This window comes from Delphinapterus leucas, chromosome 17 (genome assembly GCF_059928025.1).
Source record: "Delphinapterus leucas isolate spDelLeu-1000000601 "Yukka" chromosome 17, BTC_Dleu_Yukka2, whole genome shotgun sequence".
NCBI lineage: Eukaryota > Metazoa > Chordata > Mammalia > Artiodactyla > Monodontidae > Delphinapterus > Delphinapterus leucas.
Window position 1 is genome coordinate 50,169,344 of NC_143145.1, and position 66,005 is coordinate 50,235,348.

General features: G+C 39.1%; 1 protein-coding gene and 1 long non-coding RNA gene across 8 annotated transcripts; one reads left to right on the forward strand and one right to left on the reverse strand.

Annotated features, from left to right (window-relative positions):
* Positions 1-13,707: 13,707 nt before the first annotated feature.
* On the reverse strand, positions 13,708-31,804 carry LOC149746994 (receptor-interacting serine/threonine-protein kinase 2). 2 transcript variants are annotated; one of them, XM_089898954.1, is made up of 7 exons: positions 31,582-31,696; positions 29,736-29,817; positions 26,740-26,893; positions 23,954-24,109; positions 15,930-16,087; positions 14,796-14,845; positions 13,708-13,955 (listed from the first exon to the last, which is right to left on the reverse strand). In XM_089898954.1, the coding sequence occupies exons 2-7, from the start codon at positions 29,777-29,779 to the stop codon at positions 13,789-13,791; spliced, it is 729 nt and encodes a 242-aa protein (XP_089755080.1). In that variant the 5' UTR covers positions 29,780-29,817; positions 31,582-31,696; the 3' UTR covers positions 13,708-13,788. The 2 variants fall into 2 exon arrangements, with proteins under 2 accessions (XP_089755080.1, XP_089755079.1); XM_089898953.1 differs by lacking the exon at positions 29,736-29,817 and having other exon boundaries at positions 31,582-31,804.
* LOC149746995 (uncharacterized) lies at positions 30,662-53,769 on the forward strand. Of its 6 annotated transcripts, none has more exons than XR_016388426.1 (6): positions 30,662-32,529; positions 32,741-32,787; positions 33,723-36,377; positions 38,906-41,083; positions 41,661-41,776; positions 52,759-53,769. It is a non-coding gene; the product is annotated as an uncharacterized LOC149746995 (long non-coding RNA). The 6 variants fall into 6 exon arrangements; XR_016388427.1 differs by having other exon boundaries at positions 30,663-32,529; positions 38,906-40,962; positions 52,759-53,768; XR_016388428.1 differs by having other exon boundaries at positions 30,668-32,529; positions 40,897-41,083; positions 52,759-53,756.
* The last annotated feature ends 12,236 nt before the right edge of the window (positions 53,770-66,005 follow it).

A 66,005-nucleotide genomic window follows, 5' to 3' on the forward strand; every position in this document is an offset into this window, starting at 1 on the left:
TTAACGATTTCTTATTGCATTCTGTTGTCATCTGAGAGCACTCTTCGTATTGTTTATATCCTTTAAAATGTACTGAAATTTGTTTTATGCTCTAGCATATAGTATATCCATGTGCATTTGAAAAGAATGTATATTCTGATGCTGTTGGGTGGAATGTTTTATAGATGGCTGTTAGGTCTACTTGATTGATAATGCTGTTCAAGGTTTTTATTTTCTTGTTGATTTTCTGTCCTGCTATTGAAAGAAGGGTATTAAAGTATACGACTATTATTGTAGAACTGTCTGTTTCTCTTTTCTGTTGTGTCGATTTTGCTTCATTGTATTTTGAAGTCCTGTTGTTACGTGCATATAGGTTTATAATTATTATGCATTCTAGATGGAATAATCATTTTATCATTTTAAAATGTCTTTGTCTCTAGTAAAAATTTTTGTCTTAAAATGTAACTTTTTTCTGATATTTTCTTAGCCACTCCGGTTTTTGTTGTTTCGTTTTGTTTTTACTGTTATGGTATATCTATTCCAACCCTTTTACACTTCACCTATATGTTTTCTTTTTCTTTTTTTTCTAACATCTTTATTTGGGTATAATTGCTTTACAAAGGTGTTATAGTTTCCGCTTTATAACAAAGTGAATCAGTTACACACATACATATGTTCCCATATCTCTTCCCGCTTGCGTCTCCCTCCCTCCCACCCTCCCTATCCCACCCCTCCAGGCGGTCACAAAGCACCGAGCTGATATCCCTGTGCTATGCGGCTGCTTCCCACTAGTTATCTACCTTACGTTTGTTAGTGTATATATGTCTATGCCTCTCTCTCGCTTTGTCACAGCTTACCCTTCCCCCTCCCCATATCCTCAAGTTCGTTCTCTAGTAGGTCTCTGTCTTTATTCCTGTCTTACCCCCGGGTTCTTCATGACATTTTTTTTCTTAAATTCCATATATATGTGTTAGCATACGGTATTTGTCTTTCTCTTTCTGACTTACTTCACTCTGTATGACAGACTCTAGGTCTATCCACCTCATTACAAATAGCTCAATTTCGTTTCTTTTTATGGCTGAGTAATATTCCATTGTATATATGTGCCAAATCTTCTTTATCCATTCATCAGATGACGGGCACTTAGGTTGTTTACATCTCCAGGCTATTGTAAATAGAGCTGCAATGAACATTTTGGTACATGACTCTTTTTGAATTTTGGTTTTATCAGGGTATATGCCCAGGAGTGGGATTGCTGGGTCATATGGTAGTTCTATTTGTAGTTTTTTAAGGAACCTCCATAGTGTTCTCCATAGTGGCTGAACCAATTCACATTCCCACCAGCAGTGAAAGAGTGTTCCCTTTTCTCCACACCCTCTCCAGCGTTTATTGTTTCTAGATTTTTGATGATGGCCATTCTGACTGGTGTGAGATGATATCTCATTGTAGTTTTGATTTGCATTTCTCTAATGATTAATGATGTTGATCATTCTTTCATGTGTTTGTTGGCAGTCTGTATATTTTCTTTGAAGAAATGTCTATTTAGAACTTCTGCCCATTTTTGGATTGGCTTGTTTTCTTTTTTTGTTATTGAGCTGCATGAGCTGCTTGTAAATTTTGGAAATTAATCCTTTGTCAGTTGCTTCATTTGCAAATATTTTCTCCCATTCTGAGGGTTGTCTTTTGGTCTTGTTTATGGTTTCCTTTGCTGTGCGAAAGCTTTGAAGTTTCATTAGGTCCCATTTGTTTATTTTTGTTTTTATTTCCATTTCTCTAGGAGGTGGGTCAAGAAGGATCTTGCTGTGATTTATGTCATAGAGTGTTCTGCCTATGTTTTCCTCTAAGAGCTTCATAGTTTCTGGGCTTACACGTAGGTGTTTAATCCATTTTGAGCTTATTTTTGTGTATGGTGTTAGGGAGTGATCTAATCTCATTCTTTTACATGTATCTGTCCAGTTTTCCCAGCACCACTTATTGAAGAGGCTGTCCTTTCTCCACTGTACATTCCTGCCTCCTTTATCAAAGATAAGGTGACCATATGTGCGTGGGTTTATCTCTGGGCTTTGTATCCTGTTCCATTGATCTACCTTTCTGTTTTCGTGCCAGTACCACACTGTCTTGATTACTGTAGCTGTGTAGTATAGTCTGAAGTCAGGGAGCCTGATTCCTCCAGCTCCGTGTTTCGTTCTCAAGGTTGCTTTGGGTATTCGGGGTCTTTTTTGTCTCCATACAAATTGTGAAATTTTTTGTTCTAGTTCTGTGGAAAATGCTAGTGGGAGTTTGATAGGGATTGCATTGAATCAGTAGATTGCTTTGGATAGTAGAATCATTTTCACAATGTTGATTCTTCCAAGAACATGGTATATCTCTCCATCTATTTGTATCATCTTTAATTTCTTTCATCAGTGTCTTATAATTTTCTGCATACAGGTCTTTTGTCTCCTTAGGTAGGTTTATTCCTAGATATTTTATTCTTTTTGTGCAATGATAAATGGGAGTGTTTTCTTGATTTCACTTTCAGATTTTTCATCATTATTATATAGGAATGCAAGAGATTTCTTTGCATTAATTTTGTATCCTGCAACTTTACCAAATTCATTGATTAGTTCTAGTAGTTTTCTGGTAGCATCTTTAGGATTCTCTATGTGTAGTATCATGTCATCTGCAAACAGTGACAGCTTTACTTCTTCTTTTCCGATTTGGATTCCCTTTATTTCCTTTTCTTCTCTGATTGCTGTGGCTAAAACTTCCAAAACTATATTGAATAAGAGTGATGACAGTGCGCAACCTTGTCTTGTTCCTGATCTTAGTGGAAATGGTTTCAGTTTTTCACCATTGAGGATGATGTTGGCTGTGGGTTTGTCATATATGGCCTTTATTATGTTGAGGAAAGTTCCCTCTATGCCTACCTTCTGCAGGGTTTTTATCATAAATGGGTGTTGAATTTTGTCAAAAGCTGTCTCTGCATGTATTGAAATGATCATATGGTTTTTCTCCTTCAATTTGTTATTACGGTTTATCACATTGATAGATTTGTGTATATTGAAGAGTCCTTGCATTCCTGGAATAAACCCCACTTGATCATGGTGTATGATCCTTTTAATGTTCTGTTGGATTGTGTTTGCTAGTATTTTGTTGACGACTTTTGCATCTATGATCATCAGTGATATTGGCCTGTAGTTTTCTTTCTTTGTGACATCCTTGTCTGGTATTGGAATCAAGGTGATGTTGGCCTCATACAATGAATTTGGAAATGTTCCTCCCTCTGCTATATTTTGGAAGAGTTTGAGAAGGATAGGTGTTAGCTCTTCTCTAAACGTTTGATAGAATTCGCCTGTGAAGCCATCCGGTCCTGGGCTTTGGTTTGTTGGAAGATTTTTAATCACAGTTTCAATTTCAGTGCTTGTGATTGGTCTGTTCATATTTTCTATTTCTTCCTGATTCAGTCTTGGCAGTTTGTGCATTTCTAAGAATTTGTCCATGTCTTCCAGGTTGTCCATTTTATTGGCATAGAGTTGCTTGTAGTAATCTCTCATGATCTTTTGTACTTCTGCAGTGTCAGTTGTTACTTCTGCTTTTTCGTTTCTAATTCTATTGATTTGAGTCTTCTCCCTTTTTTTCTTGATGAGTCTGGCTAATGGTTTATCAATTTTGTTTATCGTCTGAAAGGACCAGCTTTTAATTTTATTGATCTTTCCTATCATTTCCTTCATTTCTTTCTCATTTATTTCTGATCTGATCTTTATGATTTCTGTCCTTCTGCTAACTTTGGGGTATTTTTTGTCCTTCTTTCTCTAATTGCATTAGGTGCAAGGTTAGGTTGTTTATTTGAGATGTTTCCTGTTTCTTAAGCTCGGATTGTATTGCTATAAACTGCCCTCTTAAAACTGCTTTTACTGCATCCCATAGGTTTTAGATCACAGTGTCTCCATTGTCATTTGTTTCCGGTATTTTTTGATTTCCTCTTTGATTTCTTCAGTGATCACTTCGTTATTAAGTAGTGTATTGTTTAGCCTCCATGTGCTTGTATTTTTTACAGATCTTTTCCTGTAATTGGTATCTATTCTCATAGCGTTGTGGTCAGAAAAGATACTTGATACAATTTCAATTTCCTTAAATTTACCTAGGCTTGATTTGTGACCCAAGATATCTATCCTGGAGAATATTCCATGAGGCTTGAGAAAAATGTGTATTCTGTTGTTTTGGATGGAATTTCCTATAAATATCAATTACGTCCATCTTGTTTAATGTATCATTTTAAGCTTGTGTTTCCTTATTTATTTTCATTTTGGATGATCTGTCCATTAGCGAAACTGGGGTGTTGAAGTCCCCTACTATCAATGTGTCACTGTCGATTTCCCCTTTTATGGCTGTTAGTATTTGCCTTATGTATTGAGGTGCTCCTATGTTGGGTGCATAAATATTTACAATTGTTATATCTTCTTCTTGGATCGATCTCTTGATCATTATGTAGTGTCCTTCTTTGTCTCTTCTAATAATCTTTATTTTAAAGTCTATTTTGTCTGATATGACAATTGCTACTCCAGCTTTTTTTGGATTTCCATTTGCATGGAATATTTTTTCATCCGTTAACTTTCAGTCAGTGTGTGTCTCTAGGTCTGAAGCGGGTCTCTTGTAGACAGCATATATACGGGTCTTATTTTTGTATCCATTCATCCAGTCTGTGTCTTTTGGTTGGAGGATTCAATCCATTAACATTTAAGGTAGTTATCGATATGTATGTTCCTATTCCCATTTACTTAATTGTTTTGCGTTGGGTATTATACCTCTTTTCCTCCTCTTGTGTTTCTTGCCTAGAGAAGTTCCTTTAGCATTTGTTGTAAAGCTGGTTTGGTAGTGCTGAACTCTCTCAGCTTTTGCTTGTCTGTAAATGTTTTAATTTCTCCATCAAACCTGAATGAGATCCTTGCATGGTAGAGTCATCATGGTTGCAGGTTTTTCTCCTTCATCACTTTAAATATGTCCTGCCAGTCCCTTCTGGCTTGCAGAGTTTCTGCTGAAAGATCAGCTGTTAACCTTATTGGGATTCCCTTTTATGTTATTTTTTGCTTTTCCCTTGCTGCTTTCAATAATTTTTCTTTATATTTAATTTTTGGCAGTTTGATTAATACGTGTCTTGGCATATTTATCCTTGGATTTACCCTGTATGAGACTCTCTGTGCTTCCTGGAGTTGATTAACTATTTCCTTTCCCGTATTAGGGAAGTTTTCAACTATATTCTCGTCAAATACTTTCTCAGTCCCTTTCTTTTTCTCTTCTTCTTCTGGAACCCCTATAATTCGAATGTTAGTAAATTTAGTGTTGTCCCAGAGGTCTCTGAGACTGTCCTAAGTTATTTTCATTGTTTTTTCTTTATTCTGCACTGTAGTAGTTATTTCCATTACTTTAGCTTCCAGGTCACTTATCCATTCTTCTGCCTCAGTTATTCTGCTATTCATCCATTCTAGAGGGTTTGTTTTTGTTTTGTTTTTTTTGCAGTATGTGGGCCCCTCACTGTTGTGACCTCTCCCATTGTGGAGCACAGACACCAAATGCGCAGGCTCAGTGGCCATGCCTCACGGGACCAGCTGCTCCACGGCATGTGGGATCTTCCCAGACCGGGGCACGAACCCGTGTCCCCTGCATCGGCAGACGGACTCTCAACCACTGTGCCACCAGGGAAGCCCCTTCTAGAGTATTTTTAATTACATTTATTGTGTTGTTCATCGTTGCTTGTTTCATCTTTAATTCTTCTAGGTATTTGTTAAAGGTTTCTTGCATTGTCTCTATACTATTTCCAAGATTTTAGATCATCTTTATATCATTATTCTGAATTCTTTTCAGGTAGACTGCCTAATTCCTCTTCATTTGTTAGCTCTGGTGGGTTTTTGTCTTGCCCCTTCATCTGCTGTGTGTTTTTCTCTCTTCTCATTTTGCTTATCGTACTGTGTTTGGGGGTCTCCTTTTTGCAGGCTGCAGGTTCATACTTCCCGTTGTATTTGGTGTCTGTCCTCAGTGGCTAAAGTTGGTTCAGTGGGTTGTGTAGGCTTCCTGGTTGAGGGGAGTAGAGCCTGTGTTCTGGTGGATGAGGCTGGATCTTGTCTTTCTGGTGGGCAGGTCCACGTCTGGTGGTGTGTTTTGGGGTGTCTGTGGACTTATTATGATTTTAGGCAGCTTCTCTGCTAATTGGTGAGGTTGTGTTCCTGTCTTGCTAGTTGTTTGCCATAGGGTGTCCAGCACTGTAGCTTGCTGGTTGTTGAGTGAAGTTGGGTGTTGGTGTTGAGATGGAGATCTCTGGGAGATTTTTGCCATTTGATATTATGTGGAGCTGGGAGGTCCCTTGAGGACGAGTGTCCTGACGTTGGCTCTCCCACCTCAGAGGCACAGCACTGATTCCTGGCTGTAGCACCAATAGCCTTTCATCCACAGGGCTCAGAATAAAAGGGAGAAAAAGTAGAAAGAAAGAAAAAAAGAAAGAGGATAAATAAAATAAAATAAAGTAAGGTAAAATAATATAAAGTTATTAAAATAAAAAAATAATTATTAGAAAAACATTTTTTTAAAAAGTAAAACAAAAAAGGATGGATAGAAGCCTAGGACAAATGGTGAAAGCAAAGTTTACAGACAAAATCTCACACAGAAGCATACACATACACACTCACAAAAAGAGGAAAAGGGAAAAAAATAATAAATCTTGCTCTCAAAGTCCACCTCCTCAGTTTGGGATGATTCGTTGTCTATTCAGGTATTCCACAGATGTTGGGTACATCAAGTTGATTGTGGAGATTTAATCTGCTGCTCCTGAGGCTGCTGGGAGACATTTCCCTTTCTCTTGTTTGCACAGCTCCCGGGGTTCAGCTTTGGATTTGGCCCCACCTCTGCTTGTAGGTTGCCAGATGGCGTCTGTTCTTCGCTCAGACAGGACAGGGTTAAAGGAGCCGCTGATTCGGGGAACTGGCTCACTCAGCCCGGGAGGAAGGAGGGGTATGGATTGCGGGGCGAGCCTGTGGCAGCAGAGGCCGGCGTGACTTTGCACCAGCCTGAGGCACGCTGTGCGTTCATCCAGGAAGTTGTCCCTGGATCCCGGGACCCTGGCCGTTGCGGGCTGCACAGGCTCCCCGGAAGGGAGGTGTGGAGAGTGAGCTGTGCTCGCACACAGGCTGATTGGTGGCGGCAGCAGCAGCCTTAGCGTCTTATGCCCGTCTCTGGGGTCTGCACTTTTAGCCGTGGCTCGCGCCCATCTCTGGGGCTCCTTTAAGCAGCACTCTTAATCCCCTCTCCTTGCGCACCAGGAAACAAAGAGGGAAGAAAAAGTCTCTTGCCTCTTCGGCCGGTCCAGACTTTTTTCCGGACTCCCTCCCGGCTAGCCGTGGTGCACTAACCCCCTGCAGGCTGCGCTCACACTGCCAAACCAAGTCCTCTCCCTGTGCTCAGACCGAAGCCCGATCCTCAGCTGCCAGCCCCACCCGCCCTGGCTGGTGAGCAGACAAGCCTCGGGCTGGTGCATGCTGGTGAGGACCGATCCTCTGTGCAGAAATCTCTCCGCTTTTCCCTCTGCACCCCTGTTGCTGTGCTCTCCTCCACGGCTCTGAAGCTCCCCCCTCAGCCACCCGCAGTCTCTACCCGCGAAGGGTCTTCCAAGTGTGTGGAAACCTTTCCTCCTTCACGGCTCCATCCTACTGCTGCCAGTCCCATTCCTATTCTTTTCTGTTTATTCTTTTTTCTTTTGCCCTACCCAGGTACGTGGGGAGTTTCTTGCCTTCTGTGAGGTCTGAGGTCTTCTGCCAGCATTCTGTAGGTGTTCTATAGGAGCAGTTCCACATGTAGATGTATTTCTGATGTATCTGTGTGGAGGAAGGTGATCTCAGCGTCTTACTCTTCCGCCATCTTCCCACACTGAGATTTTTAAATCGAACAATTGATTTTTGATATCAAAGTGTGTTTTGCTTTGTTGTGTATTTTGTTTTTTAAAGTATGTAGCCATTTTTTCCTTTTTTTTTTTTCGGAACACAGGCCTCTCACCACTGTGGCCTCTCCCGTTGCGGGGCACAAGCTCCGGACACACAGGCTCAGCAGCCATGGCTCATGGGCCCATCCGCTCCGCGGAATGTGGGATCCTCCCGGACAGGGGCACAAACCCGTGTCCCTTGCCTCGGCAGGCGGACTCTCAACCACTGCGCCAACAGGGAAGTCCCATTTTTTCCTTTTCTGTTCAACCGCAGTTGTCTTTTTCACTTTTAAAAGTTGCCAAAGGGCTTCCGGAAATATGGTGGAATGGTAAGACGGGGAGATCACCTTCCTCCCCAGATACACCAGAAATACATCTACACGTGGAACAACTCCTACAGAACACCTACTGAACGCTGGCAGAAGGCCTCAGACCTCCCAAAAGGCAAGAAACCCCCCCACGTACCTGGGTAGGGCACAAGAAAAAAGAATAAACAGAGACAAAAGGACAGGGACGGGACCTGCACCAGTGGGAGGGAGCTGTGAAGGAGGAAAGGTTTCTACACACTAGGAAGCCCCTTCGCGGGCAGAGACTGCGGGTGGCGGAGGGGGAACCTTCGGAGCCGCGGAGGAGAGCACAGCCACAGGGGTGCGGGGGGCAAAGCGGAGAGATTCCCGCACAGAAGATCGGTGCCAACTGGCACTCACCAGCCCGAGAGGTTTGTCTTCTCCCCCACCGGGGCGGGTGGGGCTGGGGGCTGAGGCTCGGGCTTTGGTCGGAGCGCAGGAGGAGGACTGGGTTTGGCTGCGTGAACACAGCCTGCAGGGATTTAGTGCGCCACGGCTGGCCTGGAGGGAGTCTGGGGAAAAGTCTGGAGCTGCCGAAGAGGCAAGAGACTTTTTCTTCCCTCTTTGTTTCCTACTGCGCGAGGAGAGGGGATTAAGAGTGCTGCTTAAAGGAGCTCCAGAGACGGGCGCGAGCCGCGGATGAAAGCGCGGAACACAGAGATGGGCATGAGATGCTAAGGCTGTTGCTGCCGCCACCAAGAAGCCTGTGTGTGAGCACAGGTCACTATCCACACCCCGCTTCCGGGGAGCCTGTGCAGTCTGCCACTGCCAGGTTCCCGGGATCCAGGGACAACTTCCCAGAACGCACGGCGTGCCTCAGGCTGGTGCAATGTCACATCGGCCTGTGGCGCCGCAGGCTCGCCCCGCACGCCGTGCCCCTCCCTCCCCCCGGCCTGAGAGAGCCAGAGCCCCCGAATCAGCGCCTCCTTTAACCCCGTCCTGTCTGAGTGAAGAACAGACGCCCTCCAGCGACCTACACATAGAGGCGGGGCCAAACCCAAACCTGAGCCCCTGGGAGCTGTGAGAACAAAGAAGAGAAAGGGATATCTCTCCCAGCAGCCTCAGAAGCAGCGGATTAAAGCTCCACAATCAACTTGATGTACCCTGCATCTGTGGAATACAAGAATAGACAACGAATCATCCCAAATTGAGGAGGTGGACTTTGAGAGCAAGATTTATCATTTTTTCCCCTTTACCTCTTTTTCTGAGTGTGTATGTGTATGCTTCTCTGTGAGATTTTGCCTGTATAGCTTTGCTCCCACCATTTGTCCTAGGGTTCTATCCGTCTGTTTTTTTTTAAAATTTGTTTCTTAATAATTACTTTTTATTTTAATAACCTTATTTTATTTTACTTATCTTCATTCTTTGTTTCCTTCCTTCCCTCCTTTAGACAACCAATCATCCCAAATTCAGGAGGTGGACTTTGAGAGCATGATTTATGATTTTTTCCACTTTTCCTCTTTTTGTGAGTTTGTATGTGTATGCTTCTGTGTGAGATTTTGTCTGTATAGCTTTGCTTCCACCATTTGTCCTAGGGTTCTATCTGTCCGTTTTTTTCTCTCTTAATAATTATTTTTTTTATTTTAAGAACTTTATTATATTTTATCTTATTTTATTTCATTTTACTTTATCTTCTTTCCTTTTTTCTTCCTTCCTTCCTCCCTCCCTCCCTCCCTCCTTTCTTTGTACTGCTACTAATTCTTTCCTTCTAATTTTTCTCCCTTTTCTTGTGAGCCGTGTTGATGAAAGGCTCTTGGTGCTGCAGCCAGGAGGCAGTGCTGTGCCTCTGAGGTGGGAAATCCAACTTCAGGACACTGGTCCACAAGAGACCTCCCAGCTCCACATAATATCAATTGGCAAAAATCTCCCAGAGATCGCCATCTGAACACCAGCACCCAGCTTCACTCAACGACTACCAAGCTACAGTGCTGGACATTCTATGCCAAACAACTAGCAAGACAGGAACACAACCCCACCCATTAGCACAAAGGCTGCCTCAAATAATAATGAGTCCACAGACACCCCAAAACACACCACCAGACGTGGACCTGCCCACCAGAAAGACAAGATCCAGCCTCATCCCCCAGAACACAGGCACTAGTCCCCATACAACCATACAACCAAGCAATTCCACTCAGGTAGTTACCTGAGAGAAATGAAAACATATATGTTCACACACAGACTTGCACATGAACAGTCACAGCAGCATGATTCATAATAGCCAATGAGTAGAAACAATCATAATTACCACTATTACTACAATAATATATGGACCTGTTGCTTAAGGGAGAGGCCAGGGCTCTAGGTATAAAACTGAGCATCACTAACATATAGATGGTATAAAAGCCATGATCTGGTCTGGATCATCTAGGGGGAAAGTACAGATGGCAAACAGTAAAGGACCCATATTAGAGCTCTGAGGCATTCCAACAGTTAGAAATTGAGCAGAGGAAGAAAAAAAGAGATAGAGGAAGAGAGGATAATAGGGAGTATGGTCTCTTGTGTCTTGGAAGCTATCAGAGGGAAAGTTTCAAGGAGGGAAGAGTCAGCCATATCTAATCTGCTGAGAGGCCAAGTAAGACAAGCAGTATTTTCCAAAATTGCCATCCTTGGTAACTTGAACAAATGCAGCTTTAGTGGAGATATGAAAACAGAAGACTGATGTAAGTTTGTTAAAAATTGAATTAGAGGTGAAGAAGTAGAGACAATAAGTATGGACAATTCCTACACGGTGTTTAGATCTAAATGGGAGTAGAAAAATGAGGTGGTAGCTGAAGGATGATATGGGGTCAAGAATTTTTTTCCTAGATAAAGATAGGATACAATAATAGCATAGATCTGTATGACAGATGAACGATCCAGTAGACAGGCAGAGATTGGCAATGCAAGAGCAGAGAGAGAATATAAACAACAGAATGCTGGAGAGAGTAAGGGAATGGCATCCAGAGCACAAGTAATACTGTTTACAATTGTATAAGGACACTTTTTTCCCACTGTAAAAGAGATAAAGCAGGAAAGACAGGTCAAGTACAACTAAGTTTACAGATCTGGTAGTGGAACTATGAGGGAGTTCTCTCTCATGGTTTCTACTTTCTCAATGCTCAAAAGAAATACAGAACATAGGGTGTAGGAGGTTTAAGAAGGGAAGATAAGGTACAATATGCATTACCCCTGTCTTGTCTTTCTAAGTTCAGAATCTATTAAGAAAAGCCACACAATAATGATAGATGATGATCAAAACATCACCTTTATTACTGATAAAGCTAACTGGAATATGTCCCTTTTTAGATCTGTAGCATATGGGCTTAGTAACACTTTGTCCCTTCAGTTGACAGTTTTACTCACTCAGCTACAGGCCTCACCTGCTTCCATATGGGGAAGCACAAAATGTGTGCATCCTTTAGACAAGCTTACTTCTAAAAGGAGGAGAAAACTGAGAAGGGACTAGATAAGTACGCTTGCTTTTTCTCTAAAACTAACAAATGAGGAGGAGGAGTGCTGAGGGGCAGATAGGACTAGAAATGTTCCTCCCATGCTTTCCTTCTTAGGGATTGAAATGGAATTTCATCTTCACTTTGGAAACATGAAGTATGGGACTTACGCATCTCCTACAGTAGTACAAGATGATCATCTAAGTCTGTAATTCGCAAACTTTTGGGTCTCAGAACTCTTCAAAATTATTAAGAGCTTCTGTATATGTTGGTCATATCTATTGATATTTACTACATTAGATTAAAACAGAAAATTTTAACACATCAGAGTATATGAAAACACATTCCATTATCCGTTGGAGCAATGATATCATCATAATTTAGTCTCTGGAAAGATTTTTCCAGAGGATGAGAGTAAAAAGGGAAAATAATACCTTAGTATTTATTATTTTGAAAAGTTTTGATTTTGTGAACCACTTATAAAAGTCTCAGGAACCAACCCCACCTCCAGAGGTCCCTGCACCACAACTTAAGAACAGGTGATATATGAGAATGGAATAGTAGATGTATTTGAGAAACATAACAGAATTGCTAAGTGGAGTTTAGTGCCTAGTTTTAGCCATTAATTTAAAGAGAAACCAATGAATTCCATTTCTGGCCAAGATGAAGAAACAAGGACCAATTCACCCTCCTGCCTTAAACAACCATTAGCCAGACAAAATGCATGAAACAGTGGTTTTCAAGACACTAGATATCAGGCAACAAAGGACAGTGATCTCTAAGTGATAGGAAACAACTGAGGTCAGCCTTATGACAGCCTGACTACCCAAGCTTACTGCCTTGGGAGAGTTTCCAGCTATACTACAGGGTAGGGAAGTAAGGCGGGGCCCAGAGGAAGCTCAGAGTTGAAGAGACGGGGCTGGGAGTTAGGGTAGACGGAGGCAGATAGAGTTTATAGGACAGAGCACCAAAGAGGAGAAGTACACAGACAGAGAACTCCAGAGATCCGCAGAGCACTCCTCTCAAATATTCAGCAGCACTGATCAATGCAGGATGTAGAAGGAAGTAAGCCAAAAGCCATTGTTCTGCAATGAACAATAGGGAAAAACCAGGAAGTTTGTAGAGAAGTACTGCCTAATGGCATGATCTTCAGAAGAGCTAGAGTCTTTAGGGAATGGAGAAGAAATTATAGTTTGGAAGTGGCACTGGGGACAAAGGAGATATGTATTGGGATGGCCAAAAAGTTCGTACAGGTTTTTGTAAGATCTTATAGAAGAAGCCAAACAAACTTTTTGGCCAAGCCAATACATACATACATATATATACATACACACACACACACACACACACACACCCTATTACATGGTTCTGGGAGATAAGAGATAAGATGTTAATCCATCATTATAGCAACTTTTGATTTTTTTTAAATACAATGCTGATGAGCACTAGACGTAAGTTTTGAATGGAAAATATATTTGGTTTTTTTTTTTAGTTGGAAAGAAGATTCCCAGTCTACAGCTTGTCTTTTCATTTTCTATAGCATCTTCTGAAGTGTAAAATTTTTCAATTTTTTTGAAGTTCAATTATCAAAGAATTTTTTTAATAGGTCTTGTTTCTGATGTCATATATAAGAGCTCTTTGCTTAACCCAAGATCATGAAGATTTTCTTCCATGTTTACATTTAGGTGATGATTCATTCTACTTCTGAAATAAACCTTAATTCTATCTGATTTTTCGATCTCCAGGATTGGTCTGGAAATTCTACTCTTGCCCTTCTCCAATCAAGTTTATACATAGCAGTGAGTGATATCTCCTAAACTTAAATTTAATCATGTTATTTCCCTGAAAAACTCACTTTAATGGCTTTCCATTGTACCTGGAATAAATTTCTAAACTTTTTATGATGATAGTCAACAGCCTCTCCTTACCACTTCAATCTCATCTCACAAAATAAAAACAACTTTGAATTAGAAGAAAAAAAACTTTGAGCTTGTCAGCTAACTTTCGTAGTTGTTCAAGAATATTTTATTTACAGTGTATTTGTTATTTTTGTAATTCAAAAGGCCCAGATTAAAACTGTACACTAACTTAAGAAAGACGGTCTTTCATCTGGATTTTGTGCCCATCCACTTTCTATGAGAGAGATCATAAGTGCTCGATGAGGTATATCAAATGGCAAACTTTCTTCATTAGTGTCAGGTCGATGTCCTTGTGACACACTATACATAATCTGCAAAGGATTGGTGACTTCTGTCAAAACAAATATATTTCATTCATTAGAAATATATTATGATTTAATATATTAAATACATTCTAAAGCCAACCAAATGAACATGAGGGAATCTTAAAATCTTAGGAATAATTCATTACTTCCCTTTCTGTCAAAGGAATATTTAGATCCCAGCTATTGCCAGACTTGCTGCCTCTCGTGGGAGGAGTTTATATCTTCACCTCTTTAATTCTGGGCTTGGCCATGTGATTTGATTTGGCCAATGGAGTATGAAGAGAGCAGAGTAAAACAGAGCTCAGCAGAGCTGAGCAGAACCTAGCAGAGCCAAGAAGGGCCACAGCAACTAATAACCCAATGTGAATGAAAAATAAATGTTTAGTTTGTAAACTACTGAGATTCTGAGGTTGTTACACAGCAAACTGACCTAAATGAACCTCAAAATAAAGAAAGAGACAATATTACCAGAAAATTTTTAAAGTATTCTTCAGTATTTGCTGGTCTTTAGAAGAAGCACTAGTTAAATTTTCATACAAACGATTTTATAGCTGGAATGAATCTTAGAAATAAGAATTCAAAATTCTTATTTTGCAGATAAAAAAAATGAAGACTTAAGAGATTTAGTGGCTTATAATAGAGTTAATTACTATCAGAACAAGAAGAATCTACACATTTTTCTGATCCTTAATCCAGTACTTTCCAACATACAGTGGATTCACAATGACAAATTGTTGTTTTTCTAGTGTGTTTTCCACAAAATGACTGTTAGGCAGATTTAAAATAAGTGATCTTTATTCAGATAGTTCTGAGTATGACTTACCAATATGATGTCACCTAGAATAAGGAAGTCAAAGTACACTTACCTTCAAAAGGCTGCTTTCTAGATAAGACTTCCCATGTGATAACTGCATAGCTGTTTAAGATAAAAATATACATATAGCACTTTATAAACTATTCATAATAAACTAAAATGGTACTGATTTTAAAAGCTGACTGTGAGATACCATTTTTTAAAGTAATAATGTAGTGAAATGCTGCTTAAAGAATCACTGTATAGAACCAAGATGATGAATATTCATATACAGTTTTGTTTTGAAAGGGAATTAATTCAATTTGAAAAATTAGGAAATTACTGTAATAAGAACTTGAAGTTATAGGCAAGGATAACTTGTGGATGATTCTTTCACACCTAGATAAGCTATGCCCTTTAACTACATGATTCCATTATTCACACAAAATAAAGAGCAATAAAAAAGGCTGTCTCATGTAGCCCTATTCTATTGACTCTTTTTCTGGTGTAAGTACTGTCTCTTTTGGTAGTGTTAAATGTTAATTGCACTGTTTCCCTCCCCCTATCAAGGTCACATATGATAAAAACCCTTGAATATTATAAATTGATAGGACAACAAGATATGCTTTAATAATTTTTAAGGATGTAAAAGTAGCTTAAGGCGAGGCATCAGGACTTCCCTGGTGGCACAGTGGTTAAGACTCTGTGCTCCCAATGCAGAGGGTCCGAGTTTGATCCCTGGTCAGAGAACCAGATCCCACATACATTCTGCAACTAAGAAGCCTGCATGCTGCAACCCAGGAGCCCATGTGCCACAACTAAGGAGCCCACCGCCGCAACCAAATAAGTAAATAAATATTAAAAAAGAAAAAAAAAAGCAAGGCATCTTTATTTTCATATTTTTAATTTTTAATTTTTTTTTTTTTTTGGCTGCACCACACAGCTTGTGAGATCTCAGTTCCCTGACCAGGGACTGAACCTGGGCCACGGCAGTGAAAACCGGGATCCTAACCACTAGGCCACCAGGGAACTCCCAAAGCAAGGCATCTTTAATATGAAAAACATTAACCACTGTCTCTAATTTATTTTCACCACACTTATGAGAGAAGCATAAAAATCATACTTTTAAAATGTAGCTTCAAAATTCGGATTGATTAATCTTGTTTTTTAGACAAGGTTAACTCTGAGCAAAAGTAACATGCTGTACCTGTATATATCATGCTTGATAGTAGCCCTTGATTTTTGTCCAGGTTCATAGTTTTCAGGTGGCATATAGATAATTGTCCCTCCTTCTGGTGCATATTTACTACTTCGTGATTGTGAGAGGGACATCATGCGCCATTTTGATAAGCCAAGATCTGCAATCTGGAAGGGAAAAGAGTAATTGAATTTTGAAATTTTCTCTTTAAAAAAATTCAAGAATTGTTTTTGTTTATATTTATTATATTTAGACATGAGACCAGAGTAAATGCTATATATATTAATATTTTATTTCTATAATAGTCTATTAGTTTCTTAACAAATTGGATTCCATAGTGCTGAACCCAACAACTCTAAAAGCAATATAAACTGACTTGAAGTTCAGCATAGTATTACAAATTTTAAAAGAGACTAAGTTTTGAAAACTTAAACAGGAGTATTTTTGCCTTTTATTCTGAATGAGTATATACACTTCACTTTTTGTGACAAGTAGCTTTATATCATGTGCTTTCAAAATTTGCCTATACCTCACAAAACTGCTAAACTAGTCATATCTAATACGATTGTCACTGGGCATTGTTTACAACTCAGGTTTATATGTTCTTATGTATAATGTGCTAAAAATAGTATCCTTAAATTTTGAAATAAGTAAAATTCCAATACAGTATAACTCATTATTATATGATTTATGCCTACCACTAAAAGAATATCTGTTGACAATAGTATAGTTAGCATATAAAACATATTTATGTCCATGACAAGGAGTGCCTAAAGCATTATCAGTGACAAACATTCTGTACTTTTGATATGTCCTTTACAGTTTTACTTCACTTGTAAATTTTGTGCAGATACTATCAATACACAATATCTTATAACTAAGTATCTAAAACGTTCCAATGTTTTTTTTTAAAAGGGAGACAAAAATGTAAGAACAGAAACAATATTTAGTGAACAAAAGAGTATAGGAAAACTCTGAAGACATTTAATTTAAATCACTTAGACCTTCACACGGCACAATTTAGGAGCCAACAGAGTGGAATGAGCTCTATCCAGCACACCATCTGTGGTTCAATCATTTAACTCTTAAAATGTTCACTAGCTTTAAGAGAAGAAATAATTTATTTAGTGTTTAGATGAATTTGAGATTAAAAAAAATTATGGCCCCACTCCAAAAAGGGAGGGGGTAGCCTATATGAATCTTTCATACATTATCATAATAAAAGGGTAAGTCTAAGAAAAAAAATTAGAAAAGACCAAGAGGAAACATGGTGCCACTACATGAAGATAAGCTGGATTGATTTCTAAAGGCACTATAATATGTGTTCTGGAACATGGGTTCTAGAGCCTTGATTACTTAGATTTACATTCCATTTCTACCCCTTAATTAGCTGTGCAACCTTGGACAAGTTTTCTAATTTCTCTGTGCCTCAGACTACCCATCTTTAAACTGGGGATAATAACATAACACAGGGTTGTACTGAGGATATTAAACTAGTTATTCTAAGTGAAGCACTCAGAACAGTATCTGACACATAGTAAATGACCCCTGTGTGTTAGTATTATTAATGTTTTGTACATGGGAATAAGCCTCTAAAGATTGCTCTTATTCATACAATACTAATAAGCACAGTACATAGTTTCAGGGCCTTTAATACACTTTGAGGTGGTATTAAGACTCTGGGGAACCGTATATCCTACTTACTTCTACTTGCCACTACAAACTCTTACTCCTCCCACTCATTCTCTAAAAGCAAAAACAGTCCTCCAGCTGCACATCTGCTAGGATAATAAGCATTACTATGAGAAGCAAAGTTTATTTCTGTGCCACAGTGAGAAATGTTAAAAAAAAAAAACAACTGGGATGTGGTCCATCTTATACCTGACCCACAAATTGCAAACTACTGGGCTAAATACTGGTTTGAATACAGTGCTGGAGAAAATGTATTCTGAGCTTGCTTCCTTATGTGCTCCTTTTACTTCACCTAAGGTCTTCATCTATGTTTTTAAATCTCACGTAGAAAACTTAATCAGAATTCCCTTTATCAGCTAATTTAGTTTGGCTTTCACATGGAACCATATTTGTCCCCCTTCTCTATTACAAACACCATATACCAAAGACACGATTCATTAAATCTGGATCTTCCAGAGAAGAAAAAAAAGTGAAGAATATGATGAGAGGAATACAAGTTCCATGATTTCTTGAGGGTCCTGGTATCATTCAGCAATGAAGACAGAGAATAGGAACTTTTCTATTCTATACAAGATCTTAACATGCATTTCAAAGGTAAAGGTTCTTTTTAGCTAAAAAAGATGATAAAAGCAACAAGAATTTACTGTATTAGCACAGGAAACTATATTTAGTATCTCAAAATAATCTATAAAGGAAAATAACCTGAAAAATATATAAAACTGAGTCACTTTGCTGTACACCTGAAACTAACATAATATTGTAAATCAACTATACTTCAATTTAAAAAGATTTAAAAACTAGAGGAAATTAAAACACACTATTCATAAAAATCATCCATAATCTTATTACCCTACCAGAATAGCTATTTTCATTTATATAATACTATCCATGTCTGTAAATTTATAAAGTTATCAGTAAGAAGCTATGAGGAATAACTTTAAGTATTCTTAGAAGTTCCACACATGATGGACAGAATAGTTGAGAAATCAAACATGGTACATATAAACATTTATTTCAAATAAGCCTACCACAGGTTCATTTGTATTTAAGGTGCACTAATTGATACTGACCAGCAGATAAACAAATTGAATGTATTCTTTTTAAAGTAGAAAAGTCCTGGTTGATCTTAATTGGTAGTATATGTTTTTCTTTTAGATACTATGTCTCTGGTTAGCATTCCAGTATAAAAATTTACTTCAAAAAACTGTAGCAAGGTGTGTTTCCATTTAATTTCATTAAGTATTTTAAAAGGTTTTTTGTACTTCATTTAAAGGCCCTTCCAAGAAGATAGGTAGATCAGGTAACTGTTACTTTTTTCATGAGTCACTGATAAACTTTGACTTTTAAGGGACATTTATAAAATAAAAAGTAGAGACACACAGGATGCATATAAAAGAGTGTCATAATTTATAAGAATAGTATTAGAAAGGTCACAGTTTTGTATGTGCTAAAGCTAATAAAAGTTAAAAAAAAACACACAAAGCCAAACTATTTTATATTCTATTTATTTCAAAGAAAGACCATGGGTACCCTACTGATCAATGAAAAAGAGAAAGTAGGGATCATCATCACCTATTACTTTGCTTCTGTTTTCTGTATCAAGAATAGTTTCTGGACTGAGATGAAGAAAATAAAGTCCAAGGAGGTTGAAAAGTTTATAAAGTACAAATCTCAGGTCATTTTACATATATTTCAGGTTTAGTTAGAATACTCGCAAATACCTCCATGGTGGTGGAGAGGTATTACAGGATACGAGAAAAGCAAATGTCATTCTGATTTTTAAAAAGGGAAAATAATATTGATTTTGCAAATCTATATATTGGCAGAGACTATCCTTAATCCCAGGTCTAAAAATTTAATGAAAGGGTTACTTTATGAATAATTGATAAAAGAGCCAGAAAGAACTAATGAAAAATTATATTAGCCCAGTGATCAATTTCAGACCTCATGTGACATATCCCAAGTACTTGGGATGTCTAGCACAACACTGTTGCTCCACAAATACTTAATAAAGGAATGACAGACTTCATTTCCTTTTTTGTCAGTAGTACTACTGTCAAAGAGTAAACGTTAAAACAGTTTGTATATTATAAAACATTCTGAGGTACTTTAATAATATCCTTGACTATTAAATTATCAGGCCTTTTGGGTATATATAGAAGATCTGGAATTCATTCATTTGTTCATTCAACAACTACTTATTGAATGCTTCTATACGGCATATGCTAAGCAGGTGGCAGTGAATAAAACAGACTACATTTTAGTCTTTGTGAAGCTTATTATATTATAATTGGGGAAGATGGTCAATAAACATATTAATAAAAAATGTTTTGTAAGATGGTGAAAAATACTATGGAGAAGCATTAATCAAGGTATGAGGATACAGAGGAACTAGGCAGGTTGTCAGGGAAAGCCACTCTGATAATGAGGAAGAAAAGGAAAGGGAGTAAGTCATGAGTATGTAACAAGGAAGAATAAATCTGACTCCATATTGGATCTGTTTCTTTTGCTTTAAACTTCGTATTCTATTGCTTTTGCTACAAGTTAAGAATGTTGCCTATAGCCTGAAATATACAAGACAGCCCATTCTCAAGGCTCTGACCTTTAAGGGTATAACACTTTTCTATTCATACAGAGATAAAAAGTTACAGAACAGACAATTACATTTGTCTTGTTGGAGGTTTACAGGAACATCAAGATCTGACCTACATGGACTGCTGCAAGAACAAAGGATTCCAAGAAATTTGCAACAACCAACCACATCCTATCTCCTTTTAGTCTGAATTCTAGCTGGGGTAAGGTGGTTCTTTGGGACACGAGTCCACCATCTTCTTGGTCTACTGGCTTTCTGAATAAAGTTGCTATTCCTTGCCCCAACACCTCGTCTGTTGATTTACTGGCCCTGTCCTGCAGTGAGCAGTATGAACTTGGACTTGGTAACAAGGACACCTGGGAAAGCAGTCAAGCAAGGACTTTTGTAATATTCTAATGGAAAAAAATGGAGAAATATTGGCTGTATAACAGCTCTTTTAGGAGTATTCCAAACAAAATAAATGCTTATTCTCCAAAAGCCCTAATTAATAAAAGGATTGATCTTGACCTGAAAGGAGGTTTTCAGACCATGTTGTGTAGCTCTGATTTGAGCTCTGTACCGCTTAATAGTTAATCATGACTTGAAGACACAAAAAAGCAGCTAATTAAATTTGAAGATGACACAAAGCTGGAGGACAAAGTTAAAAATCCTTGGACTACAGAAAAAACATTCAAAAAGGTCTTAAGAGCTGAAGTTATCACCCAAATCTAACAAGATAAACTTTGATGATGTCCAGAAAATATTCTGTAAAGTACATGACGAGGAGACATGACTTAAGTAACAATACATTAAAAAAAAAGAAAGAAAGAAAACCTCTCAGTGTTTTTTGTTGACACTGAGCCCAATTTGAATGTTGTTATAGGACTGCCCCCCAAAAGATGAATTAGTAAGGAACTATGAATACGAAGTAAAGTATTTAAGGACGATTCTACATTTATCACACCACATCAAGGGTGTAACTGAGCAGGACCCTATGAGGCCTTCCTGGGACAGACCTCCCCCCACATATCTACTGCTTTAGCTCCTCTCTAAAGTACCTAGATAATAGTATCTGATGCATATTTCCTGAGTTTTTCAGATGCTAAAACCACCAACAAATGGAAGAAATTAACTACTTGATGATCATGGGCATGTAATCCCCAGACCTTCTAGCACCTAAGGATTGACCACCATCAACCAATCAGAGAATTTGTGCAAGAGCTGACCACATACCCAAGGTGTGCCCCTTCCTCACCTTGCCTTTAAAAATGCTTTGCTGAAACCCTTTGGGTAGTTAGGGTTTTTTCAGCATGAGCTACCTCTTCTCCCTGCTTGGCCCTGCAATAAACCTTTCTCTGCTCCAAACTCTGACATTTTGGTTTGTTTGACCTCACTAATGTGTTGGCCACACAAACTTGTGTTAGGTAATATGGGTATTTTGATTAGTTTTGAGGATCAAAATTTAAGAGAGATTTAAACACAGATGCATCTAGATAGCACCTGGGATTAAAACCTATGTAATAAGGAAATTGGCTGAATAAACTAAAGATGTGTATAAGGGAAAAGTGTATGTGAGAAGTAAGGGGATTAGAGCTAACTTCAAATCTCAGAAGGACTGTCAGGTGGAAATAAAATTGGACTTTGAACTCACTTTATCACTAGGACCGATGAGTGGAAGCAACAGAGAAGGAGTTTTGACTGATCGTATAAAAAAATGTCACAGTTATTCAGTTACGGATCTTAAACACTCCCTTGTCACAGGGTAACTGCCTTGGGAGATGAGGGATTGTTGTAGTGAGGATTCAGAGGACCAGCTGATTAGGGGACTAGAATAAGTCACTTCTACCTGTATGGTTCTATAACTGATGTAATAGATTTGTCTCTTTTTTTTAAGTAGTATTGAGGCAGCAGCTTGCTTCTCTCTTCCTTTTCCTTCCATTTTATTCTAGGCAGAGGGAGTGCCTTCAATAAAGGTTTATTTTTTCACTTAACTTTTCTCACACTTTTTATATTTATTTTTCTATTGTTCCAACTTCCTTATTACTTATTTGAACATTTTTGGATACCTATAATAATCTTCAATTATGTATATTATTTGAAGTGTAGCAAAATACTATGTAAAAATAAAGTGAGTTACATTTAGTATTAATTTCTCAGCAGCTACTTTTTATTTGCTGTCATCAGTTACATATAGGGTAACTGAAATCACTACTCCTCTGGTGCCTTTAGGTATCTAAATCTTATGCTTTATGCAAAAAATTAATTCAAAACAGATCACAGATCACAGATTTAAATGTAAAACATAAATCTATGGAACTTTTAGAAGATAACATAGAAGTAAATCTGCAATACCTGTGGCTTCGTGAAAAGTGCTTAGACACGACAGCAAAAGCATGATCATAAAAGAAATAAATTACAACTTTTGCTCTGTGAAAGACCCTGTTAAAAGGATGAAAAGAACAAACTTTGGATTGGCAAAAAATTTTTGCAAACTACATATCTGATTAAGGACTTATATCTAAAAAATATACAGAACTCTTAAAACCCAATAGTATAAAAGCAAAGAATCCAAGTAGAAAATGGTCTTAAGATATGAAGACATGTTTCACTGAAAAGGATATAGAGATGGCAAATAAATAAATAACAATATTCAACATTATAGGAAAATGAAAATTAAGACCATGGTGCTATATCACTATACATCTATTAGAATGCTAGAATAAAAAACTATGATAATACCAAATGCTGGTGAGGGTGCAGAAAAGCTGGGTCTTTCATACATTGCTGGTGGAATATACAACAGTACAGCCACTGTGGAAAGTAGCTAGGTAGTTTCTTAAAAAGCTAAACATATGCTTACCATATGACCAAGCAGTTACACTCTTGGGCATTCATCTAGGAGGAATGAAAACTTATGTTTGTTCAAAAAGTTGCACAGGACTGTTCCTAGGAGCTTTATTGTAATTGCCAAAGACTAAAAATAACCAAAGTATCTCTCAATAGCTGAATGGTTAAACAACTTTTGTACACCCATACCATGGAATACTATTCACCAATGAAAAAGAAACCAACTGTTGACACAAGCAACAACTTAAATGGATCTCAAAGGCATTATGCTAACTGAACAAAGCCGTCTCACAATATCACACACTGTATGATTCCATTCATATAGTATTCTCGAAATGACAAAATTATAGCAATGGAAGACAGGTTAGTGGTTGACAGTAGTTAGGTATGATGGAGGGGAGAAGGTATGACTATAAAGGGGTAGCGTAAGTGATATCTTTCTTGTGATAGAGTAGTGCTATATCTTGATTGCTGTGGTGGTTACACAAATTTACACATGATAAAGTGATACAGAACTATATACATGCATTGTACCAATGCCAAATTCCTGGTCTTGAAATAGTACTATAATTATATGTGATGTAACCACTGGCAGAAACTGGGTGAAGGGTACATGGGACTCCTTTGTATTATCTTTGCAACCATCTATGAATCTATAATAATTTCAAAATAAAAAGTTAACAAAGGTATAATCGACAATTTAAATTAAGAACAGAATGACTGTATTTTGAACCATAATTTTACCAATGTCTGTAGTCTAGGAATAACTAACTCACTGCAGCAGGAAGAAGTGGCACTGAATTAGGGGCTATGGAAAAGGCAGAGATATTAAATTGGTAAGACAGAAGAAATAACTAAAAAGTCTTTAAAACTATTAAACACAAGGATGCAGATAAGATTTTTTTTGAAAAAAAGTAACTACCTTAACGTGAAATTCATTATCCAATAAGATATTCTGAGTCTTCAGGTCATGATGAAGTAGAGGAGGATTCATATTGTGCAGGTAATTTACACCTAGTGCAATTTCATGCAGAATACGAAATCTTAATGGCCAAGGAACATCAGGATATTCATTTTTCTTCATATATATGGAAAGAAACAAAACTAAAATTAGTGGCCAAATTTATTTCCACTTAGAAAATGAAATATTCCATGAGGAAATATAGTATTAAACTAAATATCTGGTATAACTAAATTCAGGGCAAAAAATACTCATTTTGTTATATTATCAATTTGACGTTATTTAACATCCTTGTATCTTACTTTCCTCAATTTTTAGAGAAAATAATGACTTTACAGTACTGATATTTCCTTTTAGTTTATACTGGTAATGCAACTACATGGTATGGGGTCTTTCTTCAGTTGAGACAGTTTTAAATTATTTTTTATCTGTATAATACCCAGACATAGATTTATACTCATACCCACCTTCCCATTCTATGGCTTCTTATCAAATAACTTGTGCCCATGAATGTGTACACACACACACACACACAATTTGTTTCTATTCAAAATTTATATTTTAAATTTCCTATTAATATAAAACCATACTTGATTACGATGATAACCACTGCATCAATTAAAATTATGACCATAATATATTTACTTACTAAGCATTAATACTTCATATTTTTAAATCATATATTTACTTGCATTTCAGCTTGAAAAATTAGCATTTGGGAGTTTTGCTTTTGTGAAGGAGACAAAAATCATCTTCATTTCTAAGTATATATAACATAGAAACATTAAAAATGTAATGTTTTCTATTTCCTGGTACTTACAAGTGACAGCCATCTGAACTTTCTTAAATGTTTTCTGAACATAAAAGTTAATACAGCTTCCCAGGAGAATGAACATACTCAGAAAAATTAGATAATTTGGGAAAATCCAACAATGAATCATCAGGGACCATGCCACTAGGTACATTTTACTAAATAATATGAAAAAGTATGCTTCCACTGAGCTCAAAACTGTTCTTAAGAATTTTTTTTCTGCAAATGGGTCAGCTTATAGTTCATTGATTAACTAACTTGGCAGGGGAGTGGCTCAAAATACTTGTCTTTACATAGTATTTTGATTTTTTTCAACAATCTTTTGTGAGGTTGGGGGAAAGTGCTTCAAGATAAATTCTGACCTAATAATACAGGACACCAAAAGAAACACAAAACACAAATGTTCAACATTACTTCCTCTTGTATACACAGATTCCCATCCCCTTGAGTAACTGGATCTTTTAATCTTTAAAAAGGTAACTTTTTCTGAAAATTATATAGTTTAAAGAAGTAACAAGGCCTCTCTGCAGTATAGTGCTACATGGAAGCTTTTGATCATGGAGAGGAAGGTAGATGAGTGCTCACTATGTATTTTATGATTCCTTCCAGGAGTCAGCAATCCCCCTGTAGGAGGCTCTAGAATTTCTAATGGGCTCCAAATTTGGGTACCAGAGCATCTACTGTGGTGCTGGGGTATGGGAAGACAACATTAGAATTTATGCTTATACTCATGTAACAAAAGGAAACTGTGTTTAATTAGTATTTGTATCTTACTTGCTGTGTTGGTTACACAAATCTTATGCACTGACACTAGTTACTTTACTCTGCCCTTGTTTCAGATGGTCCTGTCACAAACAGAATGTGTTGTATCCTGAAATAAAGAGGAAGTCACTCCATGATTGGTGACAGTGGCACCCATTCTCTCTTGTTTGCTTATAGAACACTGTGATGTATCAGAATTTAGGAGTGTTCAGTGACTAGATTTGACAGATTATGTTACTACTCAGTTTTAACTAAAGCACCCCTCACAAAAGAGACCGAGTTCTTTAAAAATATTTCTTGACAGAAACTGCAGGCTAGAGATAATCTTAGTAATATGAGATCAAGCAAACAACAATAGATGGATACACATATTTTGAGAATGAGGACACCCCCCACAACCGGGCCATATTTGTTTACTGATGGGATTCACAATTAAAGCCAGATAACTGATACCTTGGGAAAAAGGTACATGGCTCATGCCATTGTCTATTATTGGAAAAGCTCATGTATTTGATACTCAGATTTATTTGGTCTATTAATTCAGAACTTTATGACCTGGTATTATTAACATTTAATTTGAACCCCACATTGTCTTTAACATAAAATGAAATCTGGCTTAAACTAACAATAAATTGTATGGTGTGCAGAGTTTATCTTTTCTCTCTCCTGTTCCTCTCTTACATATATATACATGTGGATATTAGAATTCAGTGTAAACCTCAGGAACAGTAACCTAAGCAAAATAATCTAGGTCACTTAGAATGCAGGGTCTGACTCCACAGTAGTTTTCTTTTTTCTTTTTTTTTTTTTTTTTTTTGCGGTACCCGGGCCTTTCACTGTTGCGGCCTCTCCCGTTGCGGAGCACAGGCTCCGGACACGCAGGCTCAGCGGCCATGGCTCACGGGCCCAGCCGCTCCACGGCATGTGGGATCCTCCCGGACCGGGGCACGAACCCATGTCCCCTGCATCCGCAGGCGGACTCTCAACCACTGCGCCACCAGGGAAGCCCCACAGTATTTTTAACAACACAAAAGAAGCCATAAATGGTGAAGTTTTTCATTATTCTTATTTTGATTCATCTATATATCCCCAAATAATCTGATCATCTGTAAAACGAAAGTACTATATAGGTTGAATAACAGAATTATAACGACTGAAAATGTATAATACTTACCCTATGTAGAAGTTCATTTAATGACCCATTTGGCATGTATTCAGTAACTATTCCCAAAAATTCAGGCTCATTGCAAATTCCCAAAATTGGAAGAATGTAACTAAATCTAGCTTTGTGTAAAATTTCAGCTTCTCTTAAGACATCATTTCTTTCACTAAAGAAAGAAAATGTATAATTATTTCAAAGTAAGGAAAAATACACAATTATCAAGCCCATAAATATTAATTAATCCTGGATTTTTTCATTCATTAGCTTTTGACCTCATGTAAATTATGCAGCTTCTCTAGTTTCTTCGTGTTTAAAGTTGGGATAATATCTACCCTATATATTCCATAGGTCTGTTTAGAGACCAAAATACCTGTATAAGCCACTGACAGAAAAAAGTGCTACATACAGATTATTATTGTACTCTTCTCAGGAAAGGGAAAGAATACCATGTTTAAGTTTATAAAGTCTATATTAGAATGATAGGTGCTTGAACTAATTACATTAAGTTTATGTTGTATTAAAATGATCAAATTTGATTAGACTATTATATTAAATTTTATGGTTGCATACCATGTAAAAATTTTCTAAATATCCTGAATATTAAAACACTTAAATGTTGTAGATTTTAATGACTAGATGATAATAGTTGCATAAGGGTCAATAATGCTTAGAAATTATATACTGGAACACAGGAAAAGGACACTGAGAACAGGTAAATGCTTATAATGGATCCCTGGGCTAACTCTGGATCCCAGGTTCATTTGATTTTTCATTCATAAAACAAATAAATATTGAACATTTATTATGAATAAAGAACTGTGCTCAGCATTATGGAGACTAGTAAGTTTAAGAAAACCAAAAAACAAAACACATAGTCTGTGACCTCAAACTGTCCAGAAATCTTTTTAAGAAAAATAAGTACTCACTGTGGTCTTGATTTACACTTCTCCAATGATTAGTGATGTTGAGCACCTTTTCATATACCTATTGGTCATTTGTATGTCTTTGGATGTGTTAATTATATTGATATTGGTAATTATTCCATGATGATGTATATGTATAGCAAATAATCATGTTCTGCACTTTAAATATATATGATTATATTTGTCAATTATTCCTCAATAAAGTTAAAAAATAACAAAAGCAAATAAAAAAAGAAAACCAAATACTTAAAATATAAGGCAGAATATGATAAGCGCCATCAAAAACAAGTAAATAAGCAAGCAAATAAATAAATAAATATAGGGAGCTCAGAGAACTAGTAAATCTGGGCTAAGGGAGTTGCTACAGCCTTCAGAGATGTCAACAGTACTTTAAGGATGGATAGAATTTCAACCACTGGAAAAAGGGCATCCAAGATATGTGGTCCCTCTCCAAGATGGAAGAGATTTTGCCTTTCTTTTTCATCTGTGTATCCCCAGGATCTGGAACAGTACCTGGCACACAGAATTTGTCTAACAAATGTGTATCAAATGAACTCAAGGAAGTTAAAGTACAGGCTATATCTGGAAAATGACAAATTGTTTAATATGAATCAGGATGTGTAACAGCGTGTGTAAAGGGAGTGAAGGTGAATAGGGTAGGGTAGGGCCTCATCTCAGAGCCTGAAAGCCAGGTGAGAGCATTTACACTTTATTTGGTAGTCACTGAGTTGTGACTACAGGTTATTGAGCACAGGAGTGACAGGAGTGGAACAAACTTTTAGGATGATTAACTTGGCAGCAAGGTGTAGGATCAGCAGAAGGAGGTAGAGTTTGAAAGCCAGGTATTAGAAGATTATAATACTAGTTAAGATGTGAAGCAATGAGAGTCTGAAACTATAAAGGTTGCAGTGTAAATAGAAAGAAAAACACTAGCTGAATAGAATACCCAGGCTCTGGTGGCTGACTGATTGACCCTGATTGACTAAGGGAGGTATATACATATATATATGTGTATATGTGTGTGTATGTATGTGTGTGTGTACGTATGTGTGTGTGTACATATATATGAAGGGAACTGGATTTGTCACCACTTTTTTCCATGGATGATTTGGTATTGGTAGCAGCAGTAATAGAAAGAGAACTGTCTCTAGGAGAAGCTTATTAGGTAAACAATGATGATTAGTTGGTGCTTAAACCACCCAAGCTCTTGATGAATGGCTGCTGAAATAAGAAAAGCAACAGACAATCCAGACCAGACTACGAAGCCTCCTTTAAAAACAAACAATAAGCAAAATAAAGCAAAAAAATCTTAGTCATCTATGTTTTGAAGAGGTAATATACTTACATGTTTCAAAATTCAAGAATTACAAGAATGCATAAAGAGTTTCTCTTCTTCTCCCTGCTCTTCAGCCACTTAATATCCCAACTGTGAGGCAACCAATTATACCAGTTTGTGAGACCTGCTTTAATTAAATTTATATTTCCTAAGCTGAAACAGGTCTGTATTTGCCTCATGAAATGTAGGTCAACAAGACAGTTATTGAGTAGCACCTTTGCCGGGAAGGCTCCTGGACACTCTGAGAAAGAATTATAGAGAGGGCATGCTAGGGGATATCTTAGTGATACTTAATATACTAATTCCTCCTCCCATTAAGAGTATGATGCATTCTTCCTTCTCTTGTGATCCTATTATGTGTTGGCCACTTTACTACAGTTGGTTTCATTATCCCTACTTTATATATGAGAACACTAAGGCTCACATAAATTAATAGTTTCTATTGGTCATACCAACAATAAGTGGCAGATTTGGAGTCAGATTTGAATTGCAATTGTGGGACTCTAAAGCCTTTGTTTTTTCCACTCACTGCTTAATCAGAGAAGGAAAATTCTTGAAGTCAGATTTCACGAAGAATGAATGGGAAAACAGAGAAAGCCAAAACAGTTTAAAAATAGGTTTTTATATTAAAAAAATTAAAATGTAAAACAGCTTTTATAGACATATTACCAAAATTACCCATAGCAAATTTCAGTTACTAAACAGTTACACTGTTTACACAAGGTATTTGAACAACCTATCAGACTCACCTATTCATAAGGCGTTGGGAGATTGTTGGGGAAGGTCCTCTCATGGGCAGAAGTCAGGTTACAGAGAATAATTCACCAATCACTAAAATAAGAACATGTTACAGCACAGAAACTTATTTTTCTTTTGTGATCTCAAAGAACAATGCAAACATTATCCACACCAGAGCCCAAGAAGTACATGTATCTGTTATTCCCACTTCATAAGTGAGGACATAAGACACCCTGTGAGTCAACTGCATAGCCCAGTCTTATGCTCAGACTACATAAATACCGCTAATGTTAACATTCTAGGAAACAAGTGGAAGAAAAAATGTGATGCAGTAATGCCAGAGTGTTGCACTGGTCCTTATGGCGTCTTTGACGGCAGAATTAATTTCCTACCCGATTTAGTGAAGAATTTTAGATTATGAAATTGTTAATGAGCATGAGAGGGAACTCCCTTCATTTCTTGGCCCCAAATGGCACAAAACTTAGATAAATTAAAATCTTGAGAAGCAGCATCCAAAATGGGAGGATCAGTCTCCTTTAAAATACCTAAGGAGTCCATCAGTGCTAGATTTCCATGTATTTTAATAGTTGATTCTAAAATACATCTACCCTCTCTAATCAACTACCACCCTTCAAAGTTGACTACATACACATAGTTTCCCAGTATTGCTCCACAGAATTCAAGACCCAGGGTAAATAGACCCTGTATATCACTAAATCAGGATTATGGTACACAAAAAGCGGGAACAATTTCTAGAGGTGTCTCAAACTTACTGTGAGATCTAGCCCATCCAAGCCTGATCGCAAGAGAGCAAGTAAAAGCCACAGGCAGATGAAAGTCAATACCATTAGCAGGGCTGAAGCTGAGGAATTTATCTGCTGTTGGATACTGACAGCCTCTAGCTAATCAGGCATCTAGCATGATGTATTTTCACTTTAGATAGAGGGGGAGGAGAGGAGAATGTTGCAATCATGGATGTTAACTCACTAAGAATTGAATGCAGGGCCTAGTTAAATTCCTATTGGAAGGAAAATACACAAGACTAGTGACTAGACTCACTGATTAATATATATGGTTGAAAGGTTTTTCTGGAAACAGGAACTAATCTAGCCTTCCCTTGAAATCTGGACATTGCACTAAACTTGTTCCAGGATGGGAGAGACATTCAAAAGTTTTGGTCGTTTAACAGCTTTCTGATTTCCGTTTATTGTTAGCAAAGATAATACAAGTTTCCTCTAGAGACAGGTTTCCCTCCCTGTGACGGTAAGAGGAGAAACTAAATTGAGTTTGATATCTAAACTTTCATGCCTACATGTGTAAACCAAAAACAACAAAAAGCCCAAACCAAAACGTCCCAGACTCTACAGCAGTGCTGTTCAATAAAAATATAATGTGAACCACATATACAATTTGAAATTTTCTAATAGCCACTTAAAAAAAAAAAGTAATAGCCACCTGTGGCTAAGAGCCTACCTATTGGGCAGTGCAGCCCTAGAATTCGACTTCAAAAAAAAAAAGGGAAAAACAAAGCAAACAGAACCCAATTTCAATAAAGAGGACGTTTAGAGTTGGGCTGTGATCGCTGATTTTTGGTGTCTGGAGAAAGGAGGCCCAGGAGTAAGAAACAAAGGAGAGGGCAGTGAAAAGAAGCGTGATTGCTGCATCTCCAGAGAAGCCTGCTCTCCCCACCATGTTAGCCCAAGCGTTGAACGGCTGCCTAGAGGTGACGAGGTGTGCGGCCGATCCTAAAGGGTCACCGTCGCTTGGGCTTCAAAGCCCGCTTGCCCGGGATTAGAGCCAGTGGGGTGGGGAACGCAGATTTCGGGGCTCCGCGGTGGAGCCGCCAGGGCGCCCTACCTGTCGAGCAGCGGGGTGTGAATGTGCAGGTGTTTCACGGCCACCTGAACGCGCCAGTCTGCGTGGCGGGCAGAAGACACGGTGCCGGACGCGCCGCGGCTCAGGTAGCGCAAGTCGGCGAGCTTGTGGTACGGGAGGGTGAGCAGGACGCTGCAGATGTCCTCCTCGTTCATGGTAGCGGGTGGCGCGGGCACTCAGGCAGCCGGTCGATTCCGGAAGTGCCCGCCGCTCCCCCGGCTCCACCCCCTGCGCGAGCCGCGTCGGCAGGCCCTACAGCCTGCCGGACATGAGGTCACGAGGCCGTCCATTCTCCGCGCAGCCCACGCCAAGCCACTGCTTATCCGGAGCCGGAGCGGACTCTTCTCTTCTAGAGACTGGTCAACTCTGCGGCGGCGGGGCGCACAGCGGAGAAGCTTCCTCTCTCCGACCTGGCCCTCCCAGTTGCTGCCTGCCACCGGAGCCCGCCTGTCGGAGCTCCACCATCCCCAGACTTCTCAGGCGACGTCAGCGGCGGATGCCGAGGCGGGGATGAGGGCCACTGGTCCGCGATCCTCCCAGCAAGGCTCCGGCCTCGGCCTGAGGCCCGAGATCTCTGCCTTGTGGCGCCCAGATGACGTGTGCCACACCGGCGGGGCTCGGGCGGGGGCTTGGGAGTGGGGAAGTGAGGCAGGGGCGCTCAATTTGTCTTCTCTCCACCCAACCCACTAGGTTGGAAAGGTTTTCTTTTGGGGAAATTTCCTCTTCGCAGCTCCACACCCAGTCAGCGGACCCTCCCACCCAGGAGGAATCGCCTCTGGTCCCATCGGCGCGTCTTCGGGAGTCACCAAACACCAGATAGAGGTAGTGGGGTGGGTGTGGCAGCTGCCGTTTCCTGACTCCAAGCCTGCGCGGAAAGCCCTTTGAGGACGTGCAGTGGTGACTTACTAGGGCTCCGCACTTCTCAGCCCGGTGAGTCAGGTAGGGTTGTAGATTCACTTGCTTATCTGGGCTCCAATCTAACCTCACTTCCAACTACTTTAGTCGTGTGGGGGTGGCTGATAAGCCCTGTCAGAGTTTAATCCTGTCTAAACCTTCAGATGTTTAGTTCCTGTTGGGTGCTTCTCTACTAGGGACCTATTTTTCTGACTTTTTTTTTCTCTCCTGACGTCCATAATTACAGACAGAGATTGAAAAGTAACCTTGAGAGAGTCCTTCCCTTGATTCCAGGTAAGCCTGCAAACATTACTTTCTTATAGATCTGGGAAGAATGCGGTGTTTAATGCCAATCAAAAAAGACTGCAAAGATCTTTTTACCTTAAACAAACACTTTTCTACACCAGAAATGATTATTTTGCAAAGTGTGGTGCAAATATTATACACAATACCAAGTCCATGCTAGGCATTTAATGAATTCTAAAGCAAAAGTAATAGGGAATGCCTGACTTCAATCAGGGATTTCTGCCTACAGAAAATCAGTGCTTCCTGTATTTTTGTATTGCCTGAAATGAGAGTAGCAGTGTTACATTTTACAATAAATGGAAGCTGTAATGAAAGAGTGTGTTTTAAAATTTGATAATTTAAAATAAAATACTTAGCTCTAAAGATATGGTCTGATAATCTGTGGTTCATTCCTTAATAAGCTTTTTGCTACAAAAAGTGCTCAGAAAACTTTTCCCATTCATTCATTCATCCAGTCAGTTTACAAACTAAGAATTCTAGAGAAAGAGAACAAAAATTAAGAAGGGAGGAAATGATCAAAATAATAATTCAAGAATTTCTTCCAGGACCAAAAGACAAAGATGTTCATAGTTAAAGGACCCACCAGCTACCCACAGTGAATGAAGAAGGACCTATGTTAAAGCACGCCATTAAAAAGATCAGAACACGAAGAGTAGAGAGGATTTTAAAAGTTTTTAGAGGGAAGAAGCAGGAATAAATGGATGGGAATTAGAATGGCATTGGGTTTCTCAACAATAACTTTTATGCTAAAACACTACAGTGAAATTTCAAGTATTGTAAGACAATAACTTCCAACCTAGAATCCTGTAGTCAAACTATCCATCAAGTGTAAGAGTAGAATAAAAACATTTTCACATATACAAGGATGAAAACATTTATTTTCCATCCATCCATCCACCTTTTTTTTTTTCTTTTTTTTTTAGGGCAAGTTACTAGAGGTTGTGCTCCAACAAAACATGAGAGCAAGACAAGAAAGAGAAAGACATGGGATCCAGAAAAAAGGACCAGGAGAATGTGAAGGGAAATGCCAGGGTGAAAGATATGTGGCAGAATTAGAGAGCAATCGTTTTCACCGGAGAAGGAAGATGGCAGACTCCAAGAAGAAAGACTGGTTAGTGTAATTGAATTTATTTAGATTACTAATTTTGAGTATTTGGGTAGTTATATTGATAGATGTTTGATAGATCTAATGAAATACGTGATAAAATTCGAGAGAGAACTTAAAAAATATAAGCAAGTAAAAAACGGAAGCAATTATTAATTCCATGAAAACTAAAAATTAGGCAAGAATGGAAACAGCGTTTCTCCAACTGTTGTGTGGTGAAAATTCTAAGACTTTTTAGAGCTTCTGAAATACTCGTGTATTATAAACCTCGAAGGAGAGAACATGCAGCATAGAGCACTCTGAAATTTATGTATATTTTTAATTACATTACTTTAAAATTTTTAAAAATTAGTATTCACATGGTTCAGAATTTAAAAGTGTAACCGACAGATAATTCAATAGAAAATTAGGCAAAAGACCTAGATACTTCACACAAGGGTATATCTAAATAGCAAATAATACATGAATGTGAAAAGGTGCTCGACATCATCAGTCATTAGAGAACTACAAGTTAAAACCACAGTGCAATATCACTACACAAATACAAGAATAACTAAAATTAAAAGGACAGAATATAGCAAGTGTGGGTGAGGTTTTGTAACAATTGGAGCTCTTGTACATTGCTGGTGGGAGTGTCAATTGGTACAATCAATTTTGCAAACTGTATGGCAATAGTATTAAAATTGCAGTTATGAGGATCCTCAGCAATTCCTTGCCTAGGTATATGGACATGCATATGCATATATTAGAAAGTTCATAGTAGTGCTATTTATAATAGCTTCAAACTGGAAATTACCCAAATGTCCATACATAGTAGAATGAGTTAATGATTTGTGGCCCATTTACACAGTGGAATACTAAACAGCAATGATATTGAGCAGTGTACAATATGATGAATTGCACAAATACAATACTGGATGAAAAAGCCAGACACAGAAGAGTATACATTTTATGAGTCAATTCCTATTAAGTACAAAAGTAAGCAAAACTAGCCTATGCTTTTAGAAATCAGGATAATGTCTGCTCTTGTAGAGTGGTCATAGTGAGTAGAAGGGACAGGATGAGGCCTCTGGGGTGATAGAAATATTCTGTTTCTTGATCTAGGACCTAGACTCTTGGTGCCAGTTACATGGGTATGTTCAGTTATGAAAATTCTTTGAGGCTACACAATGTGCACTTTTCTGTGTATATATATGTTATACTTCAATAAAAGGTTAATAGGTTTAAATACAAAAATAATATATGTGGGTGTATATTATGTCTCTTACTTTTATTTAATTAGTATTACAGTATATACCTGTTCACCTTGCTTGTCTTTCACTTAGTAATCTATTTCGGATATCTTTCCATACAAATGCATATAAAGCTTTCTCATCTTTTTTTTGTAAATGATGGATATGCCATAATTTACCCCTCATTGGTGGACACTTAGCTTGTTTCCACATATTTACTATTACAAATTATGCTGCAATAAGTAATCATATATGTCATTTCATACATGTGCAAGTGTATCCATATATATGCCCTAGAAGCTGAACTGCTGGACAAAAGAGTTATGTTCGTTTGTAATTTTGGTTTGTATTGTTGAATTGACCTTCACTGAGGTTGTTCCAGTTTTCTTTTTCTGCAGACAAATGAGAGTGCTGTTTCTCCACACACCTTCTTGCATTTCTTTTCGAGATAGATAGTATAATGTTGATCTGCTGATTCCTGTATTTCAGTGCTTTTAAAGTCATTTAAATGCTAAGATTCTTTTTATTGCAGACCTTCTAAATATCTGGCTTCAATTTGCTTATCACAACATCAAACCTTTAGCTTTCATGATAGTTTCACCATTATAGAGCTAAAACTATGTATTCTTAGTGATATGTACATTGTTTAATTAATGCCCATAATGAATGGCTAATGACAGAAAACCTAAATAATACTAATGCTAAACTACATCAACTAAATGAGAAACAAAAAACATGAGAATAATTATGCAAATTAGGCTTAAAAACAAGCCTCACACCTATATGTTGAATTCATCTATTCAAAATTCTGTAGAATCATATTAAGTCATATTTTCCATTTACTGAGAATAAAGGTTATTTATATCTGCATGTGCTATTTTAGGGACATGGTAGCTTGAAATGGCATGCTTGAAATCTCTCATAGTCTGTTTTTTTGTTTTGCTTGTTTTTTTAACTTCAATGCCTTTTATTCCTGTAAGTTCTTTATATTTATTTATTTTTCTAATTTTTTTAAAAATTAATTTTTATTGGACTATAGTTGCTTTACAATGTTGTGTTAATTTCTGCTGTACAGCAAAGTGAATCAGCTATATGTATACATATAATGTCCATGGACAGAGGAATGGATAAAGAAGGTGTGGTATATATATGCAATGGAATATTATTCAGCCATAAAAAGGAATGAAATTGGGTCATTTGTAGAGACGTGGATGGAGCCAGAGACTATCATAAAGAGTGAAGTAAGTCGGAAAGAGAAAAACAAATATCATATACTAACGTTTATATGTGGAATCTAGAAAAATTGTATAGATGATCTTATTTGCAAAGCAGAAATAGAGACACAGACGTAGAGAACAAACGTATGAACACCAAGGCAGGAAGTGGGGGGGTGGGTGGGATGAATTGGGAGATTGGGATTGACAGATATACACTATTGCTACTATGTATAAACTAGGTAACTAATGAGAACCTACTGTATATAGCTCAAGGAACTCTACTCAATGCTCTGTGGTGACCTAAATGGGAAGGAAATCCAAAAAAAGAGGGGATATATCTCATAGTCTTTAAAATTAGAAACAAGACAGAAAAGTTGAAAAATAAACCCCTTAAAAAAGTACAAATGCAAGAATTAAAAACATCTCATATTCTAATTTTTTCTATTTTTTGGTCTAAAAGCATCTGGTAACCATTGGGGGAAAATGGGTGAAGGATATGTGGGACCACTCTGTATTATTTTTACAACTTCCTGTGAGTCTATTATTATCTCCAAATAAAAAGTTTTAAAAAGTTGTACCTGGGTGTATTCGTTTCCAGGCACTGCCATAACAAAGAACCACAAGAATTATAAAAAGGTATGTAAAGGAGAAGTAAGGCTTCCTGATTCTTCAGATCTCCAGTTCACCTCCCCTAAGACAGCAAATAAATTTAACAAATATTATGTGCCATAATGCTAGGTGCTGGAAATACAGGGATAACAAAAGACACATGGTCTCTGTCCTTAAAATGCTTTTAGTGTTCTAAGGGAGATAGAACCTAAGCATACAATTACAGTAGAGTGTGATAAATGTTCTGGTAGGGAAGTCCAGGGCACACTCAGAAATTAGGAGAAAGAAGCCTGCATGGTAATTTAATGAAGAGAGGTAAGGCAAACTGCCCAAAGTCATAGAGTTTTTAAACTACAGAGACATGATTCCTGCACAAATCTATTTGAATTAAAGCTCATATTCTTTCCAGAAACTGCTTGCTGTGTCACTAGGGTATTACATTTTCAGTTTCACTTTATATGATGTCTCAGGAGAGGAATTTAGTAGCAAGAGGGAATTTCCCAGCTACAAAAAGACAGTGATGGACAAAAATTTATTATTAATGGACATTTCATGGGAAATTCCATTTTCTTTTGACATTTTAATCGGCAGGTTTCCAAGAGTGTGGAAAGGTATGTTACCAGTAGCTCAGTCTGCATTTAAAAATTTTAGCTCCTGAATTAAGCAGGATATTTTGCTTTTTCAAATGTCTTCAGAACTCAAAATCATTTTCTCCAGCTGTCACTCCTAGCTTGTAAGCAAAATATACTAAGATATATTTTTTAGGCAATACACACACACACACACACACACAGACAAAGCCACACTTTTTTTTTTTTTTTCTGCTTTAGGCAGTGGCTATATGAAAGAGATTATAAGTTCAGTACCCTTTTTAGTATCCTTTTTTGGGCAAGTATAGACCAAGTTGTAGAAGAAGGCAGAGCTTTTCTTATTGTAGTAGCCAGTATAGTGTAGGTCAGGAGTCCCCAACCCCCGGGCCGCAGACTGGTACCGGTGTGCAGCCTGTTAGGAACTAGGCCGCACAGCAGGAGGTGAGCGGCTGGCAAGCGAGCGGAGCTTCATCTGCTGCTCCCCATCGCTCCCCATCGCTCGCCATCCCCCCACCCAGTCCGGGGAAAAATTGTGTTTCACAAAACCGGTCCCTGGTGCCAAAAAGGTTGGGGACCACTGGTCTAGGTCATAACAGCGCCGGCTGGTGCAATTTGGAATCGGAAACATGACTGAAGCAGGGGTCCAATGTCAGCAGCTGAACAGGTTGCCAGAGAGAACTCTAAGGTTTATTGGGAACTAAGGAACACTCAGGAAGCTTCTTTGACTTAATTTTTATAATTGTAAAAAGGAATAGAAATGTCTGCCCTGCCAGGGAAACCTTGTTGCACAACTCCTGCCAAGGACACTGTTCACACTGGGGAGGTGCCATTCACGTGGAATACGTTATGAATGGGCCCCCTAGAGTTGTGCGATGTGGAGGCCCTATAGCCTACCTGTCTCCCAGGATTGTTCTGAGAGACTCAAGTTATACAGTGAATATAAAAGAACTTTATAAGTTATAAACCTGTCAATCTATGTAAATAATAATAATAATAGTTATTTTCCTGGCCAGCTCTGCCCTTCAAGCAAAACATTCTTATCTAGTTTAAGAAAGAGAAAAGCAGCCCTTATTAGCTGGGAGCTGGCCTGGCACTCCCAGTGAATCTGTGGCATTCTCCTGTTCAATATAAACACTTTCATAGAACATCAACGTCAGACAGGACTATTTTGTCACTGTAGTGGAGCAAGAAAAAATAAGACCACTTCATTATCATGTTTGAACAGACAGAGGTAAAAACATTGTTCAAACCACAAAAATGAGCAAACATTGCCCTTTCCTGGCTAATAATAAGTGCCTGCTTCTTCTTTACCAATTATAGCTTTATCTCAATTTCATGATTCTCACTGTCTAGATATAAATTAAGATACCTGATCAGAGAATCACTCCTGCTTCCAGACAGCATCCAATGCAGGGAAGATACCCGTTTCCTTGAATGCTCCTCAGAATCACCTACAAGAAGTCCAAATCCTATGATAAATTATTTCTAACATCCTCTTACTGAGATGTCCTGATTCTTCATGGTACACATAACTCCTGCTTGCAATGAGTCAGTAAACCCAGATTTATAGAACTGCAGATGTGTTCCTGGTGGTCTTTGGATAGAGGACATTGGCAGATTCATAGAGCAGTTATTATGAATGCTCTATGGAGCCCTCACTGTCTGCATTTCAGTTAAAGAACTGGCTCCTCTAACTTCTCTAGGGACTTAGCTATGGTGTAGGTTCTTTTTCATAGCCCAGAACTCCTGAGGAAGAGATTCTGGTTGGCCATAATATCCCCCTTCACGTCCTTTGTGGATTATGGGGATATGGACATGAGGTACTGAATTTCTAAAACAGCAACAACAACAACAATATCGACAACAGCAATAATAACTAAGACTTATAGGTTAAGAATCCGCCTGCGAATGCAGGGGGCACGGGTTCAAGCCCTGGTGCGGGAAGATCCCATATGCTGTGGAGCAACTAAGCTCGTGCACTACAACTACTGAGCCAGCTCTCTAGAGCCTGCAAGCCACAACTACTGAGCCCACGTGCCACAACTACTGCAGCCCACGTGCCTAGTACCTGTGCTCCACAGCAAAGAGAAGCCACCGCAATGAGAAGCCCACACACCACAACAAAGAGTAGTGCCTGCTCGCCGCAACTAGAGAAAGACCGCGCACAGCAACGAAGACACAATGCAGCCAATAAATAAATAAATTTATTAATTTTTTAAAAAAACAACCTAACACTTATATAATGCTTGCTACGTGTCAGGGACTCTTCTAAGCAATTTCCATAGAGTCACTCACTTAGGACACCAACACTGTGCAATAGATGCTCTTATGACTCTAACTTCGCAGATGTAGAAACTGAGGCACAGAGATGTTAATTAGTTGTGTAAGGTCCCACAGCTATTCAGAGGCATAGCCAGCAATTGAACAAAGGAAATTATGTTGCTGTATTCTGAATCAGTTCAGCTGTTCTCATGAAGTAATAGAGTACTGAGAGATGGAGTGTGAATGATTTGGCACCACTCAACACACTTTTATATGAAGAGTTATTTTATACGTGAGCAAGGATATCTTTTAAAGGAGTTCAGTCTAGCAATCTTAAAGTGTTGATGTGTCTCTTTAATAATAGTGTCTGTTAGGAATAATTTAAACTTTATGGAACTAACTCCATTGGCTATAATTTGCTTTTTCTTTTACATATGAACATTTTAATTCGGCATTTATTGACTGTCTATGATGAGAATGGCTCTTTGGTGTGTAGTGTGGGACAAAAGCTCTACATTGCTATCTACAGAATAAATAAGCTCTACACTGCTGTCTACAAAAGTGATGACAAGTCTTTATATACATCATGATGATTTAAGTCTTTATATACATCATTTTTATCGTTTAGAAATCTTCCTTATTATGATAACAACTTGGAATTGGAATATAATTGGCATTAACTGATCTGATTCTAGCAGAAAAATATGGGGCTTCGGCACCCAATAGAGTTAAAAGTCTCCTTCTTCATTAATCTATGTGCATGACCTCTTTGGTATTTTGTAATCTCAGTGAGTCTCATTTCCTTCAACTATTAAATAGTGAAAATAATACTTTTCTTAAGGGTGTTAGGAGAATTAAATAGGATAATGTGCATAAGATTATACCCAATAAGTATTAGTTTTCTTTCTCAAAGTAAAATATGTGGGCCTTGCCAATTTTAGTCTAAGTGAGAATTATCAACTTTATGATTGTCAAGGCTGGGTTAGTGAATAGTGAAAAATGACTTAAAAACTGTGTAGCCATGCTGTTGTTTCAAATGTGATCTCTATGCAGACATGGACCGTATCTGTTTTGTTCAACAGTGCCTAGGACAATGAAAGTGATAATAATACACCTACTATCACCTTAGACTGTGGAAGGATGTTATGGTCAGTAGAAGACTGCAATTCTTGGGTGAAAAGCATGCAGAATTCTCTAGTGTGCTCATTTCAAGTTTTTGTGTTTTCAAAGTTACACGTTCATGTTTAAAAGTCATTATAGTTCACAAAGGTAAATAGTAATAATAATATTATGACATCTATTATGACAAAAGTACAGGATTTTAAAAAATCTTTGCAGCCAATATTCTGATAACTCTCTGAGTCTAAACTGTATCTCTAAACTCTTAGACTGTAGTCTAAGTAGAAGTAATATATTCTTTCACCTATTTAGAAAATTAAAGTATTATTAAAGAAACCATGTACAACTGAATATGTTGGATGGAAGATATTTGATTTCAAGCATAATTAGGTATTAAGTTTATTCCTTTTAGTAGATTTAGTGAAAACTTAGTCATCTGATTGAATGAATATATCAATCTTCTTTAAAAACTTATTATGAAATAAATAGATGAAAGAAGTATTAAAATTGAAATACTAACTTCTCACACATAAAAATGTTTTTCATTCTACCAAATACAATATCATTAAGACAAGCTTGTGTTGTAATTATTATCTCTATTGAGATATGATGGGGCTAATAAATGATATTATAAAGACAGGAAGATTCCAAAAAGAAAGGGAAGAAAAAAGATAAGCTACTATGTTACCAAACCTACAAGTCAGGTAAGATACTTCTCTTCCCCTAGGAAGGAGTACTGGCCTGATGAAGGAAGGGGAGTGGATGGTACAGCGAGAGCCTGGGTACGTTATTCCAGTGAAAGAACTCCTCCTGGAAGAAAATACGTGGAATGAGGGGATGGTGGTAAGTGTTCTCCCCAACAATTCCCATTTTAAAGATGGGAAAACTAAGTCTAAGAATAGATTGACTAGCTTCAAGTATTACAAGTAAAAGGTGAGAGAACTGGGAGTAAACCAGATGGTTTATTTCAGGTTTATCAGAGGGCTCTTATTAATGAGGTACACGATATAGTATCCTAGAATCACAGTAAAACCAGGACCTATACATGTAAAAGTTAGAGCCGAATATCATAAATTTGCAGCTTTCTTTATATTTGCTTTGTGATGAGGTAATGAACTTATTAGAATAAAAGCATTGTATATATTTTTATTTAGTGAGTACTCAAATGGTGCATACATCTGAATTAAATGCCTGAAATATCTCAGTTATTAAGAAGCTATCATTGGAGACGTAGCAGAGTGTACATATGTTTATGCACGCAAATATTTAACAGAAACACAGTAAAAAGTTTCAATTATATTCATGCTGAAGTATGGAAGTTACCAGAGAGTTAGTGAACGAGGAATTTAATCACTATTATTTTGTAGAGTGTAAATGATTGAGAAAAACTTACAGAAAGAGGTGATCTGAAGGTCAGTTCAAAGGAGAGAATCATTTTTCGTTGTTTCCAGAGAGTTTTTGGTACATTTTAGAGAGGGCTACAAAATCCAAGAATGAGAACCACGTCCCACCAGGACAACTGGTGGGTGTGTATGTTGCAAAGAAGCAATAGCATGGTGAATGAAGTGTGTACCTCACTACACTCTGGGCAATAAAATGTTTTAAGAGTCAGGTTCCATAATATGAGTTTGTAACATCTTACCTATAATTTGTGGGTAGATGGGCAAAGGCTTGGCCTTAATCACACATATAAAAACACGTTAACAAGATCATGTTTGGTTTTAACCCCAGTCTCTATTTTCGTACCTGCATTGCTTATCCTTACTGAAACTTGCTTTCCTCATCCGTAAGGGAAGTACTTTATGAACTGTGACATACTAATTAATTTTAGTTTTGAATCATGGCTCTTCTTTAAGGTTTTCTTTGTTCTAGTTTAGTGTCATTTGAGGGTGAGCACTGCACAAGGCACATATAGAAAAACACAGGGTATTTCCTGCCTTCCAGGAGTTTTAAGAAAAGAGAGAACAGTTTTTAGAGGCTTAGCACTTATTCCACTCTTGGATGTTTCTCTACTAACATGGTTTCTAAAATTACTCATCTGTTGTGGAGCTCAATAAATATTTCTCCAGTAACTAACATAAGACAGGCAGATCAAATAATTAGATGTAACACTTTCATTCATACAATATAGCGTGTTATCTTACACATGAAAATTGGCAACATGTTCAAAGAGTAACCAAGCTGGCTTTTAGGATCTAGCTGTGTCAGTCAGTTTTGGTTTATTATCTCTCTCCTCTGCCTGCTGTATCTTGTATTTATTTATGTCATCTTCATGTATAACTTCTAAACTATAAGAGCTAGCCACTATGGCTTTGAATGTAATGAAGTCACAGTATGATGAAGGAATTGTTTTCTAATGCAACTCTCCCTAAACCTCAAAACATTAGAATAATTCTGTAGTCGTCCATTTGTCTCAGTTACTGCTCAGAGCGCTAATGTAGCAGGTTGTGTGCCTGGGCAGTATGGGGTACTTGCTTTCACTGCTGAGCTTTCTAACACTACAAATAAAACATAGATTATTCAGAAAGTACAAAGGTTCAACATCTTCCCACAAAATCGTTGATGAAGTTATTTCATTAATTAGCTCTTAAAAACAAAACAACTGATAACAACAGGATACCTATTGATTTATGAGGTAAACAATTTCCTTTGAAAAGATAAATATTGATGCCAATACACTGGTGATGAAGTGGAGCCTAGGGGATGAGGGGCTCCTCATGTGGGGATGAGGCCAGCTAGCAGGCGTTGTCTGAGTCAGGACCTTGAGCTGGGTCAGGAGGTATAGACCTTATAACTCTCTTACTGATCATTGATCCTGGGGGTGAATGGCAACATCCTGTGAGATTTCTGAGTCAGTTCTGAAGTAGGTTCTCGTTCGAGTTGGGCAAACATGTAAGAGCAGTATATAATTGCTTGGGCACCAGCCCAGCCTGGAGTTGATGCTTAGGATGAGGTAGGTAGACAGAGACTAAAGGATCAATTTTTTAAACCAATGAGAAAATTGCTGAAGTTGCTCTACTCAGGGCAGGCGTTGTGGGGTGCAGAGTACAACTGAGGAGTGGTTTATCCTTAATTCTTAAGTGTGCTAAAAGTAGATGTGTAGTTTTATTATATGGTATTTTGGGTCAGTAATGATAGTCGTACATACATGTCTGCTTCTATATGTTACTTATACATTATATATATTACATATGTGTATCTATATATGACATTAGTTCATACATGTACATTGTATAAAATTTAGAAGAATCAAAAGGGGTATAGTGAAAAGTTAGTCTCTACCCCTTTCTATGCCTCCCAGCCACCAATTTCCCTCCTGGAAGGTGAATTACAATTGCCAGTCTCTCACTTCCTCCTTTCATGCTCTTTGTTCTAGCCGATTAATCTCCCCAAGCCCAAGGGCTCCTGCTCAGAAATTTTCCAGCTTCTGCATTTTCCTGTCTGGTTAAATTTAACCTTATTTACCTATCTTTCAAAGCCTCAATGTTTTATTTATTCTTCTTTAATTTCTTTTGTCCAGTTCTCCTAACAAGCTCCCTATGTCTCATTCCTACATGTACTTGTTCTCACTTCTCATTCATGATCTTCTCTCTTCTCTAGTCTATGTGAAATTTGTGCTTCTTTGAGACTGAAGTCAGACCCTATTTCTTCTGACTGCTCCACCCATCCCCATTGATTTCCTTCTTCTCTGAACTCCTAGGCATCTACAAAGTGGGTTATGCTTCAGTATCCCAAAATGATGCCAAAATATGTTAAATAAAATATTAAGCTGCATTATTTGGCTGGAACTATATAAATCCAAAGAGGCAAAGAGGTTAGCTCAAAGCTATCAGCTGTTACAATTATCTTTGATTAATGAAAAAAGTTAACATACAGAATTTTTCAAAATATGGTTCTTGCGGAGAAAGAGAAAAAGGAGTACTTGCTGGGGAGAAGTTGCAAACCACTAACTGTACACACATCTAGTACCTAACTATGTAGTCAAGTGGTTGAGAGCATGACCTTTGAAGTCAGGCACACATAGTTTTGACACTCTCTGATCTTTTGGAGCCTTGGTTTCTCAACAAGGAAATGAGTTAGCAGGTAAAGCACTCAGCACAATGCCTACTGTATGGTAAATGTCCAATAAATGTTATGTGTTATTGTTTTTTTTTTTTTCTTGCGGTACACGGGCCTCTCACAGTTGTAGCCTCTCCCGTTGCGGAGCACAGGCTCCGGACGCACAGGCTCAGCGGCCATGGCTCACGGGCCTAGCCGGCTCCGCGGCATGTCGGATCTTCCCGGACCAGGGCACGAACCCATGTGCCCTGCATCGGCAGGCAGACTCTCAACCACTGCGCCACCAGGGAAGCCCTGTAGAACATATTTCTTATAGTGGGTTACATTAAAAAAATTTTAAACCCACCAGTAAAGTGGTTAAGAGTACAGGCTCTGGCAAAAAGGTTACCTTGGTTTAATCCTAGTTCTTTGTCTTACCAGCTCTGTGATCTTGAGTGGGTTACTTGTTCTCTCACACAGTTACTTTGTCTCCTTGGGTCTCCCCTCAAAGGGTCTTTTTGAGGATTAAATGGATGAATCTAAGTAAAGCAGTTTGAACGGTGCTTTAGTAGCAAACACTCAGTTACTGTTACTTTCCCAATGTTACCTGGTTAGCAAGTGGCAGAACTGGGCAGATTCCTGTTCTGTCTGATAAAGTTTAGTCTTGAGTTTGAAATCAAAGGTAATTTCAAGCTGACTTAGGTGTCCCGTCAAAACAAACAAAGAACAAAATAAGTCTGCCTTTACAATAATTTACCAGCAAATTAAAACGATGGGAACCCTCATCTTCTCAGGAAGTTGGCCTATGTTGGCAGAGTCTTGTCTCTGAGAGAGTACAGGTTTCCTGTCTTGTTCTGCTCTGAGTTACAGGAGAAGAATATGTGGAAGGCACTAGGTTGTTTGACATATAGAACAAAGTGGTGACTCACATAAATCTTTACCGTAGGATCACCATATAAATGTTTACATCTAAAAGGAATCAGGCAAAGGAGGAAATCATGCAAGAGTCTGGAGGGAGGCCTTCAGCTAAAAGTTTGTGAGATGACTGCTTTTGTTATTGGTTGTATTTGTCTTTTGTTTTTTTCTGCTCTGTTTCCTCCCTCTGCTCCAGCAGGCAGCTGAGGCATTTTATCAATTTCTTAGAAAATTTTCTGATGCTACCTGGTGTTACGTGCTTTGAGTGTTGGTTGAAATATATAGCCAGGCTATACTGCTTTCACAGGCTCTGAAAATTTAAGAATTTAAGAAGCTAATGAGTTTCTTAAGTTATGCGTAAGCCTTAGTTGCTGAAAATTATTCTGGGCCTTTAAACTGCTGATTTTTATATTCAGCCAAAAGCCAATTTAAAATGAATCCCATACTACCTCCAATTTGCTTGATTGTAGAGTAATTTTATATCTAGTTAAGGTTTTGTTGGAATATGTATTTCTAGATTTTACGGTTTGGAAAGTGTGTGAATCCAGCCTCTCTACCAGGATGTGGCAGGGAGTTAGCAGTGTTTTGAACCATCAGGGAAAGGAAGTAGATATATTCAGCACCCTGCCGCATCTCAACAGATCCATTTTCTCATCTTAGTAGTGGTAATCTTTCATTTGTTATTTTGGTTTGAATGTTGTTTGTAGCATATGGCCCTAATGCCTTAGAGCCCTGAGTAGAAGGGAAGGCAGTGCTAATAATTCTCTGACGGAGACATACCCCTTCTTCCCCCACTTCGTTGTTCTTGAAGGATATGATTTCTCTTTTATTATTTATTTATACTTTTTAAAAGAGCAGTTTGAGGTTCACAGCAAAGTTATGGGGAAGTTACAGGAATTTCCCTTATACTCACTGCCCCTGCACATGCATAGGCTCCCCTATTATCAGCATCCCCCGACCAGAGTGGTTTATTTATTACACCTGTTTAACATACACTAACACATCATAATCATTCAGAGTCCATAGTTTACATCTGTTTACATTACATAGTCTACATTGCAGTTCATTCTTGGTATTACACATCTCACACCAGGCAGAATGGCCATCATCAAAAATCTAGAAACAATAAATGCTGGAGAGGGTGTGGAGAAAAGGGAACACTCTTGCACTGCAGGTGGGAATGTGAATTGGTACAGCCACTGTGGAGAACAGTATGGAGATTCCTTAAAAAACTACAAATAGAACTACCATATGACCCAGCAATCCCACTCATGGGCATACACCCAGAGAAAACCATAATTCAAAAAGAGTCATGTACCAAAATGTTCATTGCACCTCTATTTACAATAGCCAGGAGATGGAAACAACCTAAGTGTCCATCATCGGATGAATGAATAAAGAAGGTGTGGCACATATATACAATGGAATATTACTCAGCCATAAAAAGAAACGAAATTGAGCTATTTGTAATGAGTTGGATAGACCTAGAGTCTGTCATACAGAGTGATGTAAGTCAGAAAGAGAAAGACAAATACCGCATGCTAACACATATATATGGAATTTATGAAAAAAAATGTCATGAAGAACCTGGGGGTAAGACAGGAGTAAAGACATAGACCTACTAGAGAACGAACTTGAGGATATGGGGAGGAGGAAGGTTAAGCTGTGACAAAGCGCGAGAGAGGCATAGACATATATACGCTAACAAACGTAAGGTAGGTAACTAGTGGAAGCAGCCGCATAGCACAGAGATATCAGCTCCGTGCTTTGTGACCGCCTGGAGGGGTGGGATAGGGAGGGTGGGAGGGAGGGAGACGCAAGCGGGAAGAGATATGGGAACATATGTATTTGTGTAACTGATTCACTTTGTTATAAAGCGGAAACTAACACACCTTTGTAAAGCAATTATACCCCAATAAAGATGTTTAAAAAAAAAAAAAAGAAAATATATAGATGAAGTGTAAAAGGGTTGGAATAGATATACCATAACAGTAAAAACAAAACAAAACAACAACAACAAAACCGGAGTGGCTAAGAAAATATCAGAAAAAAATTACATTTTAAGACGAAAATTTTTACCAGAGACAAAGACATTTTAAAATGATAAAATGATTATTCCATCTAGAATGCATAATAATTATAAACTTATATGCACGTAACAACAGGACTTCAAAATACAATGAAGCAAAATCGACACAACAGAAAAGAGAAACAGACAGTTCTACAATAATAGTCGTATACTTTAAAACCCTTCTTTCAATAGCAGAACAGACAGAAGATCAACAAGAAAATAAAAACCTTGAACAGCATTATCAATCAAGTAGACCTAACAGCCATCTATAAAACATTCCACCCAACAGCATCAGAATATACATTCTTTTCAAATGCACATGGATATACTATATGCTAGAGCATAAAACAAATTTCAGTACATTTTAAAGGATATAAACCATACGAAGAGTGCTCTCAGATGACAACAGAATGCAATAAGAAATCGTTAACAGAAAGAAATTTGTTGAAAATCACAAATGGAAATTAAAGAATATATTCCTAAATAATTCATGGGTCAAGTAAGAACTCGTAAGGGGAATTAGAAATAATTTGAGATGAATTAAAATGAAAGTATAACATATTAATACTTGATTGGTCCCACATACTCTTCTGAAAAGCAGAGGGGTTAGACAAAGAGATCTAAATTAATTAAAAAATCATTTATTATTCTGGGAATAAAAAGAACTGGGCTTAGTCTCAGTTTTGCCTTTATCTTTGTGTCTGTTGATTATCTTGGAATAGTCATTACATAATCAACATACAGTTGCCAGCTCAGGAATCAAATACTGTCATCTCTAGGGCTACCATAACAAGATACCACAAACTTGTTAGCTTAAAAGAACAGAAATTTATTTTATCACAGCTCTAGAGGCCAGAAGTTCAAACTCAAAGTGTTGAGAGGACCATGTTCTTTCTGACGCCTCAAGGGGAGGGAGGATCCTTCTTTGTCTTAACCAGATTCTGGTGGTGGCCATCAATCACTGGTGTTGGCAGTTTTTTGATTTGCAGCTGCATCACTCTGGTCTCTTTCACTCTTGTCACATGGAATTGTCTCTGTGTGTTTCTGTCTCTGGAAACAATTTGAATAGAAATTTCTATTTTTAAAAAACAAACTGTTGATTATTATGCTCTATTTAGATACTTCCTCTAACCCACACCCACCTCCATTTCCCCATATGTATTTGAGAAGGAAAGAGGAACTCCTGTGAGCTATCATATTGGAAAGAATCAATAATACAATGTTTTACTAGAGATGCCTCTTATCTAAAATATTTGAATTAAATATAAAATCTGGGGAAATGATCGCCCAGTTTCCCTCTTCTAGAGGCATGTTCTAAATGATAGGCGGCAGAATATTCTATACCCATGAGGTTTGCTGACATTATTGATTTGGGCCAGGATCTGTATTTTCTCTCTAAAGAAAACAGTATTCTCTCTTTACTTTCTTTAATATATAATGTTGGTGTCTTAAGTTTATTGTCAGAGAGGATGCTTATAGTTCAAATGATTTGGTTGTATTTCACCAGGATTATTACAAGATAGTCAAACAATGGCCGGGCTCCAGGATAGACCTCGGTCCCTTTGTTCCACTGGGATACTGATCTGAAAGCCACTGTTTTCTTATATTCCAAAGACCAAATAAATAAACAAACAAAAAAACAAGTAAATGAAACTATTTTAAAACCAACTCTCTTTTCTTCCTCATCCATGTTAATTCTCTTCTACCTAAAATTACTTCCTGGAAGTGATTTTTATGTTTCTTAGAGCTTCTTTACGTATATATCCACACTAATGCATATAAAACTGTGCCTTGTAGATCTTATACTTTTTCCATTTGAATAACTCTTTTCTCATGTCATATAGAGTTTATCCATTGTCCTAGATATGCATTTTCCCTGTGTATTTGAGCATCATAGGAAGATAAATTCTACTCTTGAAAATGTTAACTGGTCACTGAGACACAGAAAGCTATTATTCTTACCAGTTTTCAATGGTGAGTAGATTCTGTAGGGGTGGAATTTTAAGATGTAAGTATACTGTTTTTCTACACTCAAATTCCGTTCCCCTTATCATAGAAATTGACCAGCGAAGTGTGCTGCTGACTTTTCAGAATCCATGTACATATAATCCATTGTTATTAGATATAACGTTGGTCAGAAAAGCATACTGTGAAATGTTGCTTTTATTTAAACTCCCACTATTTTCACTACATGGTTTCAAGATTTTACTTCATTATTGTCCTCTGGTGGTGGGCTCTGTGAACTGCATATTTACGGGTCTGGAGCACATATCTTCCCGGAGGTATACGACTCCTCAGGTACCAGCTAAAGAGTAGATGATAAGAAGCATTCAGATTTATTAAAACTCATTAAGAATATCAGTAGCCTGACTGTTGTTTCTAAAAATATAAAATATTTATCCTTCTGTTGTCAAACAACCATATTTCATGAAAAGAAGTATAAATCTTTTTTTGCTTGCAATAGAAGAACGATAATTGAAGATATTCTTCATTTGGACCAAATACCTTCTCTGAAAATATAAGTTAAAATAGGAGTTGAAATTTCCGAAATATTCTTTAGGAAATAAAACTCCACATATAATTTCAAATTATAATTTAGTTTTACCTTAAATTTAAATATCTATATTGAATTTAATTTAAGGAAGGAAGGAAGGAAGAAAGAAAGAAGAAAAGAAGGAAAGAAGGAAAGAAAGAAAGGATGGAGGGAGGGAGGGACGGTGGGAGGAAGGAAGGAAGGGAGGAGGGAAGGAAGGAAAAAGGAAAGAAAGAAAGAAGATAAAGTAAAATGAAATATAATAAAGTTATTAAATTAAAAATTACTTATTAAGAAAAAAAAACGAACGGATAGAACCTTTGGATAAATGGTGGAAGCAAAGCTATACAGACAAAATCTCATACAGAAGCATACACTTACAAACTCACAAAAAGAGGAATAGGGGGAAAAAATCATAAATCTTGCTCTCAAAGTCCACCTCCTCAATTTGGGATGATTCTTTGTCTAAATGAGGGAAGGAAAGAAGGAAGGAAGGAAGGAAGGAAGGAAGGAAAGAAAGAAAGAAAGAAAGAAAGAAAAAGAAAGAAAGAAAGAGAAAGAAAGAAGATAAAGTAATATAAAATAAAGTTATTAAAATAAAAATAATTATTAAGAAAAAAAGTTTTTAAAAAAACAGAACCCTAGAACAAATGGTGGAAGCAAAGCTATACAGGCAAAATCTCACAGAGAAGCATACACATACACACTCACAAAAAGAGGTAAAGGGGAAAAAATGATAAATCTTGCTCTCAAAGTCCACCTCCTCAATTTGGGATGATTCGTTGTCTATTCATGTATTGCACAGATGCAGGGTACATCAAGTTGATTGTGGAGCTTTAATCCGCTGCTTCTGAGGCTGCTGGGAGAGATTTCCCTTTCTGTTCTTTGTTTGCACCGCTCCCAGGGGCTCAGCTTTGGATTGGGCCCCGCCTCTGCGTGTAGGTCGCTGGAGGGCGTCTGTTTCTCACTCAGACAAGACGGGGTTAAAGGAGCCGCTGATTCGGGGGCTCTGGCTCACTCAGGCCGGGGGGAGGGAGGGGCACGGAGTGCGGGGCGAGCCTGCGGCGCCACGGGCCGGCGTGACTTTGCACCAGCCTGAGGCTCACCGTGCGTTCTCCCGGGGAAGTTGTCCCTGGATCCCGGGAACCTGGCAGTGGCGGGCTGCGCAGGCTCCGCGGAAGCGGGGTGTGGATAGTGACCTGTGCTCGCACACAGCCTTCTTGGTGGCGGCAGCAGCAGCCTTAGCGTGTCATGCCCGTCTCTGGGGTCCGCGCTTTTAGCCACGACTCGCGCCCGTCTCTGGAGCTCCTTTAAGCAGCGCTCTTAATCCCCTCTCCTCGCGCAGTAGGAAACAAAGAGGGAAGAAAATGTCTCTTGCCTCTTCGGCAGCTCCAGCTCTTTTCCCGGACTCCCTCCCGGCTAGCCGTGGTGCACTAACCCCTTCAGGCTATGTTCACGCCACCAACCCCAGTCCTCTCCCTGCGCTCCGACTAAAGCCCGATCCTCAGCTTGCAGCCCCGCCCACCCCCGCGGCTGAGCAGACAAACCTCTCGGGCTGGTGAGTGCCAGTTGGCACCTATCCTCTGTGCGGGAATCTCTCCGCTTTCCCTCCGCACCCCTGTGGCTGTGCTCTCCTCCGCGGCTCCTAAGCTTCCCCCCTCCGCCACGCGCACTCTCCTCCCGCGAAGGGGCTTCCTAGTGTGTGGAATCCTTTCCTCCTTCACAGCTCCCTCCCACTGGTGCAGGTCCCGTCCCTATTCTTTTGTCTCTGTTTTTTCTTTGGCCCTACCCAGGTATGTGGGGAGTTTCTTGCCTTTTGGGAGGTCTGAGGTCTTCTGCCAGCGTTCAGTAGGTGTTCTGTAGGAGTTGTTCCACGTGTAGAGGTATTTCTGGTGTATCTGTGGGGAGGAAGGTGATCTCCGCGTCTTACTCTTCCGCCATCTTCCCCTCCCAGGTATCCGTTTTTTCTAGACTTTTCTTTCTTCAGCTCACAAAGGGGCCCCTGAGGATTAAGCGGAGGAACGTCAGGGTTTCTTCCAGGCCAGCTTCAGCCCTGGGATGTTCAGGGCAGACTCTCATTACAAACCTCAGTTTCTGAGGCTCCTGGCTTATGGCCATTTAGTATAGAAGGAGGCTCCTGGCTGGGGAAGGCTCAGACAAAACGATGCAGGTTCTAATCTGTGGCAGTGGGCAGTGGGGGGCGGGGGGTGTCAGTGCAGGAAGAGGCATTCGCTGCCTTAGGCATTTAAACCATTGCCTTCTCTTCAGGATGACTCACCTGCAAGATTCTGTGGGGTCCGCCTCCTGCCACCATGCTACAATTGCCGGATTTTGGGTCTGGAGCAACCCAGGTCTTCGTCCGGCATTTCCGGAGAGTGCTTTCTCTTCGGAGCACGTCTGGGGACTGGCTTCTCTGCTTCCACCTTGGCTGGCGAGGCCAAAGGAGCATCTTCCATGGGGAAGAGAGGGAAGACATTCCAGTTTGGAAGAACAAAAGCAAAGACACACTCTTCTCTACCTTGTCCTGCCCCAAATATAAATTCATAGCACCTTCACATTTGTATAACTATGGACTTAAAAAGACCAAGAGATTAAGGGGCCTACCCAGTGTTACACAGGTAGTGGAGAGGTGTTCTGCTCAATGGTTAGGTTCATGGTGGGGCTCCGGATTTACAGCTGATAGGAATGTGAGGGCAAGCTCATGCCATTTCAAACATTTCCAAGTGGTACTGAGAGAGATGTTGAAGGTGCAAAATGAGGGTGCTGAATGACCTCACAAAGTGGGGATGGTGGGCCCATTTTAACATGAAATTGAAAATAAATTCATGACAAAAGGACATAATAGAAAATGACAACATAATCATAACACTCCCCTCTCCCCTGGAAGTAAAATTCATTAGAATCCTCTCTCTCTCCACCATGAAAGGATGAGATAAAGTCTCAGCAGCAGCCCCCGTGAAAAACATGGTCAACAGGGTGAAGAGGTGTCACTAAGACCATATGGTGCGACTCAGAGAAGCAAAGAGACAGCTCTGCCCTTAGCCTGATGAGGCCCACAGGAAGGAACATGTGTGGCAACCTTGGATAGTGTGGCAATGAGAGAGAACCTTCTTTAGGAGGGGACTCCCTGCTGCCACCTTGAAAAAGCAAATATGGGACATTCGTTTACTGTGGCTCTTGCAGAGGCGATGTGCCCAGAGGTTGGGCCACCCTGCTTGACAGTCAAAGCACCTTGTATTCCTGTGCTGCTTGAAAGCTCCAATCGCCGGATTTTGGGTCTGGGGCAACCCAGGTCTTCGTCCGACCATTCCAGAGAGTGCTTTCTCTTCGGAGCACGTCTGGGGACTGGCTTCTCTGCTTCTACCTTAGCTGGCGTGGCCAAAGGAACATCCCCGTAGAGCCGGTAGCCACCAACCAGGCAGTATGTCTCCCCATGCCAGCCCAACTGCGTTTCTCCACACCCGCGGTACAGGACATGGTAGTGACCAGGTGTAGGATGAGAAGCGGGAGCCACTGCTGCTGCAAAGAAAATCAGAACTGATCAGTCACTTCTGCTGTGCACAGTCTCCTGCCAGAATTTCCCTCTCTCATGTCTCTCCCAGTTTCTGGCTGAAGACCTTTTAATCTACTTGACGTCCAAAACACAGCCTTGGCGCATCATCTCTATGAGTCCCTAGAGAAGGGACACTGGCTGCAAAAGCAATCCCTAGAGCCTAGGGCTGCAGCACATGAGGAAGTCTCTTCACCATTCCCAGGGAAAACAGTAGAACCCGAAAGTAATTGCAATCATGATCCTCTCCATCTCTCCCTTCCACAACAGAGAAAACATTTCTTGCAGTCTGTCACTTCTGAGGCTTTCATGGAAATGTCTTTCAAGTTTTGGAAAAAAATAATCTAATATAAATTGGTTAAGAGCCCCGCCCACCTTGGCAACCCCTCTTGGGCCCCATTTATACTGCCTATTTCAACCACACTGAACTCTAGCTGTCTAATACTTTTATGTCGATTAGAACAAGGCCAAATACTGAGGCAGAGTGATCAGGAGACTCAGAACCGGGTTCTGGGTACCAAGTCTAGGCTCACATCAACCCAGCCTCCTGGGACACCATCTCCTCAGCCCTCCAGTCTCATTAGCACTTCATCACCGCCCCCCCTTCGTTCTTACGGTCTTCCCATCAATATGGCAACACCCTCTCCCCTAGTACTCAGCAACTCAGTAAGGGATGTGTCTGAGGGGACCGATATAGATGTCTACATGATAGCACAGTGGTGCCTGGGTTTGAAGGTGCGGTTCAAGAGTGGCCCTGTTCCTCAAACCGCTCCATTTGCAACTTGCCAACAAAAATGCGCTTGTCTTTTGTTAAGAGGCCAATCAGGAAAGGGTCTGAATGGAAGCATCCTGTAGCCCAAAGGGTAAGGCTACATTTATAAAGCTCAGAACCGTCCTGCACACTTGTCCAGGGATGAGCTCTCACTTGTCCTCAGCAGTGAGAACTGGGCGTCCCTGAAGGCGTCCCAGGTCACTGGTATTACTTACATTTGGGGGGAAAGTGCTCAGCTGTACGTAGTTGGCAACCCCCACAGGAACATGTGCCAGCCGGGTGAGGTTGTGTGTATATCACACCTCCTGTAGAGTTGCCCTGTCTGGGTGTACCTGCTGCACTGCCCACCCAGGGAACAGAGCACAGGTTAGAGTACACATACACTACCCGGTCACACATTCTCACACAGACAGCCAAAAAGATTGGTATCTGGTGGAGAACGGGTAGAGTAGTTTCTCTGAGTGCAGCCCGTTTGCACAGTTATGCTGCCATGGAAACCCTGAGAACGCCTGTGAGGGCATCACTACCCAGTGACGTCATATATGGAACCTTTGACTTGAGGGGCAGGCTTGAGGAGGAGGGGCAGTTTTGTGGAGGAGAACAGGGTAGAGGCAAAGGTACTCTGCCTCGCCCCTCACCCCTGGGCCTCCCCACCCACGCCCCAGCCTAGTAGACACCCCACGTGGGGCGTGCCGGTGGGCTGGCACAGCCGCAGGGGCCACAGGAGGGCAAGAGACACCCATATTCTGAGTTTGGCTTGAGAGACAAGATTAACGTAAGAGACAGCTAGGTTGTATGGCACTGACCCTAAGAGGCAGAGATTTGTGTGGCCTGGGGAATCAGGGAAGGCTCCTTGGCAGTCGGCCTGAAGGACAAGTGAGATTTGGACCCATGCGGAAGAGAGGGAAGACATTCCAGTTTGGAAGAATAAAGGAAAAGACACACTCTTCTCGACCTTGTCGTGCCCCAAATATAAATCCATAGCACCCTCACATTTTTACAACTGAGGACTTAAAAAAACCAAGAGGCTACGGGGCCTACCCAGTGTTACACAGGTAGTGGAGAGGTGTTCTGCTCAATGGTTAGGTTCATGTCGGGGCTCCAGGTTTACAGCTAATAGGAATGTGAGGACAAGCTCATGCCATTTCAAATATTTCCAAGTGATACCGAGAGAGATGTTAAAGGAGCAAAAGGAGGGTGCTGAATGACCTCACAAAGTGGAAATGGTGGGCCCATTTTAACATGAAATTGAAAACAAATTCATGACACAAGGACATAATAGAAAATGACAACATGATCATTACACTCCCCTCTCCCCTAGAAGTAAAACTCATTAGAATCCTCTTTCTCTCCACCATGAAAGGATGAGAGAAAGACTCAGCAGCAGCTCCCATGAAAAACATGGTCAACAGTGTGAAGAGGTGTTTCTAAGACGATTTGGTCCGACTCAGAGAAGGAAAGAGACAACTCTGCCCTTAGCCTGATCAAGCCTACGGGAAGGAACATTTGCGGCAGGCTTTGATAGTGTGGCAATGAGAGACAACCTTCTTTAGGAGGGGACTCCCTGTTGCCGACCTCGAAAAAGCAAAGGTGGGACATTCGTTCACTGGGGCTGTTGCAGAGGCGATGTGCCCGGGAGGTAGAGACTGCTTCGACCACCATTTTAGAGGTTGGACCACCCTGGTTGAAAACCACAGCACCTTCTATTCCTAAACTGCTTGAATCAGCGGGTGCACGTTAGGACACACGAAGTCAGGCCCCATTTGGAGCAGATTGCCTTTGGGAGTGGTAGAATGTAAAATGTGAAGGGGAATGCTCTGGAGGAGGTTTGTCATGGCAGGTGGGCCAGCATGAGACCATTCAGATTCTCCAAGGCTCCAGAGATTACTTGGCTGGGAGCATCCCTCTGATGTGGTGGGGGAACTTCTACCTTAATAGGACCTGGCTGGGCATCTGGGGGAGGCAGAATAAATGGTTTATTAACTACGAGAGCGAGAGACTCACCTGGGGGGTTCCACAAAAGCACTTAAAAAGACTTGTACCTGGATTCTTGAGCCAACCCCAAGAAAACTTATCTAGATGTGGAGTAGGGCTCAGGAAGCTGCACTTTTAATAAGCTTCCTGGGCAGTCCCACCACAGTGGTCCATGGATAGAATGACCAAATTATTGTGTATTCTCGGTTGCTTTTGGGAGTCAAAGTGGGCAATATGAGAAACCGCAGCAGCCCTACGTATAAACAGGGAATATTCAAGGCAAACAGAGGTGTTTAGTTATTCTATGCATGAATCAGATTTGAGAAAAGCTAGCCTGCTGGTTAAAGAACACAACCCTTACGACAGACAGACCAGATTCTGTCCTACTTACTTGTGTGATTTTGACCAAGTTCTTTTATCCTTCTGACTGTTTCTTCATATGGAAAAGAGCTATGGCTGTACATTTAGCACAATATTCTCTTTTGGCAAAAGTTGCTCTGGGTCCATGTGTGCTCTCTGCAACGTAATCCTTTACAGTGCGCAAGCATTTTTAAGTTGTTTGGTGAAGTACTACACTTGACTTTTAACTGTTCATTACTTCGGGCAAAGCTTATGTAGTGCTGCAGAGACTAGAACCTATGCAGAGATAGTGAGAGGATGTTATAAGCTTATTCTGCCGGTTTATGAAAAACTTTAACCTTTTCTCCTCTTCCTCAACCTGCCACCAAGAGATGAGAAAGAAGGCAGAGCCTGGAAATGCACACCAAGCGATACTTCTGGGGAGTTAGTTGGAGCGGGAGGGCTGACGCCTGAGCCCAGCTCCGCTTAGCCGTGCGGGTCCGCGGCGTGTCCAGCGGCTGTGGCGGAACCCGAGGGTGGTGGGCGTGGGCCCGTGTCGCGGCTGCACTGGAGCGGTGAGTGAGGGCCATGGGCCGTTCTTGCGCGGCCGCCACATTCCCAGACCGCCCGCCAGCCCTCCTGGTTCCTTCGCCGCTCCCCGCCGCCGGGAGCCGGGAGCCCAGAGAAGCCCGCAAACGGGCACCTGCGCCCTCCGCCCGGAGATACACCAGAAATACATCTACACGAGGAACAACTCCTACATAACACCTACTGAACTCTGGCAGAAGACCTCAGACCTCCCAAAAGGGAAGAAAGTCCCCACGTACCTGGACGTGTGGATGAAAGGCTCTTGGTGCTGCAGCCAGGAGGCAGTGCTGTGCCTCTGAGGTGGGAGAGTCAACTGCAGGACACTGGTCCACAAGAGACCTCCCAGCTCCACGTAATATCAAATGGCGAAAATCTCCCAGAGATCTCCATCTCAACAACAGCACGCAGAATCACTCAACGACCAGCAAGCTACAGTGCTGGACACCCTATGGCAAACAACTAGCAAGACAGGAACACAACCCCACCCATTAGCAGAGAGGCTGCCGAAAATCATAATAAGTCCACAGACACCCCAAAACACACCAACAGACGTGGACCTGCCCACCAGAAAGACAAGATCCAGCCTCATCCACCAGAACACAGGCACTACTGCCCTCCACCTGGAAGCCTACACAACCCACGGAAACAACTTTAGCCACTGGGGACAGACACCAAAAACAAAGGGAACTACGAACGTGCAGCCTGCAAAAAGGAGACCCAAAACACAGTAAGAGAAGCAAAATGAGAAGACAGAAAAACACACATCAGATGAAGGAGCAAGATAAAAACACACCAGACCTAACAAATGAAGAGGAAATAGGCAGTCTACCTGAAAGAGAATTCAGAATAATGATAGTAGAGAGGATCCAATATCTTGGAAATAGAATAGACAAAATGCAAGAAACATTTAACAAGGACCTAAAAGAACTAAAGATGAAACAAACAATGATGAACAATGCAAGAAATGAAAATAAAAATACTCTAGATGGGATTAATAGCAGAATAACAGGCAGAAGAACGGATAAGTGACCTGGAAGATAAAATAGTGGAAATAACTACTGCAGAGCAGAATAAAGAAAAAAGAATGAAAAGAACTGAGGACAGTCTCAGAGGCATCTGGGACAACATTAGACGCACCAACGTTCAAATTATAGGGGTTCCAGAAGAAGAAGAGAAAAACAAAGGGACTGAGAAAATATTTGAAGAGATGATAGTTGAAAACTTCCCTAATATGGGAAAGGAAATAGTTAATCAACTCCAGGAAGCACAGAGTCTCATACAGGATAAATCCAAGGAGAAATACGCCAAGACACATATTAATGAAACTGTCAAAAATTAAATTCAAAGAAAACATATTAAAAGCAGCAAGGGAAAAACAACAAATAACACACAAGGGAATCCCCATAAGGTTAAAAGCTGATCTTTCAGCAGAAACTCTGCAAGCCAGAAGGGACTGGCAGGACATATTTCAAGTGATGAAGCAGAAGAACCTATAACCAAGATTACTCTACCCAGCAAGGATCTCATTCAGATTTGATGGAGCAATTAAAAGCTTTAGAGACAAGCGAAAGCTGAGAGAGCTCAGCACCACCAAACCAGCTTTACAACAAAGGCTAAAGGAACTTCTCTAGGAAAGAAACCCAACAGAAGGAAAAGACCTACAATAACGAACCCAAAACAATTAAGAAAATGGGAATAGGGACATACATATAGAAAATTACCTTAAATGTAAATACACTAAATGCTCCCACCAAAAGACACAGATTGGCTGAATGGATACAAAAACAAGACCCATATAGATGCTGTCTACAAGAGACCCGCTTCAGACCTAGAGACACATACAGACTAAAAGTAAGGGGATGGAAAAAGATATTCCATGCAAATGGAAACCAAAAGAAAGCTGGAGTAGCAATTCTCATATCAGTCAAAATAGACTTTAAAATAAAGACTATTAGAAGAGACAAAGGACACTACATAATGATCAAGGGATCGATCCAAGAAGAAGATATAACAATTGTAAATATTTATGCACCCAACATAGGAGCACCTCAATACACAAGGCAAATACTAATAGCCATAAAAGGAGAAATCGACAGTAACACATTCATAGTAGGGGACTTTAACACCCCACTTTCACCAATGGACAGATCATCCAAAATGAAAATAAATAAGGAAACACAAGCTTTAAATGATACGTTAAACAAGATGGACTTAATTGCTATTTATAGGACATTCAATCCAAAAACAACAGAATACACATTTTTCTCAAGTGCTCGTGGAACATTCTCCAGGATAGATCATATCTTGGGTCACAAATCAAGCCTTGGTAAATTTAAGGAAATTGAAATTGTATCAAGTACCTTTTCCGACCAAAACGCTATGAGACTAGACATCAATTACAGGAAAAGATCTGTAAAAACTACAATCACGTGGAGGCTAAACAATACACTACTTAATAACGAAGTGATCACTGAAGAAGTCAAAGAGGAAATCAAAAAATACCTAGAAGCAAATGACAATGGAGACACGACGACCCAAAACTTATGGGATGCAGCAAAAGCGCTTCTAAGAGGGAAGTTTATAGCAATACAATCCTACCTTAAGAAACAGGAAACATCTCGAATAAACAACCTAAACTTGCATCTAAAGCAATTAGAGAAAGAAGAAGAAAAAAAGCCCAAAGTTAGCAGAAGGACAGAAATCATAAAGATCAGATCAGAAATAAATGAAAAAGAAATGAAGGAAACGATAGCAAAGATCAATAAAACTAAAAGCTGGTTCTCTGAGCAGATAAACAAAATTGATAAACCATTAGCCAGATTCATCAAGAAAAAAAGGGAGAAGAGTCAAATCAATAGAATCAGAAATGAAAAAGGAGAAGTAACAACTGACACTGCAGAAATACAAAAGATCATGAGAGATTACTACAGGCAACTCTATGCCAATAAAATGGACAACATGGAAGAAGTGGACAAGTTCTTAGAAATGCACAAGGTGCCAAGACTGAATCAGGAAAAAACGGAAAATATGAACAGAACAATCACAAGCACTGAAATTGAAACTGTGCTTAAAAATCTTCCAACAATCAAAAACCCAGGACCAGATGGCTTCACAGGCGAATTCTATCAAACGTTTAGAGAAGAGCTAACAGCTATCCTTCTCAAACCCTTCCAAAATATAGCAGAGGGAGGAACACTCCCAAACTCATTCTACGAGGCCACCATCACCCTGATACCAAAACCAGACAAGGATGTCACAAAGAAAGGAAACTACAGGCCAATATAACTGGTGAACATAGATGCAAAAATCCTGAACAAAATACTAGCAAACAGAATCCAAGAGCACATTCAAAGGATCATACACCATGATCAAGTGGGGTTTATTCCAGGAATGCAAGGATTCTTCAATATACGCAAATCAATCAATGTGATACACCATATTAACAGATTGAAGGAGAAAAACCATATGGTCATCTCAATAGATGCAGAGAAAGCTTTCGACAAAATTCAACACCCATTTATGATAAAAACCCTGCAGAAAATAGGCATAGAGGGAACTTTCCTCAACATAATAAAGGCCATATATGACAAACCCACAGCCAACACCATCCTCAATGGTGAAAAACTGAAAGAATTTCCACTAAGATCAGGAAAAAGACAAGGTTGCCCACTCCCACCACTCTTATTCAACATAATTTTGGAAGTTTTAGCCACAGCAATCAGAGAAGAAAAGGAAATAAAGGGAATCCAAATCGGAAAAGAAGAAGTAAAGCTGTCACTGTTTGCAGATGACATGATACTATACATAGAGAATCCTAAAGATGCTACCAGAAAACTACTAGAACTAATCAATGAATTTGGTAGAGTTGCAGGAAACAAAATTAATGCACAGAAATCTCTTGCATTCTTATACACTAACGATGAAAAATCTGAAAGTGAAATGAAGAAAACACTCCCATTTACCATTGCAACAAAAAGAATAAAATACCTACGAATAAACCTACCTAAGGAGACAAAAGACCTATAGGAAGAAAATTATAAGACACTGATGTAAGAAATTACAGATGATACAAATAGATGGAGAGATATACCATGTTCTTGGATTGGAAGAATCAACATTGTGAAAATGACTCTACTACCCAAAGCAATCTACAGATTCAATGCAATTCCTATCAAACTATCACTGGCATTTTTCACAGAACTACAAGTAAAAATTTCACAATTTGTATGGAAACACAAAAGACCCCAAATAGCCAAAGCTATCTTGAGAACGAAACACGGAGCTGGAGGAATCAGGCTACCTGAGTTCAGACTCTACTACAAAGCTACAGTAATCAAGACAGTATGGTACTGGCACAAAAACAGAGAGATAGATCAATGGAGCAGGATAGAAAGCCCAGAGATAAACCCACACACATATGGTCACCTTATCTTTGATAAAGGAGGCAGGAATGTACAGTGGAGAAAGGACAGCCTCTTCAATAAATTGTGCTGGGAAAACTGGACAGGTACATGTCAAAGTATGAGATTAGATCACTCCCTAACAGCATACACAAAAATAAGCTCAAAATGGATTAAAGACCTAAATGTAAGGCCAGACACTATCAAACTCTTAGAGGAAATCATAGGCAGGACACTCTATGACATAAATCACAGCAAGATCCTTTTTGACCCACCTCCTAGAGAAATGGAAATAAAAACAAAAATAAACAAATGGGACCTAATGAAACTTCAAAGCTTTCGCACAGCAAAGGAAACCATAAACAAGACCAAAAGACAACCCTCAGAATGGGAGAAAATATTTGCAACTGAAGCAACTGACAAAGGATTAATTTCCAAAATTTACAAGCAGCACATGCAGCTCAATAACAAAAAAAGAAAACAAGCCAATCCAAAAATGGGCAGAAGATCTAAATAGACATTTCTCCAAAGAAAATATACAGACTGCCAACAAACACATGAAAGAATGATCAACATCATTAATCATTAGAGAAATGCAAATCAAAACTACAATGAGATATCATCTCACACCAGTCAGAATGGCCATCATCAAAAATCTAGAAACAATAAATGCTGGAGAGGCTGTGGAGAAAAGGGAACACTCTTTCACTGCTGGTGGGAATGTGAATTGGTTCAGCCACTGTGGAGAACACTATGGAGGTTCCTTAAAAAACTACAAATAGAACTACCATATGACCCAGCAATCCCACTACTGGGCATACACCCTGAGAAAGCCAAAATTCAAAAAGAGTCATGTACCAAAATGTTCATTGCAGCTCTATTTACAATAGCCCGGAGATGGAAACAACCTAAGTGCCCGTAATCTGATGAATGGATAAAGAAGATGTGGCACATATATACAATGGAATATTACTCAGCCATAAAAAGAAATGAAATTCAGCTATTTGTAATGAGGTGGATAGACCTAGAGTCTGTCATACAGAGTGAAGTAAGTCAGAAAGAGAAAGACAAATACCGTATGCTAACACATATAAATGGAATTTAAGAAAAAAAATGTCATGAAGAACCTGGGGGTAAGACAGGAATAAAGACAGAGACCTACTAGAGAACGAACTTGAGGATATGGGGAGGGGGAAGGTTAAGCTGTGACAAAGCGAGAGAGAGGCATAGACATATATACACTAACAAACGTAAGGTAGATAACTAGTGGAAGCAGCCGCATAGCACAGAGATATCAGCTCGGTGCTTTGTGACCGCCTGGAGGGGTGGGATAGGGAGGGTGGGAGGGAGGGAGTCGCAAGCGGGAAGAGATATGGGAACATATGTATGTGTGTAACTGATTCACTTTGTTATAAAGCGGAAACTAACACACCTTTGTAAAGCAATTATACCCCAATAAAGACGTTTAAAAAAAAAAAAAGAAAATATATAGGTGAAGTGTAAAAGGGTTGGAATAGATATACCATAACAGTAAAAACAAAACAAAACAACAACAACAAAACCGGAGTGGCTAAGAAAATATCAGAAAAAAATTACATTTTAAGACGAAAATTTTTACCAGAGACAAAGACATTTTAAAATGATAAAATGATTATTCCGTCTAGAATGCATAATAATTATAAACTTATATGCACGTAACAACAGGACTTCAAAATACAATGAAGCAAAATCGACACAACAGAAAAGAGAAACAGACAGTTCTACAATAATAGTCGTATACTTTAAAACCCTTCTTTCAATAGCAGAACAGACAGAAAATCAACAAGAAAATAAAAACCTTGAACAGCGTTATCAATCAAGTAGACCTAACAGCCATCTATAAAACATTCCACCCAACAGCATCAGAATATACATTCTTTTCAAATGCACATGGATATACTATATGCTAGAGCATAAAACAAATTTCAGTACATTTTAAAGGATATAAACCATACGAAGAGTGCTCTCAGATGACAACAGAATGCAATAAGAAATCGTTAACAGAAAGAAATTTGTTGAAAATCACAAATGGAAATTAAAGAATATATTCCTAAATAATTCATGGGTCAAGTAAGAACTCGTAAGGGGAATTAGAAATAATTTGAGATGAATTAAAATGAAAGTATAACATATTAATACTTGATTGGTCCCACATACTCTTCTGAAAAGCAGAGGGGTTAGACAAAGAGATCTAAATTAATTAAAAAATCATTTATTATTCTGGGAATAAAAAGAACTGGGCTTAGTCTCAGTTTTGCCTTTATCTTTGTGTCTGTTGATTATCTTGGAATAGTCATTACATAATCAACATACAGTTGCCAGCTCAGGAATCAAATACTGTCATCTCTAGGGCTACCATAACAAGATACCACAAACTTGTTAGCTTAAAAGAACAGAAATTTATTTTATCACAGCTCTAGAGGCCAGAAGTTCAAACTCGAAGTGTTGAGAGGACCATGTTCTTTCTGACGCCTCAAGGGGAGGATCCTTCTTTGTCTTAACCAGATTCTGGTGGTGGCCATCAATCACTGGTGTTGGCAGTTTTTTGATTTGCATCTGCATCACTCTGGTCTCTTTCACTCTTGTCACATGGAATTGTCTCTGTGTGTTTCTGTCTCTGGAAACAATTTGAATAGAAATTTCTATTTTTAAAAAACAAACTGTTGATTATTATGCTCTATTTAGATACTTCCTCTAACCCCCACCCACCTCCATTTCCCCATATGTATTTGAGAAGGAAAGAGGAACTCCTGTGAGCTATCATATTGGAAAGAATCAATAATACAATGTTTTACTAGAGATGCCTCTTATCTAAAATATTTGAATTAAATATAAAATCTGGGGAAATGATCGCCCAGTTTCCCTCTTCTAGAGGCATGTTCTAAATGATAGGCGGCAGAATATTCTATACCCATGAGGTTTGCTGACATTATTGATTTGGGCCAGGATCTGTATTTTCTCTCTAAAGAAAACAGTATTCTCTCTTTACTTTCTTTAATATATAATGTTGGTGTCTTAAGTTTATTGTCAGAGAGGATGCTTATAGTTCAAATGATTTGGTTGTATTTCACCAGGATTATTACAAGATAGTCAAACAATGGCCGGGCTCCAGGATAGACCTCGGTCCCTTTGTTCCACTGGGATACTGATCTGAAAGCCACTGTTTTCTTATATTCCAAAGACCAAATAAATAAACAAACAAAAAAACAAGTAAATGAAACTATTTTAAAACCAACTCTCTTTTCTTCCTCATCCATGTTAATTCTCTTCTACCTAAAATTACTTCCTGGAAGTGATTTTTATGTTTCTTAGAGCTTCTTTACGTATATATCCACACTAATGCATATAAAACTGTGCCTTGTAGATCTTATACTTTTTCCGTTTGAATAACTCTTTTCTCATGTCATATAGAGTTTATCCATTGTCCTAGATATGCATTTTCCCTGTGTATTTGAGCATCATAGGAAGATAAATTCTACTCTTGAAAATGTTAACTGGTCACTGAGACACAGAAAGCTATTATTCTTACCAGTTTTCAATAGTGAGTAGATTCTGTAGGGGTGGAATTTTAAGATGTAAGTATACTGTTTTTCTACACTCAAATTCCGTTCCCCTTATCATAGAAATTGACCAGCGAAGTGTGCTGCTGACTTTTCAGAACCCATGTACATATAATCCATTAGGTTATTAGATATAACATTGGTCAGAAAAGCATACTGTGAAATGTTGCTTTTATTTAAACTCCCACTATTTTCACTACATGGTTTCAAGATTTTACTTCATTATTGTCCTCTGGTGGTGGGCTCTGTGAACTGCATATTTACGGGTCTGGAGCACATATCTTCCCGGAGGT

Bases quoted from the DNA above. Each gene is read 5' to 3' on its own strand.
- LOC149746994 (XM_089898953.1), bottom strand. From the start codon at position 31,754: ATGAACGAGGAGGACATCTGCAGCGTCCTGCTCACCCTCCCGTACCAC. The intron at 14,846-15,929 runs GTACAGCATGTT...TATCTTAAACAG, and splicing joins ATCAAGCATGATATATACAG to CTATGCAGTTATCACATGGG. The intron at 13,956-14,795 runs GTAAGTGTACTT...TTGTTTTGACAG, and splicing joins TAGAAAGCAGCCTTTTGAAG to AAGTCACCAATCCTTTGCAG.